Genomic DNA, 72,089 nt, shown 5'->3' with positions numbered 1-72,089 from the left:
AGCTAACGTTAGTTTTGTCAGTAGGCTTAGTTAGCTACACAACAGCTACAAATGGCAGTTAATGAGTGAAGAATTATTTGTAATAACTAATCTCTATGTATAAGAACAAGTTTGTGTGGTGTGACCTGTTTTGGGGGATTTTTTTGCTATATGTAAATCTCTACGTTAGTTGAGTTTGAACGTACAAAGACTTCAGATCTCTGAGATATACCATAAAAGAGATTGTGAGCCAGATCTGAAGCCTGGAGTGCTAAGTGTGCGTGATATACTCCTCTGAAAATATCAATCTGCAGAAGCAAGTGATTGAATGAAAAGAGGAAAGTTTTCAAAGTGAGACTGCAGAAGTGGAGGAGGAAGTAGATAGATGGCCGGAGGGAGGAGGAGGTGAGACAAGAGTCAGACAGCCTGACAGGAATGGAGGGAGGTGTGGAGAGGGATGACACAGCGCCATGTTCAGATATGAAGTAGAAGCGAGCTTGGAAAGCGAGGGGATTGAAATGAAATTGATGAGCAGGGTAAAAGTTAGTTTGGGACACGGCGAGATGAGTCTGTGAATAGCTGATGTGTGTGGGTTTGCAGACAGCCATCTAGGTGGGTATCTGAGGATCATTTGTGGCTAATGAAAAGACGACAAAGGCCTGGAATGAAGAGGCTGAAACGCTAAATGATTGAGAACTAAACCTGATGACTTCAGCAGAATACACAAGAGGACTATTCAGTGACTTGAAAGAGACTGCTTAAAGCTGAAGGACGGGCAGAGTGTTGTATAGCTCAATATCCTCTTTTGAATTGAAAGATGAGCCTAACATAATTGATAAATACAGCAGTAGATCATATTAAGCAATTAATCAGTTCCTTAGTAACCATAAATTACACTTTTGACTAAATTTTACATGTTTGCAAATGTATGCATGTACTGTCACATGGTTTTAAAAGTCTAACATTCACCAAAACACTAAATTAGATTATAAACACACTAGTGCTGAAGATTGTCTGCAAAGATTAAACATTCACCTTAACATAACCAGTTTCCCATAACTGGCATGAATTTACCTGCACTATAAAGTAATCTTCTATTATTTGAACATCATATTCATCATATCATACTTTTAGTAAACACTGATAATCTGTCAAAATGTGGATATATGCACTTTATGTGCTGGACACTGCATCATATATTCTTCATGTCAAATGCTGTTTTGTAAAGTGATAATACTTTGTCAACCAAGCATCTTAGTTATGTATGTTAGGATGTACAGTATTTAGTGTTTATTTCATGTAACAGTTCACTTTAAGGTTGTGTTACTGTGATGTAAACAGAGGAGAAACGGTTCATATTTATATAACCTGTTATCTGTATTGTATCTTTACCATAGGCGCACTGTGCCGATGTGCAGAGGGACAGAGAGGACAAACAGTAAGAAAGAGCAGGAGAGGTGAGAGGGGGAACGCAGGAGAAGGAGGGAGAGAGAGCATATGTGTGGTGACAAAACTTCAAAGGAGTTAATGAATTAATAATGGGGACAACATTCTTATATAAGACTCTGTGTTAGAAAGTGTTTGCTGCAGATTCAGATTCAGTAATGTTAGCAGGAACGATAGTAGTCTACCATTACTGTAGACTATAAACTGTGTTTACATCCTGAGCTCAGTGGAACTGCAAAACCAAAAGACTAGTAAAAGAAAGTTTTGTTATTGTTGTTTTTTTAACAGTTCCAACTAGGATTTGTGATACTTGGACTTACTGTAGGTATCACTATAAAATTTCCATCATCCAGGGCAGCAAAGCCTATTCTATTCATCATGCACTGTGTACACTGATACACAGCCCATTTACAGACTCACATTTAGACCTATGAACAATTCACCTGATCTGCATGTTTTTGGGCTGTTGAAGGAAACTGAAGTGCAAGAGGAAACCAGCACAGACCTGTGGACTTTCTTAGGCAACAGTGTAAACCGCGGACACACTGAGTCACCTACTGTATCTATTATTTTATCAATGTCTTTTTTCATATTTGTATGAGTGAGCTGTGATCCCACTTTAGATTTGTCCCATGTGTACAGTATTAGGAGAGAGAGCTTATTTTGAGAGCTGAAATTCTGCCAAGTATAAGAACACTGCAGCATAAAAGTTTGATGTTCTCACCAATATTGTTGGCCTTGTGTTTTGTGACACTAAGGTGGAAGAACATTACCTTTTTGCCTTTTAGGTCTGGTCCGATTCTTTCTCACACTTACTAATTATAAATATGCATTAAATCACACTGCATTGACTGACAGTTAACTCTTTCAATTACATTTTTAGTGATATCATCATCAGTGTTACATGGACTCATGTGGAGGAATCAAAATTGTTGTTACCAACAACAAAGTTATACAGCACTTTACTACACCTTGTGCGTATATTTATGTTCTCTGAAACAACATGTGTTACCATGGTTACTAAATTATGGTCAGATGATGGTCGAACAGCTTCCAGAAAGCCCCTTCACCCACGCCTTTCTGATGTCAGAATAAGGGGGGAATGTGTCCAACAATTTCTGTAATTGTACAGATGAGTACGACACTATGACCTTTCTGCCCACGGTCTTCAGGCCAATCAGTCCTTGGATGCTATTTTTTAAAAATCAGACTCCAGGGCGTCTATTCTCTATTCATAACCTCAATAAATATACAGTATTTATACACTTCCAGTTGATATCTCCTTATTGAAATTACTACAGGCCCAAAGTGGAGTTGTGGTACTAGTATATAAAAGCTCCTTTTTGATCACACGTTTTGCCCTGTGCTTAGTTACCTCCACTGTTCGGTTCAACCCACTCTGAGTCACTGCCATTGTTTTGTCCTCCTGAGACATTTAATCTATCATCATGCTCCTCTTTAAAACCATATGTATGTTGGTCTGTCTAGAGAAATCTGTCCCCAATTCATTTTAGGATGGAGGGGATGAGTCATTGTGCAATGACCTTCACTTAGGCAGACAATTAAACAAGTTTCACTGAGACCTTTATGTTTGGCACTCACACTGCATGCATGCATACCACTACACATTATTACACACAATGTCAGTGCATGTTAAAAGCATCCCTAATCATCGACTCACTAAAGTGACAATAACATTAACCATCTGTCTCAATCCTGATGTTTACACCACAGCACACACAAACACACACACAAACACACATACTAATTACCTCATTTTAATGGGGGACTGAAGGGTGCCTATTAGTCAGGTTGTGAGAGCACAGAGAAATAGATTAGTTAGGGGTTGAAACCATTAGAGGGAAAGAGGCTGGCATTGGTTAATGAGAGCAAATAATAGCTTTTGGGGAGTTACAGAAGCTGCTCAAGAGATGAGAACAGAACATGTGGTAAACAGAATTTCACTGTTCATTAAAAGGTTAGTTTTAGACTCTTTCTTTGACTAGTTTTAATTAGCAAAAAGTTCTCTCAACCCAACCAGTCATGGCAAATGGCCGAACACCTAGAGCCTGGTTCTGCTCAAGGTTTCTTCCTGATAAAGGGGAGTTTTTCCTTGCCGCTGTTGCCAAGTGCTTGCTCATGGGGGAACGTTGGGTCTGTGTAAATTAAAGAGTACGGTCTAGACCTGCTCTATGTGAAAAGTGCCCTGAGATAACTTCTGTTGTGATTTGGCGCTATATAAATAAAATTGACTTGAATTGACTTGACTCGATAATGTCTAATTAGTTAGTGTAATGACCCCTGACTAGAAATGCTTGATTTGTACCATTAATCTGGGATATGCAGCCCCGCGCAGTGGCTGAAAGTCTGCAGGCTTTATTCCATTCAGCAGGCAGTTTCACTGATTAACAGCCCTGCAAGGAAGAACTAAATCAGCTGCCTTTGTGTTTGGTTGGAAAGAAAATCTACAGATTCTGGGCCTTTCATGCCCCATCAGGGGTTTTACCATTTATGCAATGGTACATGCAGTTATCATCTGTCCATTCAAAAGCAAAATTAGTTCCTGATTGGAGCAAGTAATACTGAAAAGTCCCTCAGAAAATACACAAAGCTTATAGAGGGATACAAAAAATGAAAACTGTCATCATTAAATAAAATTAAAAAGCAGTTTGTTTGCATCGAAAAAAACTACAACTCCCACAAAAATGTACGTGCATTCTTGTGTCATCTTGACCTGGTGTCATCCATATCAATAACATTAACCAAGAATCTCCTCTAAAGTCATTTTTTTGATCCCCTCTGTCCCGCTGGTTCTACAGAACGAGTCTCAACTCACCCACTCGCCTCTTTTGTTGAGCCATGACATTTAACCCGCAGCGATATAGGGCTTATAGGAAACGTTTTTGTAAAATACCCTTAAAAACAGAAATATTAAATACACAGCAATATTAGGTCGTTTTTTTTCTATTGCCATCTTCATATTGACATATGGAGTGAACCACACAAGGTCTGTTGAGGAAGGCGGTTTTCAAGTGCTGGATTTTTAGTTATTTGCATTATTATAAATGTTATTATTATTATAAAAGTGTATAAAAGTGTGGTTTTGAATGAGGTTTACTTACTTGTGGAACAGAACCTGGTTGTTGGCTTTCACTTCAGCTCTTTCTAGATTTAAAAGATTTTAAAAAGGGTAAAAACCTGGTCATCTTTGGACTAGCAAACATTTTACAGACACAGGTCCTGTTTTTCTGTTAGAACAGTTCTTCACAATATTTGAAGGTGAAAATGAAGGTATGTTTCTAACTTGAATTTCAAACAGAATCAAGTACTGTAGTGCAGATTGTTAATGAACCTGACCAGTATACTTTGTCTCCCTCTCCCACACTAAAAGAAACAGAGTATCTATTATGAATTGCATCGTCCACCCCTCCAACCAATCACAACGTGGTGCTTTGAATCCAATGACGGATCAAGTAATGGGTCCATATGGGTTGTCATAGCAACGGAATGAAGGCCACAGGTGCCCATCCTTGAGAGAGCCAGCAAACGAGTTAGACAACAAGATCCTGTTGGGTTTACAAGACAGAGCCTATGAAGCTACAAGCACCTGGAGGGTGAAGTGTGTGTGTGTATGTATGTGTGTGTATAATTTAGGCATACACACACACACAAACAAAAGGTTAAAACAGGTTACCCAATATGTTTCCTCGACATCACCTTTGCTGTCATGGCAACAGAGTGCTTTGGTGGTTCTAAGGTGGGAGGGCGGTGGAGAGCGTGAGAGACACAGTGAGAGAATAACACATGGAGGATGATAATTTGGGAGAGAAGGAGGAAGCATGTTGTGCAGGAGGCAGGAGATTGGTAGAGTAGGGACAGAGGTGGGAATGGAAGACTGAAGAGGCAAATAACTTGGTCAGCCTTTGCAGTCTCGCTCTGTCAGCCTGGCAGGGAGGCAGATGAATTAGAAAGGGAGGCTCTGTGAGATAATGGGCATGAAAGGAAAGGACTGGCATGAATGCACTGATAAGTTTTTACTTTCAGTGACAATCCCCAGTGCTTAAGGCTTAAGGCCTATCTTTTGTTTTCACAGAACAACATAAAGTATTGGGTTGTAGCTGTGGTCATAAAAGAAATAAATAATACATTAATAAAAATAGAAAGAGAGATTTTGATTTGAATTTACAAAGCCCTTAATTAAGCACTACAAAAGGTATACAGATGAAGGACCTCAGCTACATAAGTGCCTCACTGTGAGTGAAGAAAAAAAATTTAAAAAAGCACACAAAAAAAAGCAAGAAATATGTGCAGTGAACCAACAATACATACAGGACTTTCCCTTGTTACACCAGTTAGAAAAAGTAGACCAAATCTTCAGCATCCCCAAGTGAGCACAATACTCCCCCTCCAGATTGTCCACCATTTTTTAATAGGCATGCTCCATCCTTAGCTGAGCCTTCAGCGGTCCTGTAATAACCTTCCCAGCCTCCACACAGCCCACATCTCAGTCCTGGTTCTTACAGCTCAAAATGGCTAACTTGCCAGTAGCTGATAGGAAGTTCATCAGTGTGTGTGTACCTTTTTTCCTGGCTAGGTATTTGGGACCATAGACAAAAAATGAAAAAAGCTCCCCTACCCCCAAAAACCAACCCCTTAATAACTCAAACAAACCTACCAACCTAGGACACTGGACAAATAAAGGTGTTAGAGATTCATATTGTGAACGAAAGACACACACCTCCCCATGCTCAGGATCCAGGTGCACTCCTTGTCTGTTCGTTGCTATTGCCCCGTGCACAATCCTCAACTGGTAGCTTGAACAGGGACTGCCAGCAGCCTTTTGGCGAAGAGCCTGGGCCAGAAAACTCAGTCCACCTCAATGCTTTCATGGCCTGCAGAGACTGAAAGTACCTCACCTACACACACAGGATATAAGTTGCCTTTTTTCCAATTCCTCAAAAACATCAAGCTGTGGGGTTGTGAAAGAAAGGAGATAGCCCTGCCCCTCCTGCCAATTTCCCACATGGGGGCAGACAGCCAGTTGTGGAAAACTATATTCCACACTCTCCTCCCATTGGCCAGCTAGCACACGGTTCTCCTCCATGAAGGTCCTCAGATGCTCCGGAAGTGGAGCACACACTTCTTCAACAATCCGACTTAAAAGCCTGGGTCTGATGTTGGTGAGTTCTTGCAGGATCCCCTGACGTTGGTGAGTTCTTGCAGGTGTCAGCAGATGTCCCAGCTACACACATCCAGCCTCCCTCAGGGAAGATCTTACGCTAGCTAAAAAACAGTGGCTCTTCAAACAGCCACAGGCCGGCCGTAGCAGCAGGGTCCCTGGCAGCCTTCAGGATCTTCCATGCATCCAGGACAGAGGTGGAGAAAGGCAGCAGGCCTGTCAGATCTGCCTCCTCCAGCCTCAGAAGAAACAGTTGTTTACTGTAGCCCAGATGACTACTGTGCCACCACACACCACAGTGGTACAGCAGTCTCTGTGCAGTTTTCGGTTAAAGGCCATCTACTGAAAGGTAATGTCCATTAGGCCCTGTCCTCCTTCTTCCGCTGGCAAGTATAAGGCAGGAGCTCGTATCCAGTGTTGCCCTGACCAAAAAAAGTCCACTATGGCCCGCTGGAGGTCTTCAATCAGGCCTCTTGGTGAGGGTAGGACAATCAGTCCATGCCACAGCGCTGAGGCAACCAATTTATTGGCAACCAAAACTCGACCCCTATACAACAGCTGGGGTAGCAACCATTTCCATTTAACTTGGCACATACTTTCTCCATCACGCTCTCCCAAATTCTGCCTCTAGTAATCCTCTGTGCCCAAAAACACCCCCAAAACCTTTATCTTCTCTCCCAATGCATTATATTCTCTCCCAATGCAGACCTGCAGGCAGACTGGGTGCTGCCTCACCTGTAAGGCTTCACTTTTTGCCCAGTTTACCTCTGCTGATGAGGCCTTCTGATACAACACCAGACTGTCCTGTAGACCCACCATGTCCCCCTAATCCCTGACACACACATTTAAATCGTCCACATAAGCGAAGACTATCAAGGGTAAAAAGTGTTGTGTCCCTGACAGTGAAAAGTCAGACTGTAAAGCTGCTCTGAGATCGGACAACCCTCTCTTATCCCCCTCTGCACAGGGATTGGCCGGCTCAGCCCTAGCCCAATCTTCACTAAACACTCAGCACCACTGTACAACAACCTCACCCATGATACAAAATGGTCACCGAAACCAGAAGCCTTAAGTACTGAAAACAAATAGCCAATGTCCACCCTGTCAAATGCTTTCTCTTGGTCTAAAGAGAGAATTCCAATGTCAAGTTCACAGAGTTTACACAGGCCAAGCACGTCTCAAAACAGAAAGAGGTTGTCCATTATTGTCCCTGTATGAAAGCAATCCAATAGTACTTCATGCAGGTCAGGTCCAACAGAACACCAGAAATGCTTATAAAAGTCAGTGGTGAGCCCAACTATTCCTGGAGCTCGACCTGAAGCCATCTGACCAACAGCTGCAGTCAGCTCCTTCAGATTGAGTTCTATGTACAAGTCTGTCTTTTCCTCAGGACTGAGCTGAGGACGCCCCTCCAGCAGCTCTGCAGCACTGTCTGGATCACACTCCTCTGCTCCAAAGAAGGAACAGTAAAAAGGCACAGCATGACTCCTCATTTCCTTAGGGTCTGTTGTCACCCTGCCTCCACAGAGCTTTAAGGACATCATCAGCTTGCTCCTTGCAACAGAGAGAGAGAGAGAGAGAGATAGAGATAGAGAGCGAGAGAGAGGATAGCTTTGAGGTGTTGAATAAATCTGAGGCAAACATGAAGGAAAAATCAACACAGGAAAGGAAGAGTGGAGAGATTAAACAGCACAATAGTCTGTCAAAACAGAGAACAGTTTCTTGGGTTTACTTGCCTGCAGGGACTACAGCTCATGAGACAGACAAAGGGAATGCATAAGGAGGTGAAATGTCAACATTGCCTCTTAATCTGGTCACAACGCAAAAGATCTCTGTGTAGCAGATGGCAAAATGGCCCTCGGAATGTAAACACATCTGCTACATGAAGCAGTTTAACATATGGGTTTATGCAGTTATGCAGTCCTTGTTGGTCTAAATGTTGTGTCAGCACTTTTGAGGATTGTGTAGCATGACAATGATCTCATTTAAAGAACAAAAATTATGGCACAATCGCAAATAACAATAAAAACACTAAAATACATTAACACTAGAATAAATAAGGTATAATACAGGTAAAAAGAAATAAATGAACATCGCTTCTATAGCATCTGTGCAATGTTGCTGCGTCTTGTTCATCTGAGTGATGGCTGCTGGAATAAAACTATTTTTATATTGCTTTGTTCTACACCTTGGGACTATAAACCTCCGTCCAGAGGGGAGAAGCTGGAATTCACTGTGCAAAGGGTGGGCGTCATCATTTAAAATCAAGCTGGTTATGTGCTATAACTGTCTAGTGTACAAGGATGCTAGGGTAAGCTGTGACTCACCAATCAGCTTACTAGATCATTTAACAATTTGATTCAGAGAGTTTCTGTTCTTTAAAGTTAGTTTTCCAAACCATGACATTAAGGAAAAAGATAAAAAACGATTCAGTAAAAGCATGATAGATTAAGGTCACAATGGTTTTGTCAAAATGGAAATAGGACAGTTTCCTCAAACAAAACAAATGCTGGTGCTTCAAAGTTCAGTTTTGTCTGTGTGCTGGACAGGTTTGGTGCTGGACAGGTAGTGTACAGTCAATTTTAGAGCTTTTTCAGTGAAAATAAGTGCCTGCTTAGGCTTACACTATGAGAGTGGTGAAAATCAACCACAACTGTATGGATCAGAAAACCAGAACAATGTGCTAAAAGATGTTTTAATCACTGTAGAGCTTAGAGGAACTGCAGAGTCATGGTGTAATTTTCTATGGGTTCTTTACTACAAGCAAAACCTTTCACATAGTCATTCATTTACTGAAGCTTCACACTTCTCAACTGTTGGCAAATAAGAACTTGCAAACAAAACCCCACACGCATTTACATGTAACTCGCCAATTAGAGAGAGTTGGTACCTGTCTGTCATGCACTGCTTAAAAAATCCTGTTTTCGAATAATGTGAGAAAATACATTTCAGCTCATTCCAGTAAGACAGCGTAGCCATATAGATACAGACATACAAAGATTGGCCATTCAAACACTTAAAATACTTCACTTCCTGTAATAATAACATGTGACTTAATGAAATAATATCACTCACACAGAAGTGGATATTTATATCACAGACTGTGTGATCTAGTTTTCTCACCAGGATGAGAGACCAATAGAAAAGAAATCAACTGACAGACTCAGTCATATGCACCTGTTTGTTCATGCCGCAGCATGTTTCTCCAGATTAAACATACTTTGAGAGTAAAGAATAGCGTGTACTGTATACTTTAGATTTCCTGCCATTACATTTTTTTTTCTGTGATCAATTGAAGATTTCCTGCTTGAGAACAATCCATTACAGCGTGTGTCAACCCAACACGTTCTGCCTGTCCTGCAACCTTTTTTCACACTTTATTTGATCACCTTAATTCAAGGAGGATCAGAGGTTGAAACACTGACATTGCTGTCGTTCACAATATTTCAATACTGGCCTTAGTGTCCTTTCATAGCCATTTTTTTTGTACTGCACTATATATACAGTAGTTAAAGGTTTTCCCACAGGCATCAGAAGTTAGCCTCAGGTTAAGTTACTGCTTTCATTTCATCAGTTAGCCTAATCCAAGGTGATGTAACTCTCTTCATGCCTAGATTTCACAGAACAATCCATGGAGCTTGTTCTGATTTTACTGTGACCATTTTTTCCCCCTCAGAACTGTTGGGACAGTATCATTCAATATTTTCCCACTACGCAAGCTATAACACACTAAAAATATAATATAACCAGTCCCATTTACCTTGTGTAGCAGTGTGTCATGCTATAACTAATGTTGCCATCCCTCAAGCCCTCAAGTGTGGCTAAAAATGTCTGCAAACAGGATGATACCCAGGTCTGCAAGCATTCAATGGACCCAAGGTCCAAATCCCTAAGCACACATGACATTTGAGTTCAATAGACACTAAAATAAACACAAAATCTTCAGAATCTCATATTGTAGCACTACAGTACACCTCACTCTTGGTTCTGGTTGGGCCATCCTAAGTTAGAATGGGTTGTTATCAAAAATTACATCACACTATGGACACACTGGAAGATCCATACTATGATATGGAATAAAAGTCATGCGTGATGTTTATCTAAATGTATTTTTAGTATGTTTAGAGAAATGTGTGAATCCTATTGCTAAGTGCTAGTAGTTACTGACTTCTTAAAAATTAGCTGCTTTTCTTTATGTTAAAGCAAAATGGAAGTCAGATTTGTTTCTTGGATATAATCTTCCTTCATCATCTTTATTGCCTTGTATTCCCACAGCTGCTCTCAGAGACAGAAGGAAGGTGTGGCTAATGGTCTGAGGAGAGGAAGGCAGAGGAGGATCAAAAGAGCAACTGAATCTGAACATGGAAGATTGTGTGAGCGTGTGAGATTGGTGCGAATTGCATGTGTTGTTAACAGACATTTTACAGCCCCAGGCGACAGATGAAGCCAGAGAAAAACTTCCTTTTGATCTCTCCCATAACGCCCACCCACCCCCATCTCCCCTGCTTTCCCTCCATATCTCCATCTCTTCCTGCATCTCCCGCTCTGTGTTTCTTCACTTTTATTTATCGCTCTCATTCGACCAATCTCTCTCTGAGCAATTCTCAGAACATCCTCCCCTCCTCCTCACCGCATCATCTTTCAGATGCAGCTCTTGTTACCGACCATCCACCCTGCTCTCACTGCCCTTCTCACCGCATTCCCAGTGGTCAGTAGTGGCCTGCCATGGAGAGCCATCAGTCACGCACACTTACACACACACACACACACACACGCTTGATCTCTGACCTAGCTCTCTTTCCCACCAACATCAGTCTCCTGTCGTGTTATAAAACCCATAGAGATCATATATCCCCATCGATTGCCACTCACTTCTCATCCTTCTCTCCGCTGTCAGTCTCTTCATCACGTTTTTCTATCTGAGTATCTGCTTGATACACACACATACACACATGCATGCAAATATGCACTCATAAGATTCAATCAAACACAATATGACACTTTATTTTCCCTTGAGGCAAATAAATTAATAAATAAATAGATGAGGGAACACTGACGTTAGATTCTACAACATGACTCACTGAGGCACTGGACTGCATGACAATTGACACAACATGAACATATCCACACGCATGCGCACACACACGCACACACACACACACACACACACACACAATATCTGTTGTCGGAAATGTGCTCTGTAACCTTAAGAAGGCTACAGAGCACATAACAACTTACGGCAATTGTGTAGCAGTTCGTACACACACACACATACACACAAATACACACACTGTTCACATATTGCATTTCATCCTCGCTTAAGGCTCAGCTCAATGTAATCACCTGCTTAACCTTTAACTGACTACCTATCACTCACATTGAGTGTCTTTAGTTGTGTATGCGTGTATTTTAAATCAACATCTTCCCTTGTGAAAAGGAAAAACTTTTCAATCATATGTTAATGTGTTTATTTTTATGTTTTTTATTATGTTCATTTTCATTATTTATTGTTTCAGTCTACAGTATATATTTTTGTTATTTTTTTATTATTTTATTGGGAGAAATCAAATGCTTTAATGTCAAATATGATAAATGTGGACTAGCTGAATTTATTTGGATTTTGACTATGGTATCTAACATTCATGTAGGCCTAAGAAGATAAATGATTTGTTACAGAAATTACTGGCTGTCCCTCAAACCTGCTATAAAGCCTGAGGTGACTGTGCTTTTCAAGCTGTTGCACCCAGTCTATGGAATGCTCTCCCTTATCTTTGCGATCCCTGGACTCCTGTGACATCTTTATGAAACAGCTGAAAACATTTTTATTCAGACAGGCTTTCAGTCTGAATAGCTGCCCCACTTTATTTATTGCTTTTTAATGGCTTATTTCCTTGTCTGTTTTTCAGACCTTCTGTACAGTACTTGTTTAAGTGTCTCAGTCCTGCTGTGAAAAGTTCTATACAAATAAGCGTTTACTTACTTTTCTATACTTACTTAAAAATGGTTTGTCAACTAATAAATTGCCATAAAGTCTCTGTGAGTTTATACCATAACGTCCCCATGTGGGTGTGTTTTGTTGTCTTTTGTTTTGTTTTGTTTTGCTTTGCTTTTTGTGATCAATTATTTATTGTATAATAAAGAGATACAAAATGGAGTACAAAATCAAACAGATCTGGAAATATGTAATAGGCACAAATTAGTGCATATATGCTAACTAGTATATACTATGCTATAGTAATGTATTCATGTATTATAATAATTAAACAATAAACAATGTCTTAAAATATTGAGTGTGAATCATAAGCTTAATTTTTAAAATTTGAGTCAAGATTTTTTTCAGTAAAGTTCAATATTATTTTAAAAAACAAATTGCCTAAAACTAGTATAGCACATTTAAAGTCCCACTGAAATCCCATTTCACATCACTCCTGCAGTGAAAACTACAAACATGAAACTTGTGTTCATGTTTGTTCAGAGTTTCTGGCTCTTTTGTTGTGTAGCAGGCACAATATTGCTTTATGTAAGATTTGAATTGCTGTATCAAAATAAGGCCAGCTACATAAGTGAATGATGAAACAGTTGTCAATCGAAATAATGTAAAACTAAGGTATATTTGAAATCAAAGAATGTAAAATATACATTTTTCACACAGCACAAGTGATTTACAGAGCAGATATGTATGCTGTGGTAAACAAAAAAAGGATATTTAATTTCAGTTGGACTTGAAGATAATAGTGATCATTTGCTTGGCCATTCAGAGTTGAAGAAAATAATAAATCCCTGTGTTTTACATGAAGGATGTTGCACATGTAACAACCATCAAGCTGACTGCAGGGAGGTCAGATGTTGTGGAGGACAGATCGGATCACTTAACACTTCAGTTATAGAAGGCTTTTTGGAGTTAACAGGTGCCAGGCTCAGTGGATTAGCAGCTGAAGCATGCTATTGCAGTTGCTGTTGAAAAGGCTGTTTGCTTGCACAGTGCTCTTTGCAGGGGCTGCCACAACTTCATTTGCATATATTTTAAGTGAACAAAATCCTGTGCTTTCAACCTCTCAGCTCAAGCTGCTGAGGCACAAAAAACGCAGAGATTACCTTCACAACATAGTCTTTGTGAGTCCAGACAGCTCAGTCTATGTAGATTTTACCGTCTCAAATTTCCCCAAACTTGAGGGTACAGACTGATGCTAATTTACTTCCTTTGAGGTCCCAATAACTCTCACTCTGACACCACTAATCCAGCCTCCTCCACTTTTTGCTCTGCAGATTTAGCAAACACAACCTGGATTTGAAGGGGTAAGACTGGGCCAAGAACCCCAGAGAAATGGCAGCTATTGTAGGCTTAGTGGACAGTCAGTGCTGGTTTGTCTGGAGCACAGATGGCATTGGCAGTGCAGACATGAGCAGACTGACTGGACAGAGAAAGAGACAGACCAGCTGACAGGTTGTGCATGTAAGAATGTGCTGATGCTGCATCCCAGAGTTGTTTAAAGTAAGATTGCATTTCCAGATTTCCAGTAGGATACCAGGCAAAATTTTCCAACCTATCACCATGGTCTCATACAGTGTAAATGCTACATATCTTCACATAATCATTACCCTGGTTATAACAGTCAAAACAAATTTTAAAGCTACTCTAATCATATATAGCCATGCTAGCAGCTGTAGAGAGGGCAATGTAAGTTGGTGGAAATAGCTAAACAACTGTGACTGGATTCCCATGAAATTTTGTATAGACATTCATGGTCCTGTAGAGGATGAATCCTCCTGACCTTGCTGATCCTCTGACTTTTCCTTATACATTATATAACATTTTTGGCTTTTAGTGAAATCTCTGAACAAGTACTGGAAAGATTGCCACAACATTTGTTGCAGACATTCATGGTTCCCGGAGGACAAATCCTAATGACGTTGATTAACCCTTGACTTTTCCTCCAGCACCACCATGAGGTTGACAGCTTTGGTTTTAAGTGAAATGCCTCAACAACTATTGGATGGATGCCGTTGAGACCAAAACAAAGCTTAAAGCAAAGTGAATATTTGACTTACATCATAATGTGGCTAAAGACACAACTCCAAATGAGTGCTAATGTTGTTCCATGTCTACTGGAAGTGTAAATAGGAAAGTGTTTCCTAACACCCCATATCAACTTTAATGTTGTATTTACAGCTTGTTGGTTGCCCCCAAGTGACCAAAAAATCTATGACTTGTGTGGTAAGCTGCACAGAAATGTTTATTGTATATATTGAACTAAAACTGCATTAACAGTTACGAAGAGAAGATTGAAGATGAAAAATCTCATTGGTCTCTGTTTTATCTTTTTCCCCGCTGGAGCACTTAAAAGTAAGGAGGTCACATTCAACATCCAACTGGGATCCAGCATCTGCTCTAATAAAAAGGAGGATGGTGAGATCTGAGGCGTGGAGAAGCAGAGCCGAGTCTAATGATTTTCTCTGTCGATGGCGGCACAACCTACACATTTACTGACATAGGAAGACTTGCACAAACACAGACAGACAGCAGACAAACGCTCACAAGCGTAAACACACGCACACATGCAGAGTCGATCGTTAGGGCTTAGCCTCCGTAATGATCTCTTGTCTTCATCTGCTCTTGGCGGCTAATTGCTCAGCTGCTGGAGGGAAGAAGGAAGGTTATCGACCAGCTTGACATAACAATTTCAGTCATCTTAATCACATGACTATGTCAAGAAGGAAAAGGTCAGGTCGTTGTAAGATTAAAACATTTTCCCAAGCCATTCTGGAGAAATTGTCATTGATATAAAGCTGTGTCATGATGTGATGATGCCTTTATAAATCTGCTCATATTTTTAGACCAGCATTAGCAGTAGGGTAGAAAACCAGGTCACAAATAGTGACACACATGAAAAGTGAATCTGAGAGCATCTTGCTTCCATAATTTGAAATATTTGCCGCTGAAGAGGATATGTGGGTGAATGAGTCAATAAAAGTGTACTCAGATAGGACATAAATCAGATTAGGGTTAGGGTTTATGCAGTGACTGCACTTTTTTTTTTTTTAGAAAGCAATGGGATTTTGATTTAAATATAAACATAAAAAGTGTGCAATGCTTTGAGATTTATTGTTGATGTAAAATATGAGGAATTGAGTGACATGACTTTTTTTTAAAATATCAATTTGAAGATTTAAAGATTTAGAGATCTCTATATTAACAATACATTTATTATATTTGTGCAACTATCAGTTAAATTTGGTGTCCCCAGATATCATTTTTTTAGGTTCTTACAGATCTGGAGTTACATCTGTAACAAAGATCCCCAATTCCCCACCCCTCCTGGTGAAACACAGTTTGACACTTTCCTTACCTCACTTCTTACTCTGAAAGGTACCTTGACAATAATCTATAGACACATTTCTTTACGAACCACCTCATTAAACGACATTAAATCCTCATGGGCGGAGGAACTGGTTGAGAAAATATCTGATGAACTATGAGAAGTGGGCACTTAAAAAGGCACTCGGCACAATCTTATTCAATGTAAACTCATTCATAGGGCTCATTGGACCAAAGCAAGATTATCCAAAATTCACAAGGATGTAAACTCTAATTGTGTAAGATGAAACCAGCCTCCTGAAAATCCTGTAAACATGTTTTGGTGTTGCCCATACCTTGTTGGTTTCTGGAAAGATATTTTTTAACACACGTTCAGAAATAAGCAGTACAAGCATTGAACTAAACCCTTTTATTACATTATTTGGGGGGTTTTCTCACCCACATTACAACTTTCCAAAATTAATAAGGATATAATTGCATTTGTCACTTTGTTGACAAGATAATTAATCTTGCTTAGATGGAAATCCTCTGCGCCCCCATCTCATGATCTTTAGATTAAAGCCGTTTTAAATTGCATAAAGTTGGAAAAAATTAAACACACACTTAAAGGGTCTATAAACAAATTCTATGCAATGTGGACCACCTTCTTTTTCATGTTAAGAGACTACATTTCCCTGCAGTTTTGGAGTGATGTATATCTATATTCATATTTATTTTTATAATTTAAGGGGTTTAAATTAAGTACTTCATTTTCTGATCTAGTTGACCTGTAAACAGTTGTATCAAAATATACATTTTCCCTTCTTTTCTTTTCTTTCTTTCTTTTTTTGTTATTTCTGTCCACACCCTGTTTTGTTGTATTGTTGTCTTTGATGTGTTATTTTATATTCCTACCATATAACTTACATGTGCAGTTATTTTGTAAGTGTTGGTTACCTTGAAAATTCAATAAACAACGGTATAAAAAGTAATTTGAAGGTTTGAGTTGGTACAAATATGCTGACTTTATATGTATTTATGGTCTCCAAGGCTTTAGTTGTAATATATTGGCAAATCTGGAGTTTTATTGTAAGTCTTGCATGAGAGCTTAAGATAAATTTCTACTCTGAGTGTAGATCCTTGGTTTGGAAATTGAGTGCGGCAGTTGTTCATCATCCGATCTAACTCTGGCAGTAAACTTAAGTAATAAAACTTCAAATTCTTCCAGTTACTATCTGTTCTTACCTCCCAAATGGGTTTTGGAATAAAAGAAAGAAATTGCTTTTTGGGGCAAGAATATTGTACTCATTTCACCTCCTAGGATTTGAATTACTTGTGAAATGAATAGTTGAACATACAGGAAAGAGAAATGAAAATCCAGACTGGGAGATGTTCTCTCCAGCCAGGCTTCAGAATATTTATTTCCATTTAGGTTTATATTTCAACCACAGCTCAGAGGAAGGAAGATAAAATGCTGATCTAACATGTGGCCTTATGGGGAAAAGCATCCCAAACTCCCTGTCAAGCTTTCACTGAAAATCTGCTGTTTTCACAGCCTGAGATCAAACAGCTGACATAAACTCAATAAAAGCTATTTTAAGATCAAGGACTTCATATCAAGGCTTCAAGCTTTGATAGGCCACAGAAAATGGTCAGATATTTTTAATACAGCATAAACAGTTTAGACTGAGCGAAGTCCAAATTCTTAACCGCACAGATAGCACATGTTTTACTCAGATATCTGAGGGATAAACGTTTGGATCAAAGTTGTAGTCAGTCCCTAATTTGTCCAATAAAACTGCATCTTAATAGAGACAAAAATGGTACTGGATGACCTGCAATACAAGATACAAGCATACCCTGTACAACAATTCATAATATTGTACAGGGTATGCTCCTGGCACTGCTATCAAATACCAATCTTACCAATCTGTGAGTGAAATTAAATAAGGAAAAAATATCTGTATTTTGAAAGAAGCATAATATGGCAGATAACACTGAACCTGTAAAGGCTATAAATCTTGTCAAGTTTATTCATGACATGTCCACAAACCAAGAAAGCGTTTTAAAGTTGTAGATTTCCTTGGTGAGCACAGGGTGCTGCACCAACAAATTAAACTATGTGGTCAATTCTACAGAGCATCAGACATTCATGGGTTGCACAGGGGAGGTAAGAATACATTTGATTGGTGTCTTGTTCAAGGACATGTCAAAAGAGATGGAAACTGAATCCACTTTAGAAATACTAGTGAAGTAAAACAGTGATAGCCTTACTTTAAAGGTGCTGTGTGTGGAATTAAATGGCATCTTGTGGAACGGACTTGGCAGATATGGAATATAAAATTCAAGAGTATGTTTTAATTAATGTATAATCACCTGAAAATAAGAATTGTTGTGTTTTCATAACCTTTGTATGAGCCTTTATGTCTACATAAGGAGTGGGTCCACAGAGCCCACCATGTTGCACCACCATTTTTCTACAGTAGCCCGGAACGGACAACCAAACTCTAGCTCTAGAGAGGGCCTTTCGTGTTTTTCATGAGATTTGCAGCCTCCATAGGTTCTCCTACATTCTTGGAAGGGAAGGGGTATTCGGTTGGTTGCAATCTGCAACCTCACCACTAGATGTCACTAAATTCTACACACTGTACCTTTAAATTTCAAAGCCAGTAAATCCCCCTATTGAATAAGAAGAATATAGTTTATATTCAGAATACTTTCATTTACAATGTAGTTTACACCAATGCTTTACACTGCTTTAGCACTCACACCAGACATCTTCAGTTGGGGTTAAGTATTCTGCGAAGGGCACCTCAGTTGAAATTTAATTGGGAAACGTTTTGGTAAGAGTAACTCTGTTTCAGTTTGTCTCCTGTGATTTTAACCTTGGGATGTGAATTTGAGTTGATGTTAACGTTGCTGCAGAAACTCTATTTCAGCACCAGATAAAGTCAAACAGAATACTTGATTATTTCTCTTCGGGTCAACTTTGTTTTTGTATATGACCCTTGATGACAAAGTTTCTTTTCTAACCTTTAAGGCCAATCCACAACAATATAAACAAAATGGCTAAAGTGGCTATGAGATTATAAAGAAAAGAAAATGAGATAGATTTTTTTCTTTACACAGGACAAAACAAACACAGAGTGTCAAAATAAAATTTATTTGAGTTTTGTTTGGGAACTAGATTAAATTATGATGACAGGATGAAATGCAGGTTTTGAGGAATAGTTCATGTAACTTAAAGCAATAGTTCAAAATTTTGGGAAATATACAAATAAATATTTGTTCTTACTTGTTCTTGTGGAGAGTTAGATGACAGGATTTCTACAACTCTCATGTCTGTACACTTAATAAGAAGCTATAGTTAGGAGACAGTTAGCTTAGCTTAGCTTTGCTTAGCTTACCATAAAGACTGGAAACAAGGAGAAACAGCTAGCACGGTTAGCTAGCATTTATTTAATCAGAGCAAAAACCTAAAGGTGACAATGACTAGGAAGTCACTGTGCCGAGTCAAGAAATAGTAGGCACATAATCTCTGTAAAACCACAAACTGTCATTGTTAAGCTTTGTTTATTGTAAAAATTAAACAAACAAGTATTAATCAGTGAACTTTAGAGGTGCTGATAGGCAACTTTTGTTACCTTTGGACAGAGACAAGCTAGCTGTTTCTCCCTGCTTATGTTAAGTTAAGCTAACCAGCTGCTGAATGAGAGTGGTATCAATCTTCTCATCTAACTCAAAGCAAAAATGCAAATAAGCCTATTTTTTCTAACAGAAAAACTCTGCCTCGACATCCTTTTCCCTGGCTAAAATATTCTGAGTTGGCTGTGGACTCAATGTTCCTCTTCCTCTACAATGTACAATTCATGTCAAAAAGATGTTAATTAAAATAATTTATGTGCCTTTTTTGGACAGTTTAGTTTAAATCAAATATATTTTGATATAACAATAATAAGTTATCACATAAACACACGAATAATGACATAGAGTACTGATCCACCCCCTAAAAACTCTTTTCTTGACATATAGATCTAGTTTTTGACCAACATACACCCTCCTGTTCCCAGGCTCTCTTAATTTTATCAACCCTGAATTCACTGTGGTCAGTCAACAGGTTTATGTCTATAGAAAACACAGCAAATCCTTGCAGTCATATGAACAACACACAGCTGGTGTGTCATTGTCTGCAATGGAGCTAAGTAGTCTGAGGTGGTGAGTCACAAACACAAAACAGAAGTCATTCACCGCCTCCATGTTGTCTGTTCTCTTTTTCACTTATGTCGTACATTGATTTGATTGGATTAGGTTTGATTGTCCTCATTTCTGCAAGAGCCAAACAAGGAAACACACACACAGAGGAAAAAACAGTGACAGAGAGAGAGAGGGCTAATTTAAAATTCCTCCTCATGCTGTCCAAACCAGGTTATATTTCCTAGGTCTGTAGACTCACCATCTATCACCATCTACCAGCACTGAGTTTCTCTCCATCTACAATACATACACTAGCCATACCACACAAGAGACTGTATGTTAACACACACATATATGCATGCATACACAATGACTTTAGAAAATCTGTGACACACTCATCATTGTTTTTTATTAAACTGATATCTCTGTGTGTGTGTGTGTGAGAGAGAGAGAGAGAGAGAGAAAGAGAAACAGAGAGCGAGAGAGAGAGAGATGATGAAGAAGAAAGCTTCTAATAAAAGCGGAATCACACATTTGTTACATTTGTTGAGCACTGCAGCTTCAGGAAGGACCATGCTGACTTCACAAACATGCATGATATAAAGCATCATTCACAATGTGACAACACTTTGTGTTCATGTGCTTAAACATAGAAATACTGGTATGGAGGCCCATTTCAGCCAAGTAAAAAAACAAAATAGATTCAATGTTATGTTATGCATGATAAAAATGTTCATAAGTCTATAATATACCTATTATCTCATAATTCTGATTTACTAATTTATATTTAAAGGACCTATGTGTAGGATTTACTGGCATCTAGCGGTGAGGTACCCTCTGCCAATATTTCTGCCAATAGATCTCTCTAAATCTTACACACTACTCCTTAAATAAGTTATCATTTTGACTTAGTATCTCAGTAGTAGTTTTATTTTTATCATGCCTAACTTTTGATGTTGTTTTTTTTACTTTCTTTTCTTGGCATATAGTGCCATCCATATCAAAAACTTGGAGTTGTATCCACATAAATATTTAATTTCAGAACATTTCAGAGACAGGGCTGCTCTTGAGATACAAACAATCTCAAACCAAAGCTTTACAGACTGCAGTCTAGAAAACAGACAAATAAGGAATAAATATAAAGTTAAAATACAAATGGTAGTGAGCTTCCAATCATAAATTAATCAGACTGCGCTTTCTCTAAAATCACCTGCTGAGGTGCTTAGTTGGACAAAAACCTGCACTGTTGGCTCTCCTTGGCACATGATTGCAAATGGATGTCATCAAATATGCACAATTTGATGTGGAGCCTGATTATTGTTTGGCATCATCACACTCTGTGTCAACAAGCATTTATCATAAAAACCTGTGGTGCTTTTGTCCATCAAGGCTTTAATCCTGAGTATTTATCATTTCAGAGCAGTTGTGCCACTAAATTCACTGTCTTTCAAATTTGGCTCTCTTGTCTGCAGCTACCATCCAAAATATATTGACCCAGTAGAAAACAATAGAGATAAAAAAATGGAATGACTTTACATACCCATACATACATTAAGATTTAAAGGAGGGGATATTTACGTTGGAAGATGATGGAGTGAGGCAATAAGGAGTGAGCTGAGAGAGTGATTTGATGGAGTGATGGAGCTTCACTCTTCACCCAGAGGGCTCTCCACTGAAGCAGCATGAACAATCCCTCCATCAGTCATATTCCTCCTCTTGTTTTTTCTGTCTAATAGTCTCCAACGCTTTCTCTAATAGACTGTGAAGAAGCCATTGCAGTGATACTCATGCTTGAGATGCCAGTGCTAATTAAGATGCTGGTGTGTTTGTATGTGTTAAAAGGACAAAATTACAATTTGATGGGCTGATAAATGATAATAAAAAGGTTTTAGAAAATGTATGTCTGTTGTCTCTTCTCTACGATACTGATTTTGGTTCGGGTCTCGAGTTTAGGTTTAATCTTAATTTTGGTGTGTGTGAGTGAGAGAAAGTGTTGCCTTGAATGGAAAAATGCAAGTAAAGTCTTATCAAATACACTATACACCTTTGTGGTCAGGACAAACAAAATAAAACAAGGTAAAATCCTCCTGAACAAATACTGGATGAGGGTCTGATCCCAGAAGGCTAAGACACACAATGAAATAAAACCGTGTATGTTTGCACACTCCAGAGTTAGAATTTCTCACAAGAAGCTGAATTGTCAAGGTGGTAGAGGACAACTAATCTAAAGTGCAGTCGGAGGGAATTAGGATGATGAACCGTTTGTTGTTGTGCTCCATACTGCAACACATTGGAATTGAAATGAAACAATGACTATGAGGTTAAAATGCTGACTATCTGCTTTATTTAACTGTGTTTACATCTACATCAGATGAGCAGTGCAGGGACTGTAGCCATTTGCTATACTCAGTATGCCCATATTAGGAGAGAAAATGTAATTGAACAAGATTCACATAAGAATTATATTATTTAAAGCTGCTCTAATCAATATTATCAGATGAACAATGGAGCAAATTACTAAATGTGAAAGGTGTCTCTTGTAGTCCCACAGATAATTTGAATTATTCCCCTCATCTCCAGAGAATTTTAGTGTCTTTTAACTCTTTGCTTTGGTTCTGTCTCACTTCTCTCATCGACTTCTTTCCACTCACAGCAGGCAACTACTTTAAGAGAAAAAGCTCCACTAAACCAGCCACACACAATCTGTACCAAACTCCTGACAGGCAAAGTTAGTGACTAACTATTGAAAATAGTGAAGCAGTTAGCAGATATTTTTCTCCAAATAAATGCTAATGTTGCTTCATGTCTGCCGGATGCGTAAGTAGGCAAATGTTGAACTTTATAAGATAATAATTTGATTTTTAATGATGATAATTCAATTTCAACGCAGTTTTCATCTTGCTCTGCTGCCCTCAAGTAGCCAAAAAAGTCAATTAATGATGATTTAGTATGTGGTTGAATATCAGTGACTAAAGTGCAGCACACACACACATGCTGAGCCAGGTCATGTTCACTTCTTGCTTGGTTTGGGGACTTTTTGCCTTTAGTTTGGTCTTCAGCAGGTGAAACGTATGATCAGTTTGATTGAGGTCATGTGACTGATATGTCAGTCAAACTCATTTCACAGTTTGCATTATCCTAAAATTGAGGGACTATTTATAAGTATTGCGTTAAGTCCCATAGTGTTGACTTAATATGGATGTGAACACCCTCTAACAAAATTATGGTAAATTACTGCTCTAATACTGTATCTGATTACACTGTACACTAGATGAATGGCAAACTTAATGGTTTTCTTGAGTTGTTTCTGTTTAAAATGCAAGCATTAAGGTTCTCAATTAAATTAGTTTGTTTTAAAACTCAAATAGCAGACTTCCAGTAATGAAGTTACACACCAGTGTTGCAGACAGGAAGAGCCTGCTGGCCTTAATGGTTGTTCAAACTTTCACATTTTTGTGTCAAGGCAGGATGTTGTTTGGTGCCTCACCTCAACTCTGAAGTGCTGTGGGAGATTGATTAAATTACCAAGTATCATGTTAACCTAAAATGGCAAAATAAGATAAAATCTGTGTGTCAGTGCATGCGTGTGTGTGCGTGTGTTTCACTTTCCAGTATTTCACAACAGGAGGAGAGAGAGAAAGTGGGAGAAAGAGAGATAGACGAAGAACAATGAGAGAAATTTCCATCACCATGGAAACAGAGAGAAAGGATTGCTCATTCTCCTCTCCTCTCCTCACCCCTCTCCACATCAGTGCCCTCCTTGTATCAGTGTGTTTAATGTACTCTTTAATCTATATACATATGTAATGTATAGTTTTGGTAATTCAGTGTTTACACAGCTAAGAAATGTTAAAACATTATACGATGATTAGCCCTTTAGCGTTGACTTGAAAACTCTGAAGCTAAGTACCATGATGAACAGTGTGAAGATTGCATCTTGAAGTCCAGATGGACTGTAATTTCTCCACCTCATTTGTGATGTTATCAGGACCTCATGCTTCATTTGCTGTGGAGATTGGATTCTTTCAGCCAGTTCAGTAATTAGATATCTTAGTGGCTTCAGGGAGTTTCTGCAAACTGATCTCAACACTCATATGAGTTTTGATTGTTATCTTGTTGCTGTTGTTTTTTAATTCAGATCTGCCTGAGGCTAATAAAATAATACTTGCAAATAATGTTGTGTCATGTTGAAATTGGGAACAATAGGTGGTGCCTTTGTGTTGTTCTGTTCACAGTCGTTTTTGAAGTGGCACTAATGATAACTGAGATTAACCAGGAGGCATGTTGTTCATCCTCCTCAGTAAGTGACATTAGACTGTATAAATGCATGAACTGAGCTTTTTGAAGATGCCTTTTTGTGTTAATTAAAGTTATTAAAAGGAACTTTCATTTTGTGTTGATGTTGGCGGCCCCTGTGGACAAAAGCGGTAGTGTTCCCTAGAATTATGTTGTGTGTTTATGACACGTGGCAGTGGCAGGTGGCAGGTGGCAGGTGGCAGGTCTTGATCTGGCATTTGTTTTGGAAGCCAGTGAAAGAAAGATGCAACTAATTTTTAATACTGTCTTTCTCTTTTAAACACAGCTGTTTACAGGATGCAGGATGAGGATGAGGTACTGTATCTATTTGTGGATATGTAAGATTAATAATTGTAATATTGTATATATGGTGAAACAAAGTAAACTTTGTTTTAGTACCGTTCAGACACCTAGGTTATTCATGTGCAATGTTTTCTGAAATGCTCACTGCTTGGGTGAAATATGATTTGCACAGTTGGAGTTCAGATTTTAATGCATTTGTATTTTACATTTGCAGGTCATAATACAACTTCATGCATTTTTAACACAAGCAGAACAGCTTGTAGTTTGATTTTGTGCTTAGCTGAGTCACATAACAAACTCAAGCATAGATTTGTGCTTTTTTATATAGGTATACTGTATATATAGATTTTTTTTCCGAACAAAGGTCTTCATGTCAAGTCCTATCAGTGGCATCAGTATTCGGTTAGAACACAACACACCAGTAACACATTAATGTAAACAAGCACATACTGTAGAATGGCTCCACCTTCTGAGTGTGTTGTTGCCTCATTATGCATTTAGTGACCTCTGGCCTGTGTTGGAATAAGCCTGGAATGGAACAGACACACACCATGAATATTGAACATGAATAATAAAATACTATAGCTACAGTATACTGAAAGCCTTAATGCATGGAGCATGTGCAGCCGCATGTGTCTGTCTGTATTATCTGAAAATATCCGAACACAGCCACAGGTCAAATTTTAATCTTCCAGCGATGACCTGCATCCTTTCCTCTTATGATAGCCCACTCTGGCGTGTGTGTCCATGTGAAGCTCCCTCTCCGGTGATTGATGGAATGAGCACAGGAGCACAGACAGACAGAGGGAGGAGGATGAATTTATTGAAGCAAGTAAAAGATGGATAGAGCAAGGGTAGAGGAAGTGAGAGAGAGAGAGAAAGAGAGAGAGAAATGAGCTGTCAGGGCTTTTTGAATGGCAGAGCAATTTCCACCTGCACAAACAAGGCTTGTGAATCCCCGCTGCAGTGGCTAAGATAGAGTAAAAAAGATTCTCTCTGTGATGGTATCTGACGTGTTGTTATTGCCTTCACTTGCTGAACTTTAAGCCAGCTAATGGATGTGCACAAAAAAAGCCATACATGCACACACCTCTCAGAAGTCAACATTTCTCTGTTCCAAGTGGAAGTGAAATCATAGCAGGAGAGCTATCACGCTTCCAAGTAAAAAAAAAAAAATCACTTTTCCGTTATTCATGTCATTCAGTAAGTTGGGAGGAAAAAGGTCGCTACAAGAAGTAGATTTCCAGATATCAACATACACTTTTCTCTGACCTCAAAGTACTCTCAACTGCTCTTAAAGAGGCAACAAACCAGGAAAACAATCCTTTAAGAAAAGAAACAGCATTGTAAGGATCTTTTTAAAACCAATGTCAACAGAAAGTCAAAAGTATAGTGCCTCTCAGAAGTTATAGAAAAAGCCGGAGTCAATAATATTTTCCTCTCCTGCATCTGTTCTCTTAAGGACAGCAGAGCAGCACAGACAGCCATGTTATATATTACACCTTTTGAATAAACATCAGATAACACAACGCCCACTAATGGCTCTACAAATGAAGGAAAGACAAACATTGATGCACACGCTGCAATAAAAAGTGGATGAGTAGCTTAAAAGGACAAACAATAGGTGACGAGATCACAGTGAGACTAGCGGACAACGGATGTTGGGGGACGGGAGGGTTGGGGGTGGGGGGGGTGGGGGGGACAGAGGAGCGAGGTGATTGTGAAATGTGAAAACAGAGCAGGAGGGAGGGATGGACTCAATCCTCCTCTCCTTGACCAGTCCTGATGGAGTTGGACTTTGTTCTTCTCTGGCACAACCAGTCAAAAGCTGAGTGAATACGTTACCTGGTCTACCAGTTTATAAGTCATCCCCTTAAACCTTCAGCGGAGAGGAGAGAGGAAGAAGAGGGATGAACAAGAAGGAGGAAGGGAGAAAGAAGCAACAGAGGAGTGAAAAGAACAAAAATAGGAATCAAAGAATAGAGGAACTTTGGGGATTTTCCAGCATTACCACAACATATTTATCACATTTGTAGCAGTGCGGCCCAGCAGCTGCAGGGATGTGGATGGATACCAAAACAGAGGTTGAGGAGGCCAGCAGGAAACATGCCAGCCTCGGTCGGCGTGTGTTGAACGGTCTGCTGTTGTGTACTGGGGACATGGTGCACTTGGATGAGTACATACAGGGTAGGAAAACTCTCTACGCTGCTACATCCTTAAAGTTTATGTACAAACAAACCAACTTTTTTACTTCTATTCTTAATGTCAAGCATAAATTGTATTAAATGGTATGACCTTTAAGTATATGATTTGGAAAGAGCACAATTTATCAAGTCTGAGTCTTCTTATAATGTGATTAATTACGAAAACGTCACAAAAAAAGGAACATCACAAGATTTTGGTTTATATTTAGCTGCCGTGATCATGAATAAATTATTCTGAAATGCTTACTTTGTCATTAAAATATGCAGATGTAATCATCACAGGACTCCCACAGTGAATGCTGCTGCACTCTTCTGCTAACATAAAAGATCATCATCATCATTAAACTCCTATCTTGATTCTTTTTTAAAAACCCTTTATTGGCACCGAGAACTCCAACTGAGAAATAAGTTTTGTGCCGCATTTGTGAAAAATAAGTAGGATATGTGAATAATCCCACAAGGTTTGGAAGGAATCACTGCACTCTATCAAGGAAAATGTTGTTTTCAGAGACCGTGTTTTCTTTCTGTGTTCCTCAGACAAGTGGTTTGTGCTGCAGCTGGCGGTGTGGGGCCTGAGAGGGGTGACCAGGGTGATTCTAGCTAACAACCCGCTGAGTGGTGCTCTCATCCTGGCTGCATTGTACTGGGCTTCCCCCTGGCAGGGCCTGCTGGGAACTCTGGGTGTACTGGCCTCTACGCTAACAGCTGTTATCATAGGACAGGACAGGTGGAATGATATGAACAAATACAAACCAATCTCAAAAAAAGCATACATTTATATGTACATTTGTAATTACCTATAGGTACTTTAAAAACACAGAACAAAAATGTCCTTTTTAAATAATTGAACCCTCATTAAAAAGCTGTTGCTCGGAAGGCGACCTTGTAGCACAAGCCTATAATTTAGTCTGCCTGGAACTAAAGTTGACCGAGGGCTGTACTTAAAATTCATGAGAATAACAGCTCTGTGACTGATTGTCCTGCGTTCACCCACTGCCTGGCAATTCTTATTTTAGTTCCTGTCCCAGTATTTATGACACGCACAGTGTAGCACGCTGGTGCACAACCTTGTTTTGAGGTTTAAAAATAATTATGCTTAAGCTGGGTTTCCAAATGTTTTCAAGTCTGATATTTTGAATAAATTAAGTGTCACTCTGGGATCTCGGCTCATTAAAAATGAACAGTTTGTTTTAACGCTAATGTGTGTTTTGATCATGAAGACATTTTATGATTTCACTGGACATCACTGTATTACAGAACAGTTGCCATATTATGTATTTTAAAGGCAGAAAATGCAAGACGTAAATGTGAATCTCCCTGTTTGTGTGTGTGTGTGCGTGTGTGTGTGTGTAGTGCTGAGGTGTCAAAAGGTCTCCATGGCTTTAATGGCATGTTGGTGTCTCTGCTGATGGGAGTGTTTAGCTCAGCTGGAGACTGGTACTGGTGGCTGCTGCTGCCTGTTTGCTTGGGGTCAGCTACATGGTGAGACACACATATACACACACTACTCACAGTACAATAGTTATGGGGGACTATCCAACAACTCCTCCAAACTAAACAACCAAATACATTATTTTACATTACCTTCCAAAATAAATAGGAGCAGGTGCCCCAGTCATCAGGGTGTCATGTTTGTCTGAGACCTTCAACCATTAAAAGAATGATCCATATGACCCATATTTCTTATCTGCCACATCTGTCGGTGAGAAGTGGGATGCAAACAAAACCAGGTCACACACTTTACTGAGGGTACTGTAGGTCATAAGAGGATGTGCACAGTAGTACAAACACTAAGTGTTCACTTAATCACATTCTATCACTGCAATTTCAACCACCATGTAAAGCATCATCACACCAAAAGCTAAGTTTGCATCTTCAGCCATCAAAATGTACCTCACAGCAATATCTTCTTGAAAAAAATGAGGTGGAGATGAAATGGTTTAAAATTTCTGTAACACTCATTTTTAGCAAACTACATTGCAAGTGACCAAAGCAAAAACTTAATGGGCATTTTTCAGTCACAACGGTGCTGAGTCACTGTAGGAAGTACTTTAGAAAACCTCCCTGTCTCCAAGGGAAACAAAAAAATCAACCTGCATATGTCAAAAGTTTTTACACACATTTCCAGAGTGAAAGCTAAAGGAAATATGCAAATGCTCCTCGTCTCATCACAACATCCAAGGGAATACATTAGGAGCGCCTCCAGTTCACTCACAACATAGAGTACATGAGGAGCATGTGTCAAATGATGCCACAAAGAAATAATTTTGGGAGGGCTTTGCATTTAGTGTTTAAAGTGTGCAAAGGTCAAGCATGCATAGCTTTCAATGCTACATATAAACAAGGTCAGTTTAATTAAAAACGATGAGTATGTCTCATCCTTCTTCCCTTTCTCTAGTGTCTTTCTATTCAGTGGCCTCTCCTCAGTGTTGGATCGCTGGGACTTGCCAGTCGCTGTGTTTCCCTTCAACATCGTCATTGTCCTCTACCTCCTTTGTACCGGCCAAGATAACCCCTATTTCCCTCACCATCCTGCAACGCCACCGGGTGCACTGGAGCCCAATGGCACAGGGCTGAGTGCAGTAGAGGTACAGAAACATTTCATTAAATGTTTGTGCGTAGGTTGAGATAAATTGGTAGCTGGGAGGTTGATATTCAGCACCCAGCGCTCAAATCTCAGCTTATTTACTGTAACTTCACCAACACAAAAACCTTTCCAAAGAGTTTCTGCTTGTGACAACATGAATACAAATACAGAGGGAGCATTTTCTAAAATCTTCTATAAATACTGTAAATCTAAGAAACACACCTGTGACATTTACTCTGCTGAAGATTTTTGGTTTTACCTTAAGCCATAGTTTGTGCATTCTGTTTGTATGTAAGGCACATTTCACTAACAAAGACCATGTTTCTTATGAATGCAAATTAGTTTCTTGGAATGACAATAAAATCTACTACTACTACAATCTAGTGAAATAGTTGATGTTTAATGTGTTTTCATTTGCCAAGTTGTGTTTTGTGAGTGTGGTATTTTTACCAGAATCTGCTCAGACAGGAAGGGAAACTTCACTTTGAGGCTCAATTAGCATTTTTTCCTCATCAGCATTTCACCAGGCGAGCTGCCATCATGAGGGTATCTGTCAGAGTAACATTTGCAGTGATATTTAAACAGAGGCAGCTCATCAATTCACGTGATTAGGACAGGTGCAGCTCATTAGTAGTCTCAAAGGTAAATATTAGAAGGCAGAAGCAGGATATATGATAAAGCAAGATTACTGAAAGACAAAAAACAAGCTGAACTGAGGCCAGAGTTATCCTTGATGCAGCTGCCGTGGTGTAGCCCAGTCTCCAGAGCGAACAAGTAACTGATAGGAACACAATATGCATAAGATCAGCCAGCTATGACTCACCAGTTACTTAGCAACAGCCATTGATGGAGCTCTTGTCAGGAAATTATAATCAGTCCAAACTGTTTTAATTAACAAATCTTAGTGATTGAAACTCATAGTGGAGGTGAAGCTGTTGCATTCAAGATGAGGTGTTATATTGTTCAGTTACTGTGAGCTGAGACATAATATTCAGAATTGGTGAGGGACAGAGAAGCTCAGGTTTAAGGTTTTTCATGAGTGTCAGTAATGTTTAGGATGCAGGGAGGATACACTGAAGAAGTATTTGTAGGCAGCTGTAACCTTAATAAAGGAGAAAAAACAAACAACAATAAGACCTTAAGTGCTAAATCCCTGTGCTACTGAGAGTCCAGTCAATCAGAATGCAAGTTGTTGCACAGTAAACCTTGTAAAGAAAATTTGACCAGTGAATTCAAACGAAATGCAGTTACCTTGAATTCCTTCTCACAAGACTTTGGCACCAGAATCCACCTATCACTGTAGACTTCTTTTGATTTCTACAAGCCAACTGGCATTTAGATGCATGAAGAGTGTTTGGAAACAGACAGAACACGTTACTATATGTGATCTGAATCACAAAAGTTTATCCTCTTCCAAATGAAGGGAATATATAGAGAGATTTCAGACAAGACATCACATTCAGACACATCAAACAAGTTTCTTCACATAGACACATACACATACATTTCTCTATTATATTGTGGTATATGTCCAGTATACTGTCCAATGAGATGATTTAAAGGTGCGCTAATCAATATTTTTATATAAACAATGGGTCAGATGACTATGTGTCACGTGTCAGGTTTTGTTTGTAGTGATGAACTCACATCTTAACCCAACTCTGCAGTTCCCCTCAGCTCTACTGAGCCTTTTACTGTCTTTCAGCTCATTGTTTTGGTTTTATGGCCCGCAATCTTTACTGTTTTGGTTCATTTTCCCTGCTTTCATCGGCATCGCTTTTTAGCCACGGCAGGCATGTGTTTCCAGTGAGAAAGCTCATATTATGTGATAAACCCTCTATACACTACCTACCCAACACCAAACAGCTGACAGACAAAGTTAGCGACTAACTGAACATGATGAATCATTTAGCGGCTAAAAAGCCAGATATTTCCCTCAGGAGTGGGTGGATACCAGAGCAGAGGCACAGGAGGCATGAATATTGGACTTCTTTTTCTCTATGTGTCTGCTGGATGTGCAAAGTAAATAGGTAAATGTTTGCTAAAATCTTTGCCATATCAACTTTAAAAGGCGATAACATGTCAATTTTTGTGTTTCCAGCTTGTTCGTCTGCTCCCATGGTGGCCAAAAAATTCAATTGATGCTCCTTTAATACTGGAAAGGCCAAGTCGTGATCAATTAACGGCTACTTTGATCGTTTTTTAATTGAAACATTGGTCTTTCCTCAGAAGGCCAATGTCTTTCCTCTCATCTTTGGCGTCCCTATTAGTCCCACAGCATTTCCATGATTTTACAGTAATCTCATCAGAATGAGTCATGTGAAGCACATTTTGCCGAGATGAAATGGAAACTATAAACATCAGGAGACCATTGAAGTCAAATTGCCATCATTTAAAAATAAATGAATCCATAAATATGTTCTACAACATCAGTGTGGAAATGAAGGCCATCATTATCATCTGCAAAAAAAAACAACCTTGAAACCTCACACAGTACTGTAGACACAGACAATATCTAACTAGAGCTGTATAAGTGCCTCTTGGTATAAAACTGCATGACTAATGAGAGAACATTCGACTGAGGTTGTTGGATTTATTCAGCACGTGGCGTTTATGTGTCTTAGATGCATGCTAAGAGCCAGGAGTGGAGAAGGGTGTTTGAGTGCATTTTTTCACACCGCGATCTGCAAACTGACTGTGAAGTTGTTTAAACAAGATTAGCTACACTGACTAAACCCTCTAAGCGCTGTTAGGTGTCCTGAATATAAAGTCAAGATTTACACACTATTCTATTAACGAGCATCACGCCCTGTGGCGCAGCATGTCCCTCTCTCCAAGTTTCTGCCACTCTATCTCAGATTATGTCTCTCCTCCATCTCTTTTCCTTTCCTTTTAATATTCAGCTCATATCTTTTCCTTCCCTTTCCCCTCCATCTGACTGCCTCTCACCTTATAAGTGCTGTCCCTTTCATTTCATAAATTCCCTTTGGTTTGTTACTTGAGAGATCTGAAACCTCTAAATCCTGCTTTTTATCTGTCTGCTTCTCTTCCTTTCAGCCTCTCTCCATTTCTCTGCTCCTGTCAGGAAAATCTCCCTCCTTCTCCCACTCTCTACATCTTTCTCCATCACTGTTTCATTTGCCCCTGTCTTTTTGATCCTCTTCTCCTCTCTTTCCAAAGTTCAGTTCACAATAAACAACTGCTACATGTAAACCAATTTTCAAGGACAGCACAATTAAGTCACAGATTTTTTTTTCTGTTATGGTCCTTAATATTAAACAATCTCATCCCAAGATTCCCTCCTTCTCTCTCTTTCCTCTTTCCTCTTCCCCCTTCTTCTATTTTTCCCCCTTTTCATCTTTTCTATTGCTCTCTTCCTTCCATTTCTTTCACCCATCTCCGTTCCCTCCTTCCTTCTCTCCTCCTCTCATCTTTCCTCTGGTTCTCTCCAGAGATCGCGATGACGTCGGTCCTATTTATATTTAATGTCTCCAGCTTTCACTCTGCTGAGGATGGCGCTCTGGCTGCATCACCACGACAGCGTATTTAATCTTATTGCACACAAACACACACACATCTGCACGCAAAGAAGCACACACACACACACACACACACACACACACACACAAAGACTTGTGCAGCAGCAATATAATTAAAGACCATTTATGACTTGTAAATATCAGCGACGGGCAGGTGCACCCATCACGTCGCCATGGAAACTCTTCACTTCTCACTGACTGTTGGGAATGCAGCATATGTGTGTATGTGAGTGTGTGTATGTTTTTAACTGGGTGAAGAAAAGAGTGGGTGATTTCAACTGGGAAAAGAGCCACTGAATAGCTTCCACACATTTTGTCATCACGTTTTTGTATGTGTTTCTGCTCTCTTTTTATATACAACTTGTATGTAATCATATGCTAAATAATACTGTGGCTTCTAACTCCTCTCTCTTGCCCAGGTGTTGCACGGCATCCCTCTCGGTGTGGGTCAGATCTTCGCCTGTGGTGCTCTGGGGCCCTCCCTCCTCATCCTAGGAGCTGTTCTTCTCTACTCCCCGCTGCTGGCTGTCCATGCCCTGCTGGGATCAGCAATCGGAACGTTAGCCGGTGAGTCTCAGTCTGTGTGTTTATGCAGTTGTGTGGGAGTAAAATAGAAATATTATTGTGTTCTTATTTAGTTCTGTTGCATCAACACCAAGCTTCATACATTGTGATGTGATAAGGACCTTGTCACATTAGATGCAGGAGTGGTTGGGTCTGTTTTTGACATTTCCATAGCGATTGCGACCTTGACCTGGTATCCAGGTTGTTTTGGGGTTCAGGGTTACTACAGGGAACTACAAATGTAATATCACATGTAATAATTATGTTAAGAGTGCAAGCATTGCCAATATCACACTATATAACACTCCCTCTTGGGCATTATCATTTAAAAGTCAATTTAACTGATTTTTCTTACAAAGGTCATTTTAGTAGTCATGGGGAGTAATACTCAGCCTGTTAAATGAGCTGTATAATGCCTTCTGTGGCTCTGTCAAGACTGACAAGGTTATCTCAGCTCAGACTTAGACAGTACACATGTTTAATGGAAAGCCTGTATATCAAACTGGGGGCAAGGTGTCTGAAAAATGTAGCCATTTACTAGTAAAAATGGGTTTATGGAAAATGCAGGACCCAGTGTTTTTGGAGCTTGCTCCACACAAAGAACTCAGAGTGAGGATATCAACCATTTTTTATCTGTCTCTTGTTGGTTCCCCGACTTTATGGACATGTGACACTACATGGCTGGACTACCCTCAATAAACAACTTCCAGTTTCATAATTTGCATCATGAATTGTGATTGGATGGGACAGGTTTCCATACAAACATACAGCTTGAAAGTTAAACAGCATCCCTTCATGTTTTTTTAAATTTATCTTATCAATTCCACTTACGTCATTTCTTATATTGCACTACATTGCATATGTAGTGAACTATAATGGTGAACTATAATGTAAACGTATATAAGCAACACAGTAGTTGCTTTATTTGGTTTATACACTATGTGCTGCAGTCGCAGTTGCACTAGTAATCCTACTTGTGCCAAAACCATATTGCAGCATCATTCACTTTTGTTTTTAGGTGACAGAAAAAAAACTTCCATTTATAAAACCATCACTCATAACCTCATATAGATTTCAGGCCTGGCACATCGCATGGCAAATGTTGAATTACAGTACGTTTTAACGAGGTTAAAGGCGGGTGGGGTTTATGAATCCCTCTGGCAATAAGACAGAATGTCAGCAGCACATATAAAATATGAAATTGTAAAACAGGCAGCAGCAGCAGCAGCTGCCCACAGGCTGCTCCAACAGACACAGAGCAATTAGCCAGGGTGCTGACAACTACTGGCTTAAATACAAACACACAGGCCTGTGGCTGCATCTGCCTTTTGCATCTGCCTCACTGCAACTCTGTTTAGGGAGATAGAAAGGCTAAGAAATGCTGGGAGTTTAAAAGACTTCAGCCTCTGCTTCCATCTACTGCTATATGTACAATGCAGTGTCCTGAAACATGTTATGTGTGTGTGTGTGTGTGTGTGTGTGTGTGTGTGTGTGTGTGTGTGCGTGTGTGCGTGTGTGTGTTTGTGTTTGTAGTTATGAGTCATACTGTAAAAAACAGAAGAGTGGGAGTGAGCTTGTACATATACACACTTGCGCAAACCCGTGGCGTGGACACATGTTAACAGTGGCAGGTACACGTACACACACATACACACTGCTGCAATAAAAACAACAGTGTGACAAGAAAGTAATCAAAGATGATTGTGACTGTAATGTGACTGTAATGAGATTGTGTAGGCAAGAGTGGAGAGGAAACAGACGACTGGAGCGTGGCAGCTAAATGCACAAGAGCAAAATAGCAAATAGGAGGTCTGATTACTGTCATGTGTATATCCTCTCCCTTCCTTCCTTCATTGCTTTTCCATGTTCACTCCAGTGACTTTCTTTTTTTCCAACTTTAGTCTAAATGAAGTCATTACCAGCCTTCATTGATCTCAAAAAAGTCACCTGTGCTTTTATTACTCTCATTTGGATGCTTGTAATTCAGGGCTCCACCAGAGGCAATATCCTGTCTTCTGCAGATCTAAAATGCTGCTGTTGGTCGTTTAACTAATTCTAAGGGACAAGAGCATATTACACTAAGTCTTCCCTGTCTTCTCTGGTTGTCTTTGATTTTAACAATTTATTTAAAGAATATTCAATATTTTTCTTTTTGCCAACAAATCCCATGGAAAGACCAAAACCATCAAAAACACATGAGCCACATTGTTGCCCTGGGTTACATGTTCCCTTATTGCTATAAATTTCATTATCACAAGTTTATTTTGAGTCACTTCCACTTACACTGTCTTTGTGCTTTAGGGCACCAAATGTTTATTTATCCACATCTAAAAATAGTCCCCAGCACAACTTTCATTTGTTTGATTAACGTTTGCTAAAAACCATGGTGCCCAGCTGCTTTTTTTACTGAGTCATTTATAGAAATGAAGATATATCTTTTTATACATTTTAAAGATTTAAATCTTCAGCAGGAGTGAATTTGCTTGCAGCTGAGTGCCACAGACAGGGTAGTGAAGTCAGAGAGTATTGAGATACAAACTATCGATTGTTCATCTTTTGATGGGACTTTGTTGGGAATAAGAAAGATATTGAATAACACCTTTAAATATCTTCTTTCAAACCTATGTATAATATAATCTACAATATATTTATCTTCCTCTTTTACCTGTTTTTGCTCTCATTTTAATTTTTTTGTCATTGTTAGTCTTTGTTTTTGTCTTGTACTTTCATGCAGTATTATAGTGTTACGTTGATCATCTTTTGTATTGTTAAGCACTTTGTAATTTGTACAGAAAAGTGATATATGAAAACTTTTCATGTTGTTATCATAGGATTTGAACTTTTGGTGTTGTTAGATGCGTTTTTTTTTACCATTAAGTTTTGGGAACTGGCTGCCCTGAACTCACGCACACATGCCTGCACACAGAAACAAATGAAGCTGCGACACACAGTGAGAGAGTTAAGAGTGTGAATAAGTGCCACGGGGTCAGATTCAAAACTTAATCCTGCGTGACAGAGAACCAGAGAGGAAAAGAAGGATCAGTGTCAGGAGACATGGAGAAAAGTGTCAGATTGCGATGGAGAGGAGAGAAAAGGGATAAGGAGTTGAGGAGGAAAAGGGAAGGCAGAAAGAGGAAAAGTAGTCCCAAAAAATGCTTACAAATGCAGTAGAGAAGAAAAGAGGAAGCCCTAAATGATCAAGAGATCTTAAAATGTGTGTGTTAGTGTGTGTTGAATTGACAGTCTGTCTTTCCTCTTCTGTCTTACCTCCCCCTCACTAACAACCCCTTTTTCTCTCTTCCAAGTTCTTTATCTTCTTTAATCCTTTCATCTCATCATCTTTCATAACTCTTCCTCTTATTTTATTCACTCACATCATCCTCTTCTCTGCTGCTCTGCATTCATTATCCTTTACCACTTGCAAAATGCTGAGTGTGAAGATACTCCGATTTGGTTTCGGGGAAAAGAGAAGGTGGGAGTGTGTGTGAGGAGGTGTGTGTGATGTCATCATTATCACCATGCTAATCAGTATGATGCCTACTTTGTTTGTCTGTGAGAGGGAGCAATACAATAGCATGGGTGAGAGAGAGGAAAACCAACATGAAATTCGAGTGTGAGGCCATATTGAGAGCTGTCACTCTAAACTGGTGGTGTGAACTATTCCCACGAGGGGTTTCCGGAGGAGGAGTTCAGGGGCTGTATGTAGGCCAGGGCGTCCACCTCCTGCTGTTTTTGTGTTGTACAAGAATAATTGTTGAAATGCTTCAGAAAAGGGATCAAATAGAGTGTGAAGCAGCTGGAGTCAACTGGAGTTCACTGCTCAACTCTGAATTCTTAAAGTAGTTTTGTATTTATGATGTGAAACCAAAACATGAAACACAGTTTCAAGTAGGAATCTCACATCTTTCATCTCTGGTTTGACATAATGTAGACAGAATATCAGACAGCAGAGAGGAAAAAGAAGCAAAAGAGATCCAATTCTGCCCCAGCGCCCAGTAAGAAATTATATTTTTTTGGAGACATGAAGGTTATGGTTAGAGATTTTTTTGTGTTTTTTTATGACCTGTGCTACATGGCACTCCACATGGCAACGTCATAATGCGTAGGGATGTTTACTTCATCTGCACCTGAGGCAAAACACAGAGGGCATGGTAACACCCACTTTCAGAACTTTATTTCAGCTGTTCACTGAGTTATTTTCAAAGCTGTACACTAATGGTCTTGAGTCAGACCTCTGGGTGTTGTATAACAGTCCTTAAGAAGAGCAACTGTCTCTATACAGTCTGGGTAATGATTGAAGAATTCAACGTCAGTGACTGAAAGGAATGAAGTTAGCCATGCTAGCAGCGTGGCTCTAGGGATGACAATGTTGATTCATTGGTTGGACTGCAAATACCTTGGTTTTTGACCAAATATCCCTAAAAACAAATTGCATTCACATTGGCCTTTGTGTTCAGTGCTACTGAACGACCTCATTAATGTAATGAAGGTCAAATAGAGGTTTTATACAGCAAGGATTTACTTCTAAAAAGAGCAAATAAATTAATTAACTTGAGGGTAATCCTTGGTGGATAAAACACAAACTTAAAATGCTTAACACACACCATTACAAGCATTAGAAGAATTCACAATGAAACAGGCCTAAAACGACATCTGAAATAAGTCTCCTAGTAAGAAAAATGTTGGTAGAAATAAAGACTAATCACACACATACAAAGTAGAACAATACTTAAATGCAACACAGACAGCAACAAATACTTCCCTCTACAGCTCATGCTGCTGATATCTGGACAGTGTTGACAAATGAGCCCAAATACAGAGAAGCATCACTTATCACCCTGAAGGCATCAAAGGACAGAATGATGGATCCATCCGCTGAATGAAGAGCAAAGCCCTCAAAGAAAAGTTAGCCATTATCCTCTAACACTGCAAAACAAGGCATTATGCACAGTTCATTTCAGTTGTTCATTCCAACCTATTACACTGTCCTCCATTTAGTCTGCAACCAGTCACTGTGATTTGATGCAGGCAACGACCGGAGGAGAGGAGAGGAGAGGAGAGGAGAGGAGAGGAGAGGAGAGGAGAGGAGAGGAGAGGAGAGGAGAGGAGATACTGGGTTTGATATGATAAGAACTCTCTGACTCATTCTATTAGCATAGGCAACATCACACTGAGAGTTACACGCACACACACACACACATTGTAGAAAAAGAGTAAAAATTTGAGTATCCTCTGGGGCCTCCCTTCCACATTGCCATTAGACTTTAATGACACCCTTATATGGGGAGGGATCGAGTGGAGCAGAGGGGTGTGATGAAGGAAGCAAGGAAGGAAGGAGGGGAAGCACTGCGTGAGAGAAACAAAAGGGAAATGGTGGGAATGAAACAGCAGGAACATGGAGGATGGAGAGATAGATAATGAAGTGAGGAATTAGGAAAAGACAAGATGATTAGGGAGGGAGTCGGAGAGTTTAAAGACCAACTACAGAAGAGCGAAGAGGGTAGCTGTGAAAGAGAAAAAACAAACACAGATAGTGGTGAAGAGGGAGCGGATGGCAGAGTAGCCCAGCAAACACACGCAGAGTGAGGAGGCAGCACTGGGGTGTGGTCAGTCTGCTTCAGGACCAGACTGCTAAACTGCAGCTCACAGAGGCTGATAATAAGGAAATCAATCACAGCACAGCCTGAGGGTCATTTATCTGCAGAAGAGCTTCCAAAATTTACAGTTACTGCAGATGAATTCTTTGGAAAATCCTGCAGTATTAATACAGGAATGATGCAGGGTTTAGCAGCTGCAGCAACAGCTAAGGTTAAAAATTAACACAGCAAACAACAGTATTTGTATGAATATTTATATGTAATTTTAGTCATTTGTTCAGCTTGGCTATTATTCATTTTAGAGTTTTAATTAGGTTTGAAAAGGCTTCTTCTGACTAAAATGTGACAATTACCAAAGTTGTCGTATGACAATGCAAACGGGGGCACAATCAGCCTTGTGCATGTGTGTGTAAATAATATATGGCCTAAAGCAAATGGATGGTTTGAGGGTCACTCTTCTGCACAGTCAGACAGCATTCAGTAATTTTTTATGATATTACTGTGACTGAGGAAGGTAAAAAAATACAACATTTCTGCTGCAGGGTTTATGCTCCCACAAATATAAGTCCTGTATATATCAAAGAAACAGTCAGTAAGTATTTTAAAGCTCTTTCCTTTCAGAGCTGAACAGTAGCAGCAGAATATTAACTGGGTGGGGCAACAGGACTGATGGCCTCTGCTTACACACACACACACAGACACACACACACACACAGAGTGAGAGAGAGAGAGAGAGAGAGAGAGAGAGAGAGAGATGCAGCATTGTCCCTTCTGGCTTGGTGTGCAGCATAATTTATAAGGCTGTAGGCGGTGGTGGTGTTGTATTTGACCAATTAATGCTAATGGATTAATGCTAGAATTTTCATGCTAACAAGCTCACAATGACATTTTGATGTGGCAGCAGTTTAGCAGGTATAATGTTCAGCGTCTTAGTGTGTTACCATGCTAACATTTGCTAATTAGCATTAAACTCAAATTACAACAGAGGCTGATGAGAATGTCATTAGTGTTGCATCTATTTGTTCAATCAATCAAAATCAATCAATCAGTCAATCAATCAATCAATCAAATTATATTTTTGACCTGATGATGGTGCTAAATTAAAAGTTAAAACTGTTGCTGGAGTTATTACAATTCCTCCTAAGAGCAACATGAATATTGTGCCTAATTTCATGGCAATCCAGCAATTAGTTATGAATTTCATGGTGGGGCAAGAGGAAAAGTCAGAGGATTCATCCTCTGGCAACAGTTTATGTTACATTTTGTGCCAATCCATCCAGCAGATGTTGAGATATTTCACTGAATAAGTGACAACTTTAACCTGTTGGTGGCGCTATAGGAAATCAGAGTCAGTAGCATTCACCCTCTGGGCACCATGTGTATCTAATTTCATAGCTGTTTATCCAGTAGTTGTTGAGATATCTCAGTCTGGACCAATGTGGTGGACCAACCAACTGAAAGACAGACAGACTGACATCATCACCCCAAGAGCCATATCACTAGTGTGGCCAGTAAAAATAAATATATTACCAGCATCACAATGAGACATAATGTAGCAGAAATAAATCTGAAATAAACAGAAAGTCAAGAGCTCCATCATTTCAGCTCAGCTACATCCTTGAATTGTCGCTCTTTAGTCTCTCTGGAGGTGAGGATGAAGGAGATACTTTTTACTAACTTCTCTCACAATGTTAGTCCTTCAAAATAGGAATATTCATGAGTGACTTTTGGGGTTTAACAACCCAGAATAAGACATAGTTCATTTGATTTTTGCAATTTCTTATACTGTATATACAAAAACTAAACCTATTTGATGATTTTAAATATTTTAACGTCATTAAAAGCATTTTGTTTCCTTATTCTGCATGGAGCTTGCTGGCCTTTGCAGCTGAAATCAGTGACCCTACTCTTTCTGATGTCACTGTGATTCTACTGTTATTCTCACTCACGTGTGGGTAGAAAGACACGGTGCAGCTGCTGCTGAAGCTGGCAATGCCTTTGGCCTCGCTGAGATTTACCTTTGTCAATATGCCCCCTGCGCAGTCTGTGTATGGCTTCAGCGTCAGAGTGAGGTGCCTGCTTAATATGGATGTGAGTCAGTGGTGAGACATTGACCTGGTGTTCATCCACCTACCACATAAATACTCTGCAGCAGTACCTCAGAGGTTGAATCAGGGATAAAAAGCTGTCTCAAAAAAGTATGTTGATATTGGTGTTGTGATATCACAAGGCTGTGTTAAAATGTCAATTTACATGTTTCACATAATGTGAAAATGAATATTAAGTGATACAAATGCAAATGAAGAGGGGATAATGTGACAATGAAGTGAGTCAAAAGTATCCTCAGAGGTTAATAGTCATCTGGGATGGATTTCTTCCAGAGCTTTCACTCTCTCTCTTGTCTCCTCGTCTCATTGCTCGTACAGTCTATTTACAGTAAAAGACTTGAGAAGGTAAAAACATTTGTCGTAGTGTAACTCCAGCTCACTGGAGACAGAGCAGTTCTTTGTCAGCACTTCCCCTTACTCACCATCATCCCATCATCACATGACTGACTGACAGCTGAACACAGATGATCTTTTCCGACTTGGACAAATCAGAAATACAAGACAACATTTCCTTATTAGGTAACCCACAAATTAAATGAACTGAAGGCAACAACAGTATGTGTCTAGCACCATCACATGGATTCTTTTAGTACTGCAGATTCAATAAGACATAAGTATGATCTGTGTTTGTGTGTGTGTGTGTGTGTGTGTGTGTGTGTGTGTGTGTGTGTGTGTGTGTGTAGGTTTATCCATGGCAGTGCGTCATGCCTCTCTGTACTCAGGTCTGTCAGGGTTTAATGGAGCTCTGGGCTGCATGGCTGTTGGAGGACTCTTCTTCACCTTCAGCTGGAGGACTCACCTCTTTGCCATCGCCAGTGGTGAGACACAAACACACATCCCTTTCCCAAAATGTTTGCACTACATGTATCATACATACATCATTCCTGTGATTCACTGAGAATTTGTGTTATTACTTAATGATAAATCATACAGTTTTCACAAATCAGATTTTTTTTAAAGAGAATAATGAAGATCCATGGTTCAACCCACTCCTTTTTGAAGCCTTGCAACTACAAGCTAAATCTGTGCAACTGTCTTGCTTTAACTCAACTTTTAATACCTTTTATAGTTTTTGGCAAGAACAAGAACCAAATTAATATGATTTTGCGAAACATTCAGCTGTAGACTGGTTAACCTTACTTGTATTTTGCAGGAATATTAAGATATTGATATTGTCATTATTCTTTTCATTACTGACCTCAGCCACTGGAGGGCGACAGAAACAAACAAGCTGCTTCAGCATGCTCTGTCCATGGTGCTGAAACATTCATATGCTGTCTTTCTCATTGTCTCTGTCCATAGTGCTGAATTGTTTCAATTCAATTCTCAGTGACAGTGACAAGTTTTTCAAGGAATACTCAAATCCACATCTCTTTAAAGTGCTTCAACCGGAGCCTTTAGCTTTAGCACTTACACTGAAATTTTTACCATGTGATTTTTAACTTGTTATATTTTTTAAAATCTAAATACCCTGAGTTCTTTTACATTTTATGTATTTTTCACACTTTTCCTGACCTCATCTTGGGACTACACTGGCTGCAATGGCTGTTGTCAATTTTGAAACCAAAGAAACTTATATCAAACTGTTCAGTTACATACTCTTTGATCTATAAACACTTATTTCTCAGAGACACATAAAAAGACTGGAGAATCACTAACTGTCAGTCTCCAGTGCTCTCCAGTGTCAGTTCTAACTGAACCTTTTTATAAGACTCTCTGTCCTAGGAGCCTTTATCAGACATGGACTAGATAGTAGAACTAAAACTGTTTCTATGGGACAATGACATTGTCATAAATTCCACCTGCTTGTGTTTGAAAGGTATCAAGTTGTGAGACATCACTTGGTCACTTACCGCATCACTGCTCCTCTCAGTAAATCATGAACTCATCCTCCTGCTGAATCAATTACATGCTCCATAATGCAGAAATATGGAGGCATGTGGGCACTATGACCAAAAACAGTCAGCAGATATGCTTTGGTTAAACTCAGCTGTGCTTCTAAAAATGATGAGTAGGTAAATACATCATACTACATAGCTTATTCAGTCTGCTTTTATACTGTGCAGGCACTTTGTTTCCATACATATTTCCCCTTCACTGCACCCAGTTCACTCCCAATAGCTTTCACTCCACTCCCTCCTTTATCTTTCTTAACTTATTTAAATTGATTTCATCTCCTTCCCTCTGTCTTTATCTAAACCATCTCCTTTACATCCTTTTACAGTGTCTCTACATTTCTCTTTGCTGAATGGCCTTAATTGCATTGAAAGGTTAAGAATCATTTTGTCAGATCAAAGCTTAATTTAATTAATCCATTTAGATCCAGCTGCCCTGTCTCACTTTCACGAATACAGACAAACTGACAAAATCATGCACACAATTAAATCTGAAATTGCAGCTGGAGCACCCAGCTGGCCATTAGTACTGACCGGTTTGGCAGAGAGATAATCTGTTCCCATTTGGTAAATTGGCCTTAATTGGAGATTCCAGTTTGTCTACTATCAGGAGCAACTGCAGTCAACCTCTGCTCCTGCCACTGTATATATGTCAGCAACCTGTAGAAAGATACAGAGTGTGTGTGAGGATATATTTAGCTCCAAATCTCTTCTCTTCTCCACCACAGCCTTCCTCTCCGCATATGGTGACATTGCTCTGAGCAATCTGCTGGGAACTGTAAGTACACACACCCCAAGCCATGTATGAAGCTGCAACACAGAGAAGCCTGCAACACTTTTTTTTTTTGAAGAGGTCTAGTCCATTTTTTTTCTTTTTGTTGATTCTTGACCTGCATTTACTTGTGTATGATTTATTTGAATTTTGACTGATGGTAGACATACAGCTATTTAACACTTAACAAACCTTTTTACTCACTCCACCCAATCTTGTACATAATTAAACACACACACTCTCTCTTTCTCACTCCCTAGGTGGGTCTCCCAGCATGCAGTTGGGCAGCTACACTGGTAGCCACACTGATGTTGCTGCTGACTGGCAGTTTAGCGGCGTACCGCATCCCTATTGGTCAAGTCATGGCCCCGGAACACAACCTGCGCTCACGCAGCCAATGGGAAGCTGGGAGCACCACAGAAAGAGAGAGCACTGATGTGTAGCGCCAGGACACACACACACACACACACACAGTACTGTATCAGTACTTCAAAGTGCTGAGTTGAATGGGAATATATACATATACACATTATTATAATATACGTTACACTGCCATTTCACTATAGCTCTACCAGTGACTCTAAAAAGGAGATTCAACACTTTGAGGAAGCCTTTGTTTCTTATTGTATCTACTATGTATGTATATTGAGCAATAAAATGTTTATGGAGTATCACAAAGTTGTGATCTGCACCTCTTTATTATTGTAACCCAAACTTTTCTATTAAATGTGTACATGTTTCAAGAAAGTTTTTACCATCTGCGTGATTGCGTTTCTGTCCCTTTCACCAGTTTCCAAGCTTTTAATTAATCACTGGCACTCACCATTTCTTACCCTGACACATAAAAAAACAAGGAAGTAGCCAAGTTAAAGGGAAAGAAAACTTCTTTTAATAGGCATGAAATCAAGTCAGTTCAATAAAATCACTTGTTAAAATGACAGTTTTACTGTTATTGTCAATAAAAACACAGACTGAATTCTACAGTAATTATTTTTTCACCCCTCCGATACCCTGTATGGACTTACTACATAAAGCACTCCACTGTAAAAACATACTGTACATGTACCTCAGTGCAGGCAGACAGTGAGACAATGAGAACACACAGACGACAGGTAATGTGTTTCCGAAATGGACGGAGTGGTCAGCTGCTTAGGCCAGGAGGTTAAAGGCAACTGTTTGAATTATTGTTATTGTTATTTTTAAATGATCTTATATGGAAAAAGTGAAGTATTTAGATGTGGTTCTTTAATCAGACTTTTTTTCACAGTGCTTCACGTTGCCTGTGTAGATTATTTTTATGTATATTTACCATCTCTATTCCCAAACACACACATGCCAACATTCACACACACATTTTTAAATGTGCACACCGTAAACTGTAGTATGAGATTAAAAAAATTTAAAAAGGATTTTTTTTTTCCAATACAAGACATTCTGCCACAAACAATGACATCTTTTCTAAAACATTTCTTTACATCATGCATTTCTATCTCATTGCTTTTAGGATTTTTTGCCTACAAGATTTTCAGTTCTGGGACGAGATTATCATCTTATCATGAACTTCCTCACAGACAATGGTGATGAGGTTAGTAATAAGATGAAACATACAAAAGTGCCTTTCAGTCTGTGATTGATAGAGCATAATTATAAAAAAAGAACAAAAGTATAAATATAGATAGTTGCACAAACAGTAGTTGTGTCTTTTTTTTTAAGCTGCATTACAAAAAAATGAACATTCGTAGTTCTACGTACTTTCAGTTGAAGATTTGATTGTGAGTGCTGTTGTGCTTCTTTTAGCATGACTGTGTGTGTGTATGCGTGTGTGTTGTATGTTTTTCTAGGTGTGTGCGCATGTGTTTATATGTGAATGCTTACTTGTATGTATGTGTTCAACATGTTTCAGAATGAAGGCAGAATGACAAAGCTGTCTTAAATGGTATTTTGGACAGACACGCACAGACACACACACATACACCAAGTACAAAGTATACACACACATACTGACGCACACACACACACTGGTGATGTTTACAGTATCTAACAACTGTAAGCTGTAAATGATGTGAAATGAGGGAGAGGTATTTATTATATCCAATTAAACCCAGTGTAAACTTCAGATAAGTGTGTGTAAGTGTGTCTGTATGTGTGTATGTGTGTTTTATGCAACATATGTGTCAGCATGATTGTTTTTTATTCACAGAAATCTGAACAACTTGATGATTTTTGCTGTTTCTAATGAATTTTAGCATGCATGCACTTGCATTTTGTTTTTATGTTTTCTCCTAAGACTTAACAGCTATAATGGCTGGAAAAAGTTCCAATAAAAATATCTTTGTTAATGTTGCCATGTTGGAGCATTTCATTGAAATTATAATTATATGTTTATGTCAATGTCAGTATACATGTAATCCTACTTTTTGAACAGCCACACAATGTATTTTTCTTCATGCATGTAAACATTCATCTAAACTAAGCAAGTGTAAACAGTGACGCCGTGCCTGGGTCTGGCCTACTGTTAGCAGACTCTACTGAATCAACAGGACAGGAGCTAGAAAATAACATCCTATCTTTTTAAGAAAGCAAAAATCACTGTTCATGAATAAAGCTGTGGGAGCAGAGCACAAGATCAACAGTTTAACAGCAGTTTAGTTGTGGCGTTGGTGAGAAGGGGATTGTTTTATGTCAACCCAAACGGAAAAGTTATGATCTTACTCCGTCCAGGTAGGTCAGGAGTAAAGGTCAACTAGGAGCATCAGCTCTGAGGATCGTTTAGGGTTTAGTGCCCTATTTAAGGACACTTCAGCAGGGCAGATGGTTGAAGTATGTATGTATCCTTGATCTTGGTCTAACAAACATATTGAATGCATTTCCCTACTTAGAAAATATTTCTAAATTTGCAAAATATTTTTTTTAATACAGTACTTTAAATCATGCAGTCTTTACACCCAAGTTTGCTAGCCAGCAGTCTTCTTCACTGCCTTTGTTGGAGTATTGCCATGTTTGTTGGCACATTACCGCCACCACTTGTCAATCAAAAGAATAGTGTGAAACCATTGGCAGGATATAAATCACACCGCCTGCGTGAGCGATACAAACAAAACATGGACCCACTTGTAAAAACATTACTAATGGTCAGAAACTCCACATGGTCATTTCAATATCAGCGACTCTGCTGCTTCCTGTAATACACATAAACAAGCCTCATGTCCTGGACTGTTAATTCTCATAAGCAGCTTTAAAGCTCCTGAAAACATGGTTTCAAATTGTATTTCGCTATTACACTTAATGTAAAGATTAGAGTTTAACACTCACTGAGCTTATTTGCCTCATTAGGACTGCTGTAGAGCATGTAGTTTGATCATATTTGATTGACAGTGGCCAAAACATCCAACAACTGCCAGATATTGATTGAAATATTGCTAAATCCTGATTGATTGCACAGCAATGTGTGATGTTACCTTTTCCAACAGGGTCCTGCTCACTTCTAACCAGTGAACAGAGCACAAACAAGAACAATAATACAGCAAAAGCCCATGAAAAATGACCAAAGCTGTTGTAACTTTGGCAGAAAATGTTGTATTGATGTAAGATCCCATCACTCGTAATAAGAAGCTGATTGAGAAAATAGGTTTTCAAGGCCCTCTTTTTTAATTCTACACCCATAAGTAGTCTAATACATTTTCAATTTTTCAACTGATCATTTAATGATGATGAAGATGGTCTAAGTTATTACACACCTTTTGCACATGTGTATAGCTATTCTGTTTATAGCTGTTTATAGCTAAAGCACATGTGTGTGAATGTCAAAAACTCTCTAGCTGCTGTCATCAAGCACTCTGCTCCCATCTCAATCTACGCTGTTGTTGACTTCCTTGAAATTTGACTAACCCTTGTAATCCTCAACCAGGGCGGGAATCCGGGAAAGATTAGCACAGCTCTGCTGAAGGTTTCAACTCAAAGCTTATTTTATATTTTGTAAATCCTCCAGAAATCTCTGGGTTCATCCTCATTACTGCCACACCGACTCAAAGGAATCCAGGATTGTCCCTTAAAGGTTTCTCTCTTGACGAAGAAAATACAGATCCCGCCTCTTTGCAAAGCTTAGCTGTCGCTACGCTGTACTCTACATACTGTGTTTTTAACATCTTTTAGTGTACGTAGTGTTGTTGTGTAAGTGCCTCTGTGTATCTACTGTAGGGATGCAAGTGTCCTGACATGTTTCTGATGGTGTGTATATGTGTGTGAGTATTTGGGTGTCTGTGTGTGACTGTGTGTGTGCATATGAGCATGTGTATGTGTTCGTGTTCAGAGCAGCCTCCCGAGCACCACGCCCTCTCTGCTCCTGGCTTCCCCTCTGAGGATCTCAAGGAAGCCCAGTTTCGTCAAGAACTCCAGCCTCTGACGGTCTGTGGGCTGCACCTCGCAGAACACACCCTGAGAACCTACACACACACACACACACACACACACACACACATACACAGTCATACACACAGCCATTAAAAGTTGAACAAATGTAGATTTCAACATTCAGGATTAATATCAACTCCTGCACAGACAGGCAAATAAATATTTTCATTTTTCTGACACACTCAACACTCCGCCCTTACCGTTGGCCTTGAGTGCAGTGAGGAGGGCGGTGAGCAGGGTGCGGCTGACGCTGATGTCCACCAGCTCAGGCAGGGCATCCAGTCGCAGCTGGGAGGGGAAGTGATAGAGCAGCGAGTCTGGGTACTCTCCCTGGTCCTCCTCCATCAACTGGATCAGGTCCTACACAGAAGGAAAGCAGAGAAACGAGGACATTCTCACAATGTTTTGCTGATGAGGCACAGATCCTGAAAGTTAACTGTGTCATATGTATCTTAAATGGTTGTGACTCCTACAGTAAGTTGTTGCAGTTGCCTACAGCTACCACTAGATGTCCCTAATAAGCCGAATTTGACTGACTGTAGACCAGTGTACCTTCAAGGTACCCAGCAATGACAAAGAAACAGACAGTGTATTTTTGTGGCAGGGTGAATTCCTATTTTTTCTCAAATGCTTTTTGAGTAAACATTTATTGCCTTGTAATATGAGCAGTGTCTCCACTGTATCAGCAGCTTTTATTTTATAGATAGACCTCCATGTTTCTTCTAATGAGCTTCCTGTCTGGGCAGCTGGTAGCAAGCATTTATTTTTCTGGCAAGGAAATAGCTGACTTCATCATCATAAAAGTGATGTTTTTCTCTAGCTAGTGAGCTTTCAGGTCATAAAATACATATTAAGGCAGAGTCATCTATCTAATGCAGGGTGATACTAGTGTTATGTTATTATGTGCAATAAAGCAGGAATAGATAATCAAACCCTTTCCAACTTTTTATTTGGCCAATTTGAAGTGGATTAACAGTAAATTGGATTTTTCTACCATCATACACCTGTGACTGTGGTGTCAATGCTAGTCATCCAGAGAGGGACTGTTGATGCGTGCTGTGACGCACAGAGTGGGCAGTGAAGAGGAAGCTAAATCCTCCACAGATGTCACAGGCTGACTGTCCCTGCCTGTGTCTGTCTGTGTGTGTGTGTATGTGTGTGTGTGTGTGTGTGTGTATGTGTGTGTGTGTGTGTGTGTGTGTGTGTGTGTGTGTGTGTGTGTGATTTGCTTTGTTTACCTGTGTGTGCCTACCACTTCCCAGTGGGTATTTATCCATCCCAGAGTGATCCAGATGGTGTGACTGCAGGTACTGATCTGCTACATTTGTGTGTATGAGTCTGTGTGTTGTGTGTCCACAAACTTGCGTGTCTCAAGGTTGCGTCTGTCTGTGTGTAACAAGGTTACATTTCTGTTCCCTTCAGCATGACAGAATGTTTGTTTAACTGACTTCTTCTACTCCATAACATGCACATCTTTACTTACTTGTGTGTTGGAGTGTGCGTTGCCCGCTTTGGGTGGGTATTTATCCCTCATGGCAGGCAGCCAGCTGGCCTGACAACGCTTGGCAAAAGATCGAACATCCAAGATGCCCAATACACAGCCACACACACCCAGCTCATCCTCCAGGATGAAGCTGTACTCAGGGCACAATGCCAGGCATGGTCCGAGACATCTAGCAGAATGAAAAGATACATGTAAAAAGAGAAATATACATACATTTGAACATGATAGAAGTTCATTGTGGAAATCTCTTGAGGTCCAGAAGGTTACTCTATCGCCTCTTTGCTTTTCTCACTCTCAAACACACACCTGTCTCCTATGACATCTGGATGAGCAGCAGTGGACTCTTGGCCACCCTGAGTCCTCAGGTGAAGTTGGCGCACCATTCGATACAATTCCACCTTCACAAACACAAAAGATGCAAAAAATAATTCAAAAATTCTTACCATGTTGAGAGGTAGCTGTGATTTCGTGTCCCACTCTACTAGGCCATGTGTTTCCCTCCACACACGTGATTTTTCCCAGTGATTAACTAAAAATAAACTGGTGACTTAACAACCAAGATCCTCCAAAAAAAAAAAAAAAAAACCTCTTTCCTTAGTTTCGCAACATATCTCAATGTATGTTTCGTTCTGTAGCACTCATTGAAAATTCTATAAATTTTACATGACTTTCCATCTCTAAGTCAGAGCATCTCCATGACCTTACTGTAAAACTCTCTTCCCTCCTGCTTTGCTTCCAGCTCGTTTTTCTACATTTTTCTTTACATTGTGGTTTGCACGGCAGCTAAACCACAGATTTGCAGTTGATGGAGTGATTGTATATGATGTGCAAGTAAAAACTTAAAGTGACTTCTTTATAAAATACACACATATTCCAGACTTCACTAGGTAACTGTTCACATTTCCAGACTTTTTCTATCTGTTTCCATGAATTCTGTGACTAGTGGGAACGCTTGCATAATGTTAGAAACACAATGTGCGTGGGTGTGACTTCTCCTACCTTGTCCTTGCTGTGATAGGGCCTGATGTTGTAGAGACGCGAGGTAGGGAAGAGAGGAGGAGGGTGAGTGAAGAGTTCACTGCTGCTGCCTATTGGGAGAAGCATCTACATACAACACATGCACAACACACGCACAAAACACATACGTGCACATAAGTGTCGGTTATGAAAAGATTACACTAACAAGTCACATAATATAATGAAGCACACCCTACCTGCACCTCCCCAGACACGCCCCCCTTGAACACCCATGGCTCTGACTCCACTCCCAGTAGGTCTGCCCCTGTGGTCTTCCCACACCCTACCACAAACAAGAATCATATGTGAGTCTGGTGACATCATGAAGTTAGGGCCAATGAAATTCCAGGAAAGTTGTCAGTGCAGATGGAAAATGGTCCAGCACATTTTAACCAGCGTTAAATATTAATGCCAGCAAAAAAGTTCAGTGTTTTACAGCATTTCAGCTTCTCAAGAGATGTTGGCAGAAATTAATTTACTTTTCAGTCGTTATGCTGGTGCCATAAATATTTGAAGCATAACTGGTGTTTCAGTCCTCACTGCACTGTTCTCAGCTGTGCTTTATTGAGCTAGGACTGAGAAAAATGACTGAATGTTAGGTGGCAATTTTCAGACTGAATTTACTTTTGATAGAAACAATTTGCACAGCAGTGGCTGCTTGTAGTTAGTTATTTCATAGACAGGAAGACAAAGAGTCAAAAGGTCATGCCTACTCACAATGAAAGCAATTCTTCCAAGAGCCCAGTGTGGAGCTGTCACTCAACACACGTCCCTCTGATGATGAGTGGGTGGTGTGGAGAGTAAGGAAAGAGACAGCGTCATTAAAATGAGACAGTAACTCCATAATAATCTACAGAACCTTTTTAAATATCCTTTGTCCTCTTTCTGACGCAAGAATATCTTTAATATACTATACTATACTACAATATACTACAATATACTATACAACACTACAATAAATTACAATACTAAATTATACTATACTATACTATACTGAACTATACTATACTATACTATATATACTAAATTGGCAGCTAATAGGGATCCTAATAAAACAATAAACAATAAACAAAACAATAAACAATACTATACTACACTGTATTATAGGATACTATTCTTTACAATTCTTTACTATACACTACTATACCACAGACTACTATACGATACTATGCTATACTAAAAAATTGCAATACTAAATTATCCTGTACTATATTATACTATACTACACTATACTATCCTACACTACACTATACTATACTAAGTATTTCTCAAGCGGCAACCTCCGGGGCTGAAAAATAAAGCCAATGCGGAAGTGCCAAAAACCTGCATTCTTTCTAATGGCCAGCAGGGGGCGACTCCACTGGCTGCAAAAAGAAGTCTGATTGTATGGAAGTCTATGAGAAAATGACCCAACTTCTCACTTGATTTATTACCTCAGTAAACTGTTTCCTGATGACTTTATGGTCTCAATTGCTAGTTTCAAGTCTTCTTCAATGCAGCATGGTGTTCATTTTGAAAATTATGGTCCCATTTAGAGTAAAATACACAATAAAGCGGGGTATGCTTTAGGGCGTGGCTACGTTGTGATTGACAAGTCGCCACCGTGGCGTCGTTATCGCCGTGGTGGCGACATGCTTACGTAACGTAACCATTGCGTATGGGCGTAGCTGCTGCTATGTCACAGTGTGTTTTCAGTTCACTAAAGTTAATTGTAACATTGTTGTCGCGTTTGGTTGTAATAAAAGACCCATCAATGAGTCGGATGATCAGTTTTTCCGGTGAGTAAATTTCGTTTTAACGGTTTTAGGCCTGTTTTTCCCTACCGAAAATTAGCATTAGCATTATCTCTGTTAACCATGGCTTGTAAATGCATCGTGCTAACCAAGCTAGCAGCTAGCGCTATGGTCAACTCCACCCTCTCGTCCAAATATGGTCACTTCTGGCTCCAAAAATCAAACATGGCGACGGCCAAATCCAAGACAGCGATGGCCAAATCGCTATACTCGAGCATGGATGTATAAAGAGAACTCTTTATACACTTTATATACTCTTTATACATCGATGCACCCGAGGGCTGCGGTTGAAAAGTCCCTCCTATTGTCTTCTCCTAACCACTTTTCCTTAACCTCGATGGAAAACGTCACGAGGTCAAGGAAAAATGTGAAGGAGAATTCACCTTTCCTTAGCAGTTAGAGAATTTCGACCAGCTCTTATCATGGCTGCCACTGAGATACTTCCGAGTCATTTCACTCAGTTAGGAACCTTCCTAAGCAAAAAATTTTTTTACATATTTTTTACAGTCTATGGTATTTCTATACAATACAGAACAATACAGAACAACACATTTTGACAAAGTGTATTCCTGTATTTCCTGCTTCCATCTCTCTGTCCTCACCGAGCCAGCATATGAAAGCCTTTGCCACTAGCGCCGTGTTCCTCAGGTCCCACACATAAGGATAAAGGTCATAGAGCACTGCCCTGTTGGCACCACCCACCACGCTGCAGTGGAGCTGCGCTATGTCTTCACAGAGGGACAGGAACCTGGAGGCACGGCCACGCCACTCATCAACCTGGGGATATAGATACATGTACACAACAAGGTCATAGCTGCTATGGTGTGTACAAAGCTCTCACATACACCACTCTCTAGGCTGTAGAGGTTGATGTAATCATCAGTGACAGTTCAGTTTTTTACTTTCTATTAGTAACGAAAAGGTCAAATTCAAATTTCATCAAAAAGAAAGCCACATCAAACACTCTCTGACCTTCTGAGGCAGGGCCTTCTTGCTATTAGCGCTGACCACGTGGCAGTTTGTTTTCAACCAGGTCAGATCCTGCAGCAGTTTCTGGGCTGACGGGCCATGCTCGTGGGGCAGATAATGAAGACCAACCAGCAGCCGTACCTGGGACTCGCTTAGTTGGCCCTTACCACCACTTTGTCCTCGACCCTGGGCCTTCTGTCCCCGGCCTACACCTGAGGGTGCTCCAGGTCTTGATCCCGGAGCTGAGTGGTTGGGTTGAGCGGGCTGGTTTGGCCTCTTCTTCTCCCCCTCTCGTCCCTCCCTCTCCCCTTTGACCTTAGTGGGTGAGGGAGGGGGTGAGCTGGAGTTGAGGGGGAAGACAGGGAGTTTGGCCACAGTAGAGTTCCCTCTAAAGGTGGAAGGGCAGTCAGATCTGTCAGGGGTTTTGCAGCGTGATGTTGGGGCAGAAGTGCGCTGATCTGCTCGTGCACTCTGTCGACCTGTGATGAGGAAATAGCATTGTTTTTTTTTATTGACAAGCAACTTTCACATTTTCAGTTTGCACTCAACAGTGCACTGAAAAAAAAAGGCAGTTCAGGTTTGAATCAATTTCAATGATCCAATCACAGCTCATTAATGTAACAAAGCAGGTTAGCACTGAAACACACATATATGCACAAGCACAGCACCAAATCATACTGTTATTATTTATTTACCTGCTTGTAGTGGTTGGTTGAGTTCTTCCATCCAGTCGTGTAGTGCAACAGACAGAGCTCTATCAGGACAGTACTCACACTCCTCATCTAGAGCACAAACAACAACATGTGTTTTCTTGTCTTTTGAAGCAACTGAAAGAGTATATATTATTCCTTGTTCCTACAGGGCTAAAACGAAAACTTTACATCTACAATTGCTGTTTTACATTACATTTTTTGCTGCTGTACTGGAATATTATGTCATGTCTCTGTTTGGAAAGTGATCTGTGGGAATAAAGAAATACAGCACCAAACAACAAAATGAGCCCAGATACTGTATATAAGTTACTATACATCAACAAAGGCTGTTCTGAAGTGTCAAATGTTAAAAATGACCAACGTTATCTCTATGCTTAAATGTTAAACATAATAACAGTCATACACCTCATTCACATCCAGAGGAAGACAAAGTTTTTTTTAGATTATTTCAATCTGGACTGCAATAGAAATCAAAAAGTTAGACCCCTCTCACACAAAAAGAGTGAATCTAGTAATTGCCTCACAGACTACAAACACCCCATCCCCCTCCTTCTCATGTAATCATTAAAATTCCTCTTGCGTTTCCATCCACATCACAGGCCTGCCCTTCATCTCTTTTCTCATCCCCTCCCTCAATGCCCGTTTCTCCTCCAGCCTTGTTTCTCCTCCTCAGAGGTCCTTCCTCTTCTTCTCATTTCTTCCATCATCACACCACACAATTATTCCTCCACCGCCACCTTTCCTCCCTGCTCGCTCTTCAGAACAACGTCACACGCTACAGTGGTTTTCTCTTCCTACATTTTCCCATCTTACCTCCCTTTTTTCCTATCACTCTCTCTGGCTGGATTCTTGTGTATTTTACTGTCACAGTAAATGAAATGCAATGAATACTAACCAAACATTAAATTAAGGTAAAGAAAGGGCTATTACACATACATACACATACAACTTTGCCTAGGACAAGAGATGCCACTTTAATTCCAACAAGATAATTAATTAGTTAAGTAATATTAGACTAAAATTGTGCCTGGTGGTTGAAATCGTGCAAGTTGCCAAGCAACACAAGCTTATTTAACATTTCTCCCAGAAGCACTGGGACTAACTATACAAGGCTCAACTCTGGCAGAGCCAATTTTAGATTATTAACTCGGGGCATCTCCTGGCTCATTACTGCTACTTCCTCCTTCCATTTGCCTTCCCCCCACTGATCCTCTTACCTTTCTTCTCCTCTTTTCCAGCTCTGTTCCAGCTTCCCAGTGTATGCAGTGGGATGTAGTTGGCTTCAAACTCGCAGTTGGGGTTGAGCAGCAGGCCCCTCAGGTGGCTCTTCAGCTGAGGCTCTCGGCCTTTGAAAGGACCCAGGAAGAGACGTCTGGAGTCGTAGTCATTGGCGTGCAAGTTGTCCCAGATGATTGGAGGCCTTTGGAGGACAGACTCCACCTCAGCTAGGCAGTCCACAGACAGCTTCCTGGAGATGACCTTACTGCCTGTGGAGCCCAGAGTGAAGGGAAAAGTCGACAAGTGGCAGCATAAAGGTTTGAGAAACAAGCTTTACCAGAGGGAAGCACATCCAAATAAGAGGGAGACAGCAGAAAAATGAAGTGTACAAGTTGTTCTCTCCCTGTCTGGCAATGTAGGGCACATTCAAATTAGGCATGTTGGAGCAGTAGGAGTATATGAACTTTGGAGTGTTTACCTCTTTTGGTTCATATACTAAGATTCACTGAGACTTTATAAAAATGGGTGTATGTTTGTCTCCTCCAGACCACTGCATTGAATCCCTCAAAATATTAAGTTTTGTTGCTGTAAATATGTAGATGGATGTCTGATAATCATGAAGTACTCATGCTTTGAGAGCACAACATAACTACGTAAACTGTGAGTGATGCAGGAGAAAAATGTTCTCTCTGACTAAACAGACAGTCAGGAGTCACAAGATGCCCACATGTTCATGACACATAACTTCTTGAACAGCTTTCTTGCACATTTTGCATGCAGTCGTCAGTGACCTCCCTCTGTTCAGCTGTTTGAAAGTACTCCTGTTTTCCTGATTCAAACCAGGGCAGGTGTTTCCCGCACTCTAGCACACGTGAAATCAACAAACGACAACAACTATGGTGCTGTCTCTGCATGTTTCCTGCTGTGAAATACCAGAGTTAAAATGGGAAGCAAAAAAGTTTGCAGATAAAGAACCATATGAGAATGCAACAAAGAAAACTCTTACACTAGTGTGTTCAGGGAGCTTTTCTTTGCTACTCTGTAATGTTAACAAGCATAGCATAGCTTCAAGCTAACTCTGGTGCAGTGCATCTTTAATGTTTCAAACTGCACACTGTCCTATTCAATAAATAAATCAAACAATAAAAGCTGTATCCCACAATGTGACATTACCAATAAAAAATGTAGCTATCATGGTACATGTTTAAAGAGACTACCATAGAACCTCTTTTGAGCTAAAGCAATATATTTCAAGAAATGAGCCAAAAGAGAGTGGGCGATAATGCGTGTGTGTTTCTACTGTACTTCCATATGTGTGTAGGTGGCTGTGCACCTAAATCGCTTTTTAGTCTGTGGAGGAGGTTTTGTGTGGATTTGTGCCTGAATGTATTTGCATGTGTGCATGCCGAGCTGTGTGTTTGCCAGTATGTGTGCTGTTATTAACTGAGAAATTTCAGGTCAACTAATGAAGCAGGCGATTTAGTAAAAAACAGAAAACAAGAAACTGTACTTTAAGATTCTGCCACGCTATACAGAGTAGTGAGGAAGACGTTTGTGATTTTATTTTTTATAAATTACAATTAGTTTAATCAGTTAATTAATCAATTATAGATTTGGGCATGTGTCTCACCTGTCCATATTACTGTTATGTTGGGCAGCAGATCCTCTCCAACAGTCTGCAGGTAGGGAGACTTAGATACACTGGGAGAACACAGAGAACCACAGTACTCTACAAAGAGAGAAAAAGAGATGCTTCATCAAGTTTCAGGCGGACATTAAACACTGCCACAATGTGTACATTTCACAGTTTAGCACTCTTACCTGTTGGACAGAAGAGGAAGACAGGCGGTTCTCCCAAGAACCGATAGATCTCATTTGTTACAGTGACCTGAGCATGAGCAAATGAAGAGAAGGCCTCGCTGTCGGCCTGACACATGGAGTGATCAATATCATCAAACAGAATGGCAAAAGCCTGGCAACCTAGGTCTGATACCTGGAGAGAGGGAGATGTGAGGTTACACATGAGAGAGAAAAAGAAACAGGGTCAAACTATAAAAAGCCACATTACAGTTAATATTTGTGTGTTATATACAGTATATACACTAACAAAACTGATTAAACCCCTGTGTAATATCATTCAAATGTTAAATGGTTCAAAATTGTATCATCTTACAATAATTGTAGTATTTTTAGGGTGAAGTGTAGGGCATTTGATCTTATTTGTAATTAAAAACAAACATGTTAGATAGACTAAATTGAAAATATACAGGCCTCAAAGTACAGCCTCAATGTACTGAAAGTGAGTACACCTGTGATCACTGATACAAAAAATGATTACACCTGTGACTTAAAATTAAGACTAATTGCCTGAACAAGGTTATAAAATAACCTTTGAACACCGCAACTTTCACCACAAGTAAGAATCCAGATTGGGAGACTTCATAAAGATGGGAGAGGGTACAAGATCATCAGTAGTCTACTGAACAGAAGCCAAAACACAGTTGCAGCAGTGGTTAGGAGGTACAGGAGGACCCATACTGCCAATAACAGAAGGTACAATTCAGAAGGTATGCGCAATTCACTTTTACGCAACCTTGCATTGAGAAACAGACGGGCAGGTTCTTCTGACTTGGCACAAGGATTATCTTTGGAAATTGGTGTTTCAGTGACTGCTCAGACAGAGTGAAGGACATGGCATGAAGTCAACGTCTACGGATGACGTCCAAGAAGAAAACCATTGCTCACAAAACGGCACAAAACTGCAAGATTAAACTTTGCCAGAACGTGAAAGGAAGCCTGATGAATACTGGCAGCACATTCTTTGGTGAGATGAAAGCAAAATAAATTTGTTTGGGTCAGATGGGGTCCAGCATGTTTGGCGTGGACCTGGCCAGGACTACCACAGTGCCAACCGTGAAACATGGAGGCGGGAGTGTGCTGATATGGGGCTACATGAGGGCAAAAGGTGAAGGGGAGATGTCATTTATAGATGGCACTATGAATGCAAGTTTATATACCCAAATACTGAATGAAAAGATGACTTCCAGTCTGAAGAAGGTTGGCAGGAGAGGAATTTTCCAACATGACAATGATCCCAAACACACAGCAAAAATCAAATAAGAGTTTTTAAAGAATAAAAAACGTGACCTTGCCAAGTATGTCCCTTGACCTGAAACTAATAGAACACCTTTAAAACAGAAGGTAGAGCAACAAATCCCCTCCAGCAAAGAGCAGCTCAAAAGAATCATCAGTGAAGGACAGCAGAACATCTCTCCACAGATTTGTGCAAGACTGGTATTTCTGCCCAGGAGGATCCAATCTGTCATCAAAAATGAAGGCTGGCACACAAAATATTAAAAAATAAAAGAGTGTGCTGACTTTTATTGCAGTTTGATCTCAAATATTGACCTTTCATCATACATTCTGTTTTTTAAGTGAATTGGTTTAATTCTTCTTAGGTTTTGTCTAAAAACAAATAAAACTGTATTAAATGGACAGGATTTGTAAGTACTCAACATTTTAGTGATATTGACCAGAGGTGTACCCAGTTTTATTATATACTGTACCTGTCTCAGCTTGCGTTTGAGTAGTGTCAGGTCACAGGAAGAGGAGAAGACGATGTCCTGACCAGGAGAGAGGGCGTAAACAAACCTCAGGCCCCTTGACTGGGCCTCCGCTATGAGAGTGCGCAACTGACCTAAGAGGAGAGGAGAGAGAAATAAATTTTGAAACAGAACTTGCTGAATTACTCAATCATATCTGAGAGTGATAAACATTACTAAACTCTTCACATAACATTTTAAAGTTTCTCTCTAATCTCCATTTTATGTCTGTCTTTGGAAATTCAGCTTGACTGTAAACAACCAGGCCTCCAGACTAATGGCATGGCGTCTTCCAGAGCACAATAAAATTAATAATGAACATCATGAAAACTGTTGATGCCTTCTGGACGGTAACGAGAAATAAATCTACCTATAATGTCGAAAAGGCAATTTCATATTTGGGACAATTACTTTTCACATTGATGGAAGACACAATGTTCTGGAGTAGGAAAGTGAAACAAGTTAGGCTGCAGTCAGTCAGTCAGATGGATAGATGGATAGAAGTGATGTTCTTACCCTCCTCTTCAGGAGAGTAGACTTCTCTCCACAACAATCTGTGTTTCAGGTCATCTTTTGGACCATACAGGTAGGTGTTCAAACCCCAGCGTTGCATCCTGGCACAAACAGACATAGATACACAGAGAAAGCATGATGAGATGTTACTGAAGTGCAAGTTTACAGTAGATCATTATTTTATAAAATCTGTTTTTCTTCTTCTCTAATTATTAGACTTTTTGTCCCTTAGCTGTTATTTTACTCCTCTATATCCCTGTAACTCACATTTTAATTGGATTTACATTTGGTTTTATTCTTGACATTCTGTTTAAATTCAGGTAAAATTCATGACTTTCACAAGATGATGGTCTAAGGATCAAAATGTCAAATAAAACTTGAGCTTTGTCAGGTAGGAATCCAGGAGGGACAGGGATTAAGAGCTGAGAGTGAAGTGAGGACAGCAGGAGGAAAAAAAACAACAAGCAGCAACAAAATAGATCCACTGTATCGATCGTGGGGCTCCATGGCCGGCTAAGTTACAGGAAATGACCTCTTGAATTATAAATAGTGCATAGTACTAGGGGTGAAACAATATCTGTATGACTATGCATTCACACAAACGCACATAAACACATGAATATTGTTCTCTCGCTCTCGCTGGAAATGGACCAGCTCTTGTCTTTCTTGTCATTTGTGGGTGGACTGTGTTCTCACTCTCTCTCTGCCTCATTTCCTGGACAGATGGTATGTAAGTCGCCTCCACAAAGCTGCAACCTACCTCCCTCAAACACACACACACATCCAAAGCTCTACTGTGCCAAACTTATGCAATGCTATGAATTTGTCCCGTACCCCACACTTGAGCCAAAAAAAGCCGATCTATAAATAAACCTGGAGCCTACACACTCAGCTGCTGCTACGCTGACAAAGTTTTGGAAGTCAAATTCATCCTCATAATCTCCTTACAAAGCTTTGATGTCCTCCAGTTGAACCCACCAAAATACTTTCTGAGGTACTTTTCTTTCCAAATAGTCCCCTGCAGACATTCAAGCGATCATACAAAAAGTAGATGTTAAACAAAAAGTTGCAAAACTACACATGGAAGACCAGTTGTTACACAGCTGTTTTCACCTGAAAACTCAATATTTAGGCATATGTTTAGGGGCACATCTAAGTTTTTCGCCACACTAGCAGCATGGCTCTAGGGATGGAAATATCAATCTGTTGGTGGGTTGATCGGTCATCTGCTATGGGCCAGGCTGAAATATCTCAACTATCATTTGGTGCAGACAATCATGGTCCACAGAGGATGAATCTTAACCCCCCTATTTGTTGTTTTGAGTGAAATGTCTGAACAACTATGGATTACCATGAAATCTGGTACACATGTTCATGTCCCACTGAAGAAGAATTGTAATAACTTTGGTGATTTCTTAACTTTTCATCTACTGCCATAAGGTCAAATTCTAAACTTGTCCAAAATTTTACTGCTAATTAACGTTAGCGTGCTAAGAAACTAAACTAAGATGGTGAACACAATAACATTATACTTGCTAAACATCTGCATGTTAGCATTGTCATTGTGACCATGTTAGCCTGCAGATGTTAGCATTTAGCTCAAAGCATCACTGTGCTTCACTAGAGCTTCACAGAGCTGCCAACACTGTTTTTGCTTTAATGCTATCCAGTATTTTTAGTAATACTTATCTAGCAACAACCTTCAGTATCCAACGTTAGCATGCCAGCAATATCAATGAGTTAATGTCAAGTCAATGTGACGTTTTGTTGTTCAATATCTTAAGGTTTATCAATTTAAATGCACAGCTTTTCCTGAAATGCAACATTTGGGCACACATTCAGGGACACATTATAGTTTTTATCACAAAGATTATACACCCATTAAACCATAAATGTGAATTAAAACAATGTGATATGATCTGGTGTAGCTCAACCTCAAACTGCAAGCATATTTAAGAGCTGTGGAAAGCAGACAGCAGAGGGAACAACTTAATCTCCGGGGATGCCGATGACTGCTACTATTGGCTGCTCAACTACAAAACTGTGTCACAGCTCCCAACAGGGACTTGTGTCGTTCCACTCATATGTAAGACATGTACTGTACTGTATGTTATCAAGAATTAATTGGGTCCTTTCGAAGTACAAGGTATACACATGGGATAATATGAATACATATGAAAAAGGGAATGCCATGTCTCTTATTTTTGCAAAAATTAATGTTTGACTACTGGTATGTTCGTGTTTTGATGTTCATGCATGGACTATGACGCTTTAAGTGGAGAAATGACCTTTTAGTATTCTACTGTAGTTCACTGTCATTGAAATCACTAAGCAAGCTAATTCATGCTGAAAGAGCTTGTCTCTCTTTGTGAGCTGATGAAACTGTTAATGAGAGCTGCTGTGGCAGACTCAATATGGAGCTGCCTTCTTTGCCTTGTTTAGTCAAGATTCTAATAGACTTGGCCTACTGCCTTGAAACTGGAATAGAAAATTCATAATGTACAGTACATTTGATTATCTTGAATGTTGATTCCATCTGGTTTTAAATGGCACACTTTTTATGTTGTCCTGATGCTTCCAGGTCTCATTCAAAAATGAGAGTCTATTACTGCACTTAGCTGGCGCTGTATCGACACTCTGTGGCCAACTTAACAGTGTGGTTGTGCTGAGCAGCTCTCTGGTGTCCTAGTGAAGGTCGCTGCATGGAAAAAAACATTTTGCTAAATAAAGAGCATACATGGGCTCAATAAAATCTTCCCTCTCTAAAGGTGAAAAGGACACATAAAATATCTATAAATATACTGATTTCAGTTCAAAGAAAACTGAATTGTACTATCATTTAGTACCATGGTACTAAATTTTAATGTTATTGTAGAGTTTCCATGACCCATGATCATCTAAACTGTACAAGGAAGCCTTTCAACCCTCACAAATGTTTTATAAAATGAAAAGAAATTAATGCTTTTGTTTTTGTGCATTTAAATCTATAAACTTTAAGATGGACATCAAAAAGTCACATTGAAATTCTCTTTCATATTGCTGACATGCTAACATTGAACATTGTTAATAGATAAATAATACTAAAAATATTGGTATAAGCCTCAAAACAAAAGTCTACAGCCATGCTAGCGACTCTGTGATGCTGTACTTCGGCACAGTGGTGCTAACATCAGCATGTTGACATGCTCACAATGATGCTTATCGCGTATAATGGTAACGTTCAGGTTCACCATCTTAGTTTAGCTTGTTAGCACGCTAACATTTGCCACTTAATACTAAACACAAAGTTCATCTGAGGCTGATGCAGTTGTAATTAGTTTCAAAGGTATTCAGTCATAAACTTAAGTAAAAAGTAAAACAGTAAGTATTGGATTAGTTAGAAATTTGAGCTGATGATGGTGCTAGCTAGATGAAAGGTTAAGGGATCACCAAAGTGACTACAATTCATCCTGAGGGGGACATGAATGTCTGTACCAAATGTCAAGGCAATCCATCAAATAGTTGTTGCTGCCTTTCACCTTAAACCTAAATGTCAGAGGATCACTAAAGTCGTTAGGATACATCAGCTGGCAACTATGAATGCCTGTACAAACAATTGTGCCAATCCATCTGGTAGATGCTGATATATATTTCTCTGGAGAAGGACATTTCAATCTGGACCAAAGTGGCGGACCAACTGACAGAGCCATCCCTAAAAACCATACCATTGGAACCAAATGCTCCCAAGACTATCTCTGATCCTCTTTCTCTGTCTCCCTCTAACACAAAATGCAGTATCTGCCCTCCCCTCTTTCTCCCCCTCCTGTCATCCATGGCTGAGCCTCTGGACTGAGAACGAGCCTGCCCTCTGCTATAAAGTCATTCTGCCTCAGTGATTTCTCTCAGGTCTGGCTAGCACTAAAATACAGGCGTGCAACTGGGTTTAGCCCAGAGGCGTCAGGTCAGTGATTCCTGAGCTCATGTTATTTATGGGAAGAAGAACAACAACAACAAAAAAACATCCCCTCTAACCGGGTTTACACACATATGCTCACACATTAAGTGTGGAGTGCATGCAGGCTTGCACACACCAGGTTAATTAGTTTCTTGGAAGAGTGGTGACAGACTTACCATTGAAAGAGAACTTTCCTCTGATCCATAGACCAAGGCCTCCCATAGAAACCTGTAGAGGGAAAAGAAAAATGAAATAAGCATACTGAATATATTTCATATTAGCAGCAAGTAAAAGCTATAAATCTACACCTTCACGTATAGATAACCACTGGCATAATGAAACACCTCTCATAGTAGTGATTAGTTCTACAAGGCCATGCAGGGGACACACTTCTATAATAATTTCAGCTCTGTTTACTATCATAAACTGTGACAGTTTGTGAAAATCCTTTCTGACATTTCTTTTTATATTGAGCAGCGAGCAGTAACTGAAAGCAAGTACACTGTGTAAGCTCTGAAACTGGATTTAACATAGCGTATATCATTTCATATGGTTCTCTGTACTGTTTTTCAGTTACCAGCTATGCAGTGATTAATCATAAACTGGACAGTTACCAGCTCTTCCAGTGCTTACTTAGTCCCATCCCCTCTGTGTTTGGCAGAGGCATAATTCATCTCCAGCTATACACTCTCCATCACATTTGCTATTTTTAGAAACGGGAGCATCTCCAGTGTCCCTCTCCCTCCTTTGTGTTTTCTGAATAAGTCTGTAATGTGTGTGTGTGTGTGTGTGTGTGTGTGTGCGTGCACATGTATGTGTGTACAGTAAGTGGGTCATAGAAGAAATCGGATCGACTTACAATCCGGACTGTTTTCTCCTGCATGCCCATAGGGAGTGTGTGTTTTTGTGCACATGTGTGCATGTGCATGTCTACCTGTGAATGTGCATGTCCATCCTGCAGAGTGCTCCCCACAAAGCCTGAACCAATTATCTACTCTGCTGGATGCCACCACATGGGGCAGAGAAAAACACAGGTCTAAGAATTAGTAATCAAGTGTGAGATGGAGCTGAAGCTGCATGATGTGTCACATTTTTATTATTACAGCAAAATGAAAATCCACAATAAACACATTGCAACGTGCTGCAATACTAGAACAGGCAATATTCATAGAGGCGGAAAGTTGAGACACCAGAGAAACAGACAGAGATGACAAACATGTTTTCACATCATCTCAGCAGTATACGGTATAAGTTCTTACTGGAGCTGTAACAATTAGTCGATTACTTGATTAGTCAGTTAGATTGTTTAGACTATTTTAATAATTGATAAATCATTTTAGTCACTGTAAATGCCAAACATTTGCTGGTCCCAGCTTCTCAAATGTGAGAATGTGATGCTTTTCTTCGGCATACATGATAGTAAACTTATATCCAAATATCTTTGGATTTTGGACTTTTGAAGGCGCCACCATGGACTGTGGGAAATTATAATAAGCATTTTTCACTATTTTCTGATGTTTTTGTGGACAAAACAATTAATCAATAATGAAAATGATCATTAGTTGCAGCCCTAGTTCTTACCAGCAGTGTTAAGAAGACTCTTTCTGTAATCTTTGAATCTTTGTGATCACATGAGGTCATATAATCTCTTTGATGATTATACTGATCACAATGTAATGAGGTATCACAACTGCACAACAATAACAAACAACTAGAAAAACAAATGTTACTTTTTAAATCAATTTATTATCCTCTTGCAGTCATATGATGACACATACTGTATGCCAAAGACAACAATATTTGTGTGATTAGCTTTACAGATACGTAAAATAATGAATGACAGATGTGGGTGAACACCTGTTCTCACTATCTGTCAGATGACAGAACATTATTTAATGGATATGGATTGTTATTATTGTTGTCTGGTCACATGAACGATATTTTTGGTTTATTTTCAGGGTCTATATTTTCATCAAAAAATTAGAGACAGATTTGAGAAACTGCAGTAATAACCTCATTAACAGCATTTTCACCACTGATTCTGTTGTGGTTCTCCTCTCCTCTTCATCATCATTATCCTCATCATTACAACTATAATCACCATTATCCTCTTCATCATCTCCTATTATTACTACTCTTCATCAGCATCTTTACAGTAAAGCCCTCTTATTATTTCCTTTCATTGTCATCTTCATCCCCACAAACATTATCATCATCATCATGACCGCCACCATCATCCACATCATTATCTTTCTCAATAATATCATTGTCAAGATTTTCACATCATCATGATCATGACCACCATTATCATCATCTTCTTCATCAGCATCATCATAACAACAGTCTTCCTCCTCCCATCCTGTAAAAGCATTTCCAGCATCATCATCACTTTCATCTAATCCCAACATCATCCCAATCTTAAATCACCATCACCATCTTTATCACCATAACCACCTTAATCATCATGACCATGGTTATTATCATCATCATCTCCATCATCATCATCATCAGTGTATTTCCTTTTCTTAGCCTGCAGCCTTTGAACCAGACATTACTGCATGCTTTTCAGCCTCTGCTCTTTGATCTCCACTTCAAGCTTGACTGATCACCACCACATCATCTCATAGAGACATTTATTGTATATCATACCTACGTTGGTGTTCAGACACATATTACCACTCCCTACCCCTCCTCCCCGACAGAAGGTGAGAAAACGGCGCTAATACAAATATAGGTCAAACGGAGGTCTATTCATAATCATCTCCCCAAGACAAGAAAAATCACATGATCTGACAGGTCAGTTATGAAGTCGGCCGCTCTTACCTTCCACCACCCCGCAAAGAAACTGCTTCTTCTCCTCCATCATGTCCTCAGCCCCGCTGCCTCCCACCGCTTCCAGTCGGCCCCTAAAGAGCGAGGGAAGACGAGATGCTCTCCCCGTCTGTCAGCTTAGACACCGGGTCTATTCTTCATGCTTCTCCCCGATCAGCCTCCACCTCCTTCTCCACCTCTCCTGCGCTCTACATCGCTGGAGCTTTCGTGCTGCCTTCAGGTGCTCAACGGAGGCTCGTCCTTCTGAGCACCCACTCGCTCATGAGAGAACAAGAGCCAAATAACCCAGTAAAAGAGTTTTTGGGGGGCTGAGTTACGTCTGCAGTTTTATACGAGATATAGGCCTACGTTACTTCATGCTGTTATGCTGTTATGCAATAATTCTATATTTCTAGAAGTTTAGTTACAAGGTCCTTTACAATAAAACAACAGAAAAATAACAGAGTAAAACCACAAAACTGTATATACAGTCATACCCCTATTCATACCCCTGGCAAATTTTGACTTAAAGTTACTTTTATTCAACCAGCAAGTTTTTTCTTGATTGGAAATGACACAGGCATCTACCAGAAGATAATAAGACAATGTACAAGAGGCATCATTGTGGAAATAAATATTTCTCAGCTTTTATTTACATTTGAACAAAAAGTGGCATGTCCAAAATTATTCATACCCTTCTCAATAATCAATAGCCTTTATTGGCTATTACAGCAATCAAAGCTTCCTATAATTGCTGACCAGCTTTTTGCATGTCTCCACTGGTATTTTTGCCCATTCATCTTTAGCGATGAGCTCCAACTCTTTCAGGTTGGAAGGTCTCTTTGCCATCACCCTGATCTTTAGCTTCCTCCACAGATTCTCAATTGGATTCAAGTCAGGACTCTGACTGGGCCACTGCAAAACGTTAATGTTTTTGTCCGCTAACCATTTCTTCACCACTTTTGCTGAGTGTTTTGGGTCGTTGTGGTGCTGAAATGTCCACTGGTGCCCAAGGCCAAGTTTCTCTGCAGACTGCCTGATGTAGTTGTTGAGAATCTTGATGTATTGCTCTTTTTTCATGGTGCCGTTTACTGTGATTAGGTTCCCTGGTCCATTGGCTGAAAAATACCCCCAAAGCATTAGGTTCCCACCACCATGTTTGAGAGTGGGGATGGTGTTCTTAGGGTTGAAGGCTTCTCCTTTTTTACGCCAAATGAAGGATACATCATTGTGGCCAAACAATTCAATTTTTGTTTTAGCTGACCATAAAACAGAAGACCAGAAGTCTTCTTCTTTGTCCAGATGAGCATTTGCAAAGGCCAAGCGGAGCTTTTGTGTACCTTATCTAGAGAAGTGGCGTCCTCCTTGGTCTACGTCCGTGGAACAAAGGGAAGGAATAATCTTTGACATGCCACTTTTTGTTCAAAAATAAATAAAAGCTGAGAAATAATTTTTTCCCCAATGATGCCTCTTGTACATGGTCTTATTATCTTTTGGGAGAAGCCTGTGTCATTTCCGGTCAAAAAAACTTGCTTGTTGAATAAAAGAAACTTTAAGTCAAAATTTGCCAGGGGTATGAATAATTTCGGGCTTGACACACACACACACACACACACACACATATATATGTTTAATATGCATAGATAGATAACACACTTTGTAGCAGGGAGCACAGTACACAGACATTTTTATGGTTTAAGTTTCTACATATCATAGCAGGAAAATCACAGGTTTAATAAATAACATTAATAATGGCTGCTTTCCTTTTATTTGAGTGAAATGAAATGAAATGGACAAAATATTGACCAGCAGCTGCTTGTCATGCAGCTCGTCAATGTCTCTTTTCAATTTATAAAACAATTCAACAATTTTCTTTAAATAAATTAGTTCCACACAGTTTTTGTGACAAAAGTGTATTATAAATATACTTCTTTATATCACCTTTTCTATTTGTTTTTTCTGTGCAATTTCATAATCAGATTTTTCTGGTGTCAGTGAAGGCAGCATCTGCCTCTGCTCCCAGTCCCCGTTATGCACAGGCGCACTGGCCACCTGCAAGCAAAACGAGCAAGGTGTGTTTGTTAAAGTGAGAGAAAGAGTGAGTGAGAAAGTGAGTGAATGAGTGAGTGAGTGAGTGAGTGAGTATCTTGACAGTCTCATTATTCATTTTTCCATATTTGGATCGATCAACAAACCTTGGAGATGATGGGGGATAATTGCTCTTTATCTGTTACACACTGCTGTATTTTTACACACCATTGTACACCTCATAGTATTGTAATACATACATCAAATACATTTATAACTAGATATATGTATAATATATTTCAGAAATTATACATGTATTACAATCATTGTGAATAAATAAGGTAACGCTTTCTTTTCTCTGACTCTGAGCACCCCTCGCTGGAATTAAATATAATTACACCAGTGCCACATTTAATCATATGGTGACCTGATAGCAGGTCATGTTAATTTCTCATGGTGGACACCTGGTCAGATCAAAAATATGTGCAAGTTTTCATGAATGCATAACATTAACTTGAAAAAGTATTTAAAAATACTAGATGACACAAATATTGTATTAGACACTACCTATAATTTATGTGTTGACATCCAGATACCTTCAACAAAATTATCACACATAAAATACACATTAAAAATATAATGCATGGATATTTATAATGTAGATTTATTAAATAGAATTATGTTTTCTCATAAATAATTCATTATTTGATGTCAGGTTGATATGGGATTGCTGCTGCTGGAGCTACTAGCAGGTGGACCAGAAAGTCTAACAGCAAAATGCAGTGTGGATCTGCAGGGAGCCAGCAGTTATTTACTGTACAGTTAGCATGTACCACCATGTCTAGCTCTCAGTTTGGAAGTTTGAGAAACATGTGTGCATTTTGTGCTCATGTACATGTACCATATACAGTAGTTTAGCGTTCATACCAGACATGTAATGACTGAATTCACCAGCTAAACAATTTCCTCTTGGCTACATACCACATCTCAAGTAATGACTTAATAGCAGGTCATGTAATGTACTGTATGTATACCAGGAAGTGTAATGTTAACATTCCTAAAGATACAAAAGTATCATGCACTAAATTACACTCTGAATAGTCCTGACAACTAGATGCCCCTGAGCAAGTAGGATGTGGTGTACCTGGGGTTTTCCCAGGTGTGAATTGTTTCCCTGAAAAAGAAGAAGCAGGATGTGCTGACAAAAAAAACATTTTCTGAATACAAAAACAAACCAAAACAAATAATTTAATTTGTTTCATTTTTTATAGTATACTGGTTTTGAAAGTGCTGTATCTGTATTGGCAATTGGCAAAAACTGTCCCTGACCAACAGATAGTCGTAATAGTAGTATTAAAAAGTTCCTGAATAGGTATTAACATGTAATGTATGAACATTTGAATGAATTGCTTGTTTTAAATGAGTTGTCATGTTTCTAAAAATCTGTGCAACTTACAGAACTCTCTACTTGTGGAGAATATTGTATCACTGTTTTATGAAGAGAGCTCAACCAAAAAATAACTTGTATCTATCCCCTTATTTGTGTCAGGTGCTGCCATTCATTCCTCTGCTACAGGATTTGTTTGACTCGTGTATTCTGCTCTGCTAGTCCTTCTGTATATGTACCATTTCATATTTTAAATGTTCATCTATCTCAGTTTGTGTGTGTCTGTGTGTGTGTATCAGTACCTATCCAGTATATCGAAGCTACAGAAGGAGTTGACCTACATGAGTTATGATTGGACCGTACTGGCTGTCCAGGTCAGACTGTTCTCCGAAGGGAAGTGACAAAGCAACCAGGCCAACAACACCAGCAAGGTGAGTACAGGACAGATGGGGAAGTGGAAAACACATTGAGACATTAGGACGCAGGGTAGTTTGTTGCCCTCAGAGACTATTGGTCGATCAGTTGATTCAAACTCCTTAGCATCCTTAAGCAAGAGAGAGAAACCCCTCAAGCTTCAGGGGAATCCTGTGGCTGACCCTGACTCTCTGATATGAGTGTAACGAGGCCTCGTCACAGGAGGGCTTGGTGGTGGCTTGGTGAAGCGAGGTGTCAAAAACTCAAGATACTTCTGCTTTGAAAGGACGATACCGGGGGTCGATACTGTGTCAGGTGCTTTGAGCGACAAGCATTCTCCTGAGAGAGTTATTCCCCCAATAAACAGTTAAATCAACAATATGAAATACCACATAGGGAGGAGGTAGGGGGCAGCAGATGGCTTTGGCATGAGCATGATTAGCAGTAATAGTGTCAAGTTATGATGTCCATGCTGTACACCTGGATGAATATGAGTCGATGTTACTGGCCACACAGCTGTCAATAAGCTAATGCTTCTTAAGCATACTGAAAACAGCTGAAGCCAAAACAAGTGACTTCAGGGCTCTGCCTGAACTAACACTGTGCTGCATTTCTTCTTCCTCACTTTAATTTACAGTAAGGAAACTGGAATCATAACTTTTATTCTGTTTTATTTTTAATGTTCATGCAGTTGGCGTGGAGAGGGTGTACTATAAAGATACAGTATGTTCAAAGTTCCCAACAATTAGGGATTATTGTTCAGAAACGTGATTCTGAATAGGAACCGGTTCTAAATTTGTAAGAATCTGTAAGGTATTTTTATGGTTGGCTCTTTAACTGTACTTGAAGAAACCAGGGAGCGAGATTAGCACATCAGAAAATGTGGCTTTGATTTAATTTATGATCATGCTGAGATCTCCTCTGCTCTCTAGTCAATGTTTGGCAGAGGGCATTGTTGAATATTTGTAAGGAAAGAGGAATCAGGGACATAACATCTGATGTTGGCTTTTTAGTGAAAAATATCAACCTAATATGCTTAAATAAACCTTGTGAACAAGGAACATTTTTTAGCTAAAGAGAAGAGTGATGATGATGATTATTATCAGAGGTCTCATGTTATCTACTTGCAAGAGATTTGCAGGGGAAATCCCTCAGTACCTGTAGGCATTGTCTTCCTCTAAGCATAGCATTCAAAACATTATAAAGGAGGTAAATAGCTCTTTAATCATTACCTCAAACAGACTCAGATTTTTAGACTCTGACTCATTTATGTGTTGCAGGAGTGATTTCAGCATGGTTTTACTTCACCTGAAGGGTCATTTCAACAATATGAATTATAAAAAACAATATGAGCTTGGGTTTAGTGGGAAACTGTACTAAGCTGAATAACCATTAAGCTTGCATCAGGTTTGTAAAGAGGAAAATATTGTACTGAAATATTAATTTTATGCCTTTTTGGTGGAATTGCTGGTGCAAACACAATTTGCTTTAAATAATTCAATTATGTAACAATAGAATAAGATGAAATTTACTAGTAGTTTATTTGATTAGTAACTTTATTATTAATATTATTATTTCACAAAAAAGACAAACAACAAAACTGTGGTGGAAGTTGACCCAATAAAGGAGACCAACAAAGAGAAATTTGTCTTTGTATATTTATTAAGCTTTTACACAAAAGGACCGAAACCTATAAAGTGATAGTCAGCGACCACTGAGGCATATCGATGCTGTGTGCATATGCATAAGAACAAAGATGTTAGTGACAGATGACATGTTAGTTACATTCAATAAAAGGAAACACATTGATGATTAAAT

General features: G+C 39.5%; 2 protein-coding genes across 2 annotated transcripts; one reads left to right on the top strand and one right to left on the bottom strand.

Moving 5' to 3' along the window:
• The first annotated feature begins 26,535 nt into the window (after positions 1 to 26,535).
• Positions 26,536 to 44,751, top strand: si:dkey-183c6.7 (urea transporter 1). Its single transcript, XM_067579478.1, has 8 exons — positions 26,536 to 26,879; positions 27,434 to 27,623; positions 28,250 to 28,378; positions 29,295 to 29,484; positions 33,442 to 33,589; positions 41,975 to 42,109; positions 43,915 to 43,964; positions 44,219 to 44,751. The coding sequence occupies exons 1-8, from the start codon at positions 26,753 to 26,755 to the stop codon at positions 44,399 to 44,401; spliced, it is 1,152 nt and encodes a 383-aa protein (XP_067435579.1). The 5' UTR covers positions 26,536 to 26,752; the 3' UTR covers positions 44,402 to 44,751.
• A 73-nt stretch (positions 44,752 to 44,824) lies between these two features.
• si:dkey-183c6.8 (protein O-GlcNAcase) lies at positions 44,825 to 66,683 on the bottom strand. The gene is made up of 17 exons (XM_067579477.1): positions 66,455 to 66,683; positions 63,808 to 63,859; positions 59,701 to 59,798; positions 59,149 to 59,279; positions 57,404 to 57,575; positions 57,213 to 57,311; positions 55,582 to 55,851; positions 54,347 to 54,433; positions 53,655 to 54,130; positions 53,285 to 53,459; positions 51,607 to 51,663; positions 51,087 to 51,172; positions 50,872 to 50,976; positions 50,179 to 50,270; positions 49,852 to 50,041; positions 48,569 to 48,728; positions 44,825 to 48,400 (listed from the first exon to the last, which is right to left on the bottom strand). Exons 1-17 carry the CDS (start codon positions 66,495 to 66,497, stop codon positions 48,264 to 48,266), a joined length of 2,430 nt encoding a protein of 809 aa, XP_067435578.1. The 5' UTR covers positions 66,498 to 66,683; the 3' UTR covers positions 44,825 to 48,263.
• Positions 66,684 to 72,089: the final 5,406 nt, after the last annotated feature.

This window comes from Thunnus thynnus, chromosome 22 (assembly GCF_963924715.1).
Source record: "Thunnus thynnus chromosome 22, fThuThy2.1, whole genome shotgun sequence".
Lineage (NCBI taxonomy): Eukaryota > Metazoa > Chordata > Actinopteri > Scombriformes > Scombridae > Thunnus > Thunnus thynnus.
Note: the sequence above shows the minus strand (reverse complement) of the source record. Positions and strands in the feature narration are given on the sequence as shown.

What these genes read in the sequence shown, in the direction of transcription:
- si:dkey-183c6.7 (XM_067579478.1), top strand. Translation starts at nt 26,753, where the DNA reads ATGTGGATGGATACCAAAACAGAGGTTGAGGAGGCCAGCAGGAAACAT. An exon ending in CTTGGATGAGTACATACAGG is followed by an intron (nt 26,880 to 27,433) that starts GTAGGAAAACTC and finishes TGTGTTCCTCAG; the next exon opens with ACAAGTGGTTTGTGCTGCAG. An exon ending in CAGGGCTGAGTGCAGTAGAG is followed by an intron (nt 29,485 to 33,441) that starts GTACAGAAACAT and finishes TCTCTTGCCCAG; the next exon opens with GTGTTGCACGGCATCCCTCT.
- si:dkey-183c6.8 (XM_067579477.1), bottom strand. Translation starts at nt 66,497, where the DNA reads ATGATGGAGGAGAAGAAGCAGTTTCTTTGCGGGGTGGTGGAAG. An exon ending in TCTTTGCGGGGTGGTGGAAG is followed by an intron (nt 63,860 to 66,454) that starts GTAAGAGCGGCC and finishes TTCCCTCTACAG; the next exon opens with GTTTCTATGGGAGGCCTTGG. An exon ending in CTTCCTCTTCTGTCCAACAG is followed by an intron (nt 57,312 to 57,403) that starts GTAAGAGTGCTA and finishes CTCTCTTTGTAG; the next exon opens with AGTACTGTGGTTCTCTGTGT.